Source organism: Anomaloglossus baeobatrachus, chromosome 5 (assembly GCF_048569485.1).
Source record: "Anomaloglossus baeobatrachus isolate aAnoBae1 chromosome 5, aAnoBae1.hap1, whole genome shotgun sequence".
NCBI lineage: Eukaryota > Metazoa > Chordata > Amphibia > Anura > Aromobatidae > Anomaloglossus > Anomaloglossus baeobatrachus.
Genome location: NC_134357.1, coordinates 539,611,736 through 539,675,349, shown reverse-complemented (window position 1 = coordinate 539,675,349; position 63,614 = coordinate 539,611,736). Strand labels below are relative to the sequence as shown.

Sequence of the window (63,614 nt, the reverse complement as noted above, 5' to 3'; positions counted from 1 at the left end):
GCGACTGACTTTGAAGGAGAGCCTGCACCCCTGTCTGTAGTGACCGCTGCTTGCTCAGCGGAAGCTTCACTATCGCTGATAGAGTATGAAACTCCATGCCAAGATACGTTAATGATTGGGTCGGTGACAGATTTGACTTTGGGAAGTTGATGATCCACCCGAACGCCTGGAGAGTCTCCAGTGCAAAACTCAGGCTGAGTTGGCATGCCTCCTGAGAGGGTGCCTTGACCAGTAGATCGTCCAAGTAAGGGATCACAGAGTGTCCGTGAGAGTGCAAGACTGCTACCACTGCTGCCATGATCTTGGTGAACACCCGGGGGGCTGTCGCCAGACCAAATGGCAGAGCCACGAACTGAAGGTGTTCGTCTCCTATCACGAAGCGCAGAAAGCGTTGGTGCTCCGTAGCAATCGGCACGTGGAGATAAGCATCTTTGATGTCTATTGATGCTAGGAAATCTCCTTGGGACATTGAGGCAATGACTGAGCGGAGGGATTCCATCCGGAACCGCCTGGCGTTCACATGCTTGTTGAGCAGTTTTAGGTCCAGAACAGGACGGAAGGAGCCGTCCTTTTTTGGAACCACAAAGAGATTGGAGTAAAATCCTCGCCCCCGTTCCAGAGGGGGGACAGGGATCACGACTCCTTCTGCTCTTAAAGAGTCCACCGCCTGCAGCAGTGCATCTGCTCGGTCGGGGTGTGGGGAGGTTCTGAAGAACCGAAGTGGAGGCCGAGAACTGAACTCGATTCTGTACCCGCGAGACAAAATGTCTGTTACCCACCGGTCTTTGACCTGTGACAGCCAAATGTCGCAAAAGCGGGAGAGCCTGCCACCGACCGAGGATGCGGAGGGAGGAGGCCGAAAGTCATGAGGTAGCCGCCTTGGAAGCGGTTCCTCCATTTGCTTTCCTGGGGCGTGAGTGAGCCCGCCAGGAATCTGAGCTCCCTTGTCCTTTTTGAGTCCCTTTGGACGAGGAGAATTGGGGCTTGCCCGAGCCTCGAAAGGACCGAAACCTCGACTGCCACTTTTTCTGTTGAGGTTTACTTGCTCTGGGCTGTGGCAAGGAAGAGTCCTTACCCTTGGACTGTTTTATGATTTCAGCCAATGGCTCACCAAACAGTCTGTCTCTAGATAATGGCAAGCTGGTTAAGCATTTTTTGGAACCAGCATCTGCTTTCCAGTCCTTTAACCATAAGGCTCTGCGCAAAACCACAGAATTGGCGGCCGCCATAGAGGTACGGCTCGTAGATTCTAGGACAGCATTGATAGCATAGGTCGCAAACGCAGACATTTGCGAAGTTAGGGACGCCACCTGTGGCACTGCTGGATGTATGATAGCATCCACCTGTGCTAAACCAGCTGAAATAGCTTGGAGTGCCCACACGGCCGCGAATGCTGGAGCAAACGACGCGCCGATAGCTTCATAGACAGATTTCAACCAAAGGTCCATCTGTCTGTCGTTGGCATCTTTAAGTGAAGCGCCATCCTCTACTGCGACTATAGATCTAGCCGCAAGCTTGGAAATTGGGGGATCCACCTTTGGGCACTGGGTCCAGCGTTTGGCTACTTCAGAGGGAAAAGGATAACGGGTATCCTTAGAACGTTTAGAGAAACGCTTGTCTGGATGAGCGTCGTGCTTCTGGATTGATTCTCTGAAGTCAGAGTGGTCCAAAAAAGCACTTAATTTACGCTTGGGATACAGGAAATGGAACTTCTCCTGCTGTGCAGCTGCCTCCTCTGCAGAAGGGGCTGGGGGAGAAATATCCAACAGTCTATTAATTGCCGATATAAGGTCATTAACCATGGCGTCACCATCAGGGGCATCCAGATTGAGAGGGGCCTCAGGATTAGAATCCTGATCACCGTCCTCAGTCTCATCACAGAGAGACTCTTCTCGCTGAGACCCTGAGCAGTGTGATGACGTGGAGGGTCTTTCCCAGCGAGCTCGCTTAGGCTGCCTGGGACTGTCATCTGAGTCAGAGACTTCAGCTTGTGATGCTTGAGACCCCCTTGAAGTACGGATTAGTTCCAACTGAGGGGGACCAGAGAGCATAGCCACAGCAGTGTCCATGGTCTGAGGAACTGGCCTGGCCTGCAAGGTCTCCAGGATTTTTGTCATAGCCTCAGACATTTTATCAGCAAACACTGCAAAGTCTGTCCCCGTCACCGGGGCAGGGTTCACAGGCGTCGCTGCCTGGGCTACCACCACAATAGGCTCTGGCTGACGAAGTGCCACTGGGACTGAACATTGCACACAATGTGAATCATTGGAGCCTGCCGGTAGATCAGCCCCACATGCAGTACAAACAGTGCACACAGCCCGTGCCTTGGCACCCTTGCGTTTTGCGGATGACATGTTGCTGCCTCCTCAGAGCAGTACAGGGTGTCCAGCCAAGAAGCGACCTACAGTGCAACTATATATATATATATATACCAAGACAAAAGTACACTATATATCACTGAGGCACTAGAGGGGCCAGCACTACTGTGCAGCTTACCGCCCGCTTAGGAGCGGTGTGTGGTCGCCAGAAATCCCTCTAGTCTGGGTCTCCCAGAGCCTGCTGCCTTTCCCCAGCCAGAATGCATGTATAATGGCTGCCGGCGTCCTTGTGGAGAGGGGGGGCGGGCCCTGGGCGTACACCGACGAAGAGCGGGAAGTCTGCTTCCCCTTGTGCCTAGTGAGAGGGCTGGAGCATGTAAATAAAGCTCCAGCCCTCGGCGCTGCCTATTGAGCAGCGTCTCTCCCCTACCCTGATTGACAGGGTGGGGGCGGGAACGAAGCGGCGCTAGGCCGCAGAAGCCGGGGGCTAAAGTTAGAAGCGCCGCCGCCGTAAAAGCGCGGTCGGCGCAAAGCCCCCGGCGCACCATAAGTCGCAGCTGCGCCGCCGCTCCAGGAGCGGTCGGCGCAGTAGTTCCCAATACACAACGTCACTCAGCAAAGCTGCAGTGACCTAACCCCCAGCGTACAGCGCCACTGTCCCCGGCGCACTACAACGCTCAGCAGGCCCTGAGAGTGTCCGTGCCTGCCGGGGACACAGAGTACCTGAAAGTTGCAGGGCCTTGTCCCTGAACGGCACTCCCGCTCCAAATCCAACAGGTTCTATGGGTCTGTGGATGGAGCCCGGCCCCAGGGCTTGGGGGCCGGCAAGATCCCACTTCCACAGAGCCCTAAGGGGATGTGGAAGGAAAACAGCATGTGGGCTCCAGCCTCCGTACCAGCAATAGGTACCTCAACCTTACAAGCACCAACCGCGGGTGAGAAGGGAGCATGCTGGGGGCCCTATATGGGCCCTCTTTTCTTCCATCCGATAGAGCCAGCAGCTACTGCTGACTACAAACAGTGGAGCTATGCGTGGATGTCTGACCTCCTTCGCACAAAGCAGAAAACAGGTGAGCCAGTGATCCCACTGGGGGTGTATAGCCAGAAGGGGAGGGGCCTTACACTTTTAAGTGTAATTGCTTTGTGTGGCCTCCGGAGGCAGTGCTATACACCCAATCGTCTGGGTCTCCCAATAGAGCGCCGAAGAAATATGAATTTTAAGTAAAAAATGTTTCACCCTGCAGGTATGATAATGGATTCCCCCCTTTGTGAATTCTCTGGTGTTTAACAAGCGATGATTTGGTTGCAAAACATTTCCAACATTCTGAGCAAGAAAATGGCTTCTCTCCTGTGTGAATTCTTTGATGTTCAACAAGATTTGATTTATCTGCACAACATTTTCCACATTCTGAACATGAATATGGCTTCTCTCCAGTGTGAGTTCTCTGGTGTCTAACCAGATGGGCTTTCTGGTTAAAACATTTCATACATTCTGTACAAGAATATGGCTTCTCCCCTGTGTGTCTTCTGTGGTGTGCAAGAAGACTTGATTTTTCTGCATAACATTTCCCACATTCTGTACATGAATATGGTTTTTCACCTGTGTGAGTTCTCTGATGTGAAATAAGATGTAATTTTTCTACAAAACATTTCCCACATTCTGAACATAAAAAAGGCTTATCCCCCGTGTGATATCTTTGGTGTTTAACAAGAATGGATTTCTTTGCAAAACATTTCCCACATTCTGAACATAAAAAAGGCTTATCCCCGGTGTGAGATTTTTGGTGTTTAACAAGATTTGATTTCTTTCCAAAACATTTCCCACATTCTGAACAAGAATATCTATTTTCTTCTATGTGATTTTTCTCATATTCAAACACAGACATTACAAAGGAAAAACGTTTTTCATATTCTGAACATTCTGATGGCTTTATTTCTGTGAGAGCACTTTGATATTTAACATCCCATTCATGACTTTTATTTTTCTTACTAGTCTGTGATGAATTGGAACATAGGACCTGTTTAAAAGGATCAGATGACAGATCTGTCGAGAATAAAACCAATTATTATTATTATATTACTAGCTGTACTACCCGGCTTCGCCCGGGTTAATAACTGTTGTTAACAAAAATAGAATGTATTAACAAAAATGTATTCTGCACACAAAAACCACAACACAAATAGATAGAAATGTAATTATTAAAAGGCAAAAACTAAGCTAATAGAAGCATTTCACAACATACTGTATATTTCAACACCACAGATATTCCACACAGATTTAGCTAAATTGGCCAAGTAAAGTGCTCTGTCTCTTTCCCCGTCTGTATCTTTGCCTGTCTGTCTCTTTCCCCGTCTGCCTGTCTCTTTTTTTGTCTGTCTCTATCTCTCTGTTTTTTTCCTTATCTGTCTCTTTCCCAGTTCTGTATCTTTCCTCGTCTGTCTCCCAGTCTCTTTGTCTGTGTCTTTTCCTGTCCTGTCTCTTTTTCTCTGTCTCTTTCCCCGTTTGTCTCTATCAAGGTCTGTGTCTTTCCCTATCTATCTTTGTCTGTCTCCTCCTTCCCTATCTGCCTGTCTCTGTCCCTGTCTGTATGTCTCTCTCTTTCCCCGTCTGTCTCTTTCCCCGTCTTTCCCTGTCTCTATCTATCTCTCTGTCTGTCTCTCTCTATCCGTCTCCCCACCGACATCTTATTACCTCATATATAAGCTTCTTATACTATGAATGTCTTTTGTTCCTATAGCAACCAATCACAGCTCCTACTAATAACCTGTAGTTCCAGGCTCCATTTACTTTAATGGAGGCATGTTTTTTGGAGAGTAACTGTAAAGCGCGGGGTTAAATTTTCCTGTCAAAACATAGTCTACGACGTTCCCTGGGTCACATGAGGTGTCTGTGCAAAACTTTTTGATTGTAAATGCAACGGTGCGGATACACTTTTCGTTTCACTTTTTCCCCATTATGTAGATAGGGGAAAAATTGATTGGTAAATTGGAACGCGCGGGGTTAAAATTTCGCCTCACAACATAGCCTATGACGCTCTCGGGGTCCAGACGTGTGAGTGTGGAAAATTTTGTGGCTGTAGCTGCGACGGTGCAGATGCCAATCCCGGACATACATACATACATACATACATACATACATTCAGCTTTATATATTAGATTAATATTTTTGAATAAAATATCCTTAAAAAATCTATTTTTATAACATTTCTATATAAAACGTACACAGAAATTGGAAGGTTTGTTGCAACAATTTTTACTTACACAAAACCATTTAATAATCTAAGACCTCTGAGTAGGAACCAGTAGACCATGATGTTTGGCTCTTTGTTCATTCACCCTCCCAAATAAGGCCGGTTTCACACATCCGGCTTTTCGCCGGATTCAGCGCACACGAATACAGTGTATACAGTACAATGACAGCGCGATAAGCACCGGTCACATGCTGTCATGTGACCTAGAAGTTTCGGCGCTGCAATTGTACTGTATACACTGTACTGGCATGAGCCGAATCCGGCAAAACGGCGAAAAGCAGGATGTGTCAAACCGGCCTAATAGAATAAGAAGCCAACCAAAAATGTTATGTAAGCGAAAATGATACTATTAAAAACTTCTTCTCATCCCACAAATACCAAGATCCTACTTATGTCTATCAAATTTCAATGGAAAAAGAGAAGGTTTACAAATTACATGTAGCTCAATAAGTCTTGAAAAGCATCATGGCTATCGTTCAACAATCCAGCAATATCCGCTCTCTCAAAGCCAAATGTCTCCCACTCTAAATCTTGCAGTGTGTCCAAACCACATTGAGCATCTATATTTGGCAATGCTGTGGTAAGAAGAACCCACTTAATTTACGGTGTGCAGGTCTCCAGAAGCTCAAGCTCTGCACTACACTACTTACATAAAGTTAATATATGTTTGAAGGCACATGTTTAACTGTTCAATGTTTCAGTACCTTTTGCATAACAGCAAGTTCTCTAACATGGAACTTAAGGCCGCTTTACACGCTACGACATCACTCAAGCGATCTCGTCGGGGTCACGGAATTTGTGACGCACATTCGGCCGCTTTAGCGATGTCGTTGCGTGTGACACCCATGAGCGATTTTGCATCGTCGCAAAAACGTGCAAAATCGCTAATCGGTGACATGCCCCCCTATTCCCAATTATCGTTGCTGCTGCGTGTACGATGTAGTTAGTCGTTCCTGCGGCAGCACACATCGCTATGTGTGACACAGCAGGAACGAGGAACCTCACCTTACCGGCGGCCGCCGGCAATGCGGAAGGAAGGAGGTGGGCAGGATGTTACGTCCCGCTCATCTCCGCCCCTCCGCTTCTATTGGACGCCCGCTTAGTGACGTCGCTGTGACGCCGAATGAACCGCCCCCTTAGAAAGGAGGCGGTTCGCCGGTCACAGCGACGTCGTTAGGCAGGTAAGTAGTGTGACGGGTCTGAGCGATGTTGTGCATCACGGGCAGCGATTTTCCCGTGTCGCACAACCGATGGGGGCGGGTATGCACGCTAGCGATATCGGTAACGATATCGCAGCATGTAAAGCGGCCTTTAATGGCAAAATTCACAACAGGTGTTTGATCTATGAATCGCCCAATAAATTTTAGGGTTCAATTAGTATTTTAAACAGTTCTCTTCATCATGCTGTTCACATTTTGACATCATGAGACCAAAACGACACCTAACCATTGATTAACAGTACCTCGCCATTGCGAATCTTCCAACAGGCTGTTCTCAGACTGAAGTAGCCACTGAGCTAAGAGTGTCATCAGCAGGTTGTACAGAGATCCAAAGAGACTAGAAAACTCACAGAAAGGCACAGGAGTGGACGTTCTTTGGCCACATCCCACACTGATGACCACTGACTTTGAACAATGCCCTTTGGAACCGGATGATCTTTGCTACACAGCTCCAGACACCATTCTAAGTCATTTACATTAGTGTGGTCTGCAAGGGTACTTGACCACCCCTCTAGGCACAGGCAAAATTGTCTTGCTGTACAAGGGACTAGAGATGAGCGATGTTCAAGGTTCGCCAATTTCATGTTCGAGTGATTTTGGGGGTGTTCGAGTCGTTCGACGAACTCGAACGATTTGCTAAAAGTTCGGCAGTTCGAGTTACGTTCGAGAACGGTTCGATCACCAAAAGCGTGGCTTTTTACAGCTACGTGTGCAGGGAGCCATCGCTGGCAGCTTGCGGTAAGCTGGTAACCAGGGTAAGAAGGGAATTTTGTTTACTTACCGTAAATTCCTTTTCTTCTAGCTCCAATTGGGAGACCCAGACAGTGGGTGTATAGCTACTGCCTCTGGAGGCCGCACAAAGAACTACACTTAAAAGTGTAAGGCCCCTCCCCTTCTGGCTATACACCCTCCCGTAGGAGTACGGATTCCTCAGTTTTAGTACCAAAGCAAGAAGGAGGAAAGCCAATAACAGTTTCAAAAACAAATTCAATCCGATAACAAGATCGGAGAACTTAAGAAACAACATGAACAACATGTGCACCCGAAAAACAAAACCCTAAGAACAAATAGGGCGGGTGCTGGGTCTCCCAATTGGAGCTAGAAGAAAAGGAATTTACGGTAAGTAAACAAAATTCCCTTCTTCTTTTTCGCTCCTAATTGGGAGACCCAGACAGTGGGACGTCCAAAAGCAGTCCCTGGGTGGGTAAAAAGATACCACATGAACGGGCTGTCAGACAGCCTCTTCCTACAGGTGGGCCACCGCCGCCTGAAGGACCTGTCTACCTAGGCTGGCATCTGCCGAAGCGTAGGTATGCACTTGATAGTGTTTGGTAAACGTGTGCAGACTCGACCAGGTAGCCGCCTGGCACACTTGCTGAGCCGTAGCCTGATGCCGCAATGCCCAGGACGCACCCACGGCTCTGGTAGAATGGGCCTTCAGTCCAGATGGAATCGGAAGCCCAGCAGAACGGTATGTGTGAAGAATTGGTTCCTTGATCCACCGCGCCAGGGTGGATTTGGAAGCTTGCGATCCCTTATGCTGACCAGCGACTAGGACAAAGAGCGCATCAGAACGGCGTAGAGACGCCGTGCGAGAAATGTAAATCCTGAGTGCTCTCACCAGGTCCAACAGATGTAAACCCTTTTCAAATTGGTGAACTGGATGCGGACACAAAGATGGCAAAGTGATATCCTGATTGAGATGAAAGGAAGAAACCACCTTGGGAGAAAACTCTGGAATTGGACGCAGTACTACCTTGTCTTGGTGAAACACCAGGAAGGGAGATTTGCAAGATAACGCCGCTAGCTCGGACACTCTTCGAAGAGACGTGACCGCCACAAGAAAAACTACCTTTTGTGAAAGCCGAGAAAGGGGAACCTCTTTCAAAGGCTCGAAAGGCGGCTTCTGGAGAGCAATGAGAACCTTGTTCAGATCCCAGGGTTCCAATGGCCGTCTGTAAGGAGGAACGATATGACAAACTCCTTGGAGAAACGTGCGTACTTTAGAAAGCCGTGCCAAGCGCTTCTGAAAGAATACGGATAGCGCGGAGACTTGACCCTTAAGCGAGCTAAGCGACAAACCTTTTTCCAACCCAGACTGCAGGAAGGAAAGAAAAATTGGCAATGCAAATGGCCAGGGAGAAAACCCTTGAGCCAAGCACCACGCTAAGAATATCTTCCACGTCCTGTGATAGATCTTAGCTGAGGATGGTTTTCTAGCCTGTCTCATTGTGGCAACAACTTCATGAGATAAACCTGAGGCCGCTAGGATCCAGGACTCAATGGCCACACAGTCAGGTTCAGGGCCGCAGAATTCAGATGGAAAAACGGCCCTTGAGACAGCAAATCTGGACGGTTTGGTAGTGTCCACGGTTGGCCTACCGTGAGATGCCACAGATCCGGGTACCACGACCTTCTTGGCCAATCTGGAGCGACGAGTATGGCTCGATGGCAGTCGGACTTGATTTTCCGGAGAACTCTGGGTAACAATGCTAGAGGTGGGAACACATAGGGGAGTCGGAATTGCGACCAATCCTGAACCAAGGCGTCTGCCGCCAGCGCTCTGTGATCGTGAGACCGTGCCATGAAAACTGGGACCTTGTTGTTGTGCCGTGACGCCATCAGATCGACGTCCGGCGTCCCCCAGCGGCAACAGATCTGCTGAAACACGTCCGGGTGAAGGGACCATTCTCCTGCGTCCATGCCCTGGCGACTGAGAAAGTCTGCTTCCCAGTTTTCCACGCCTGGGATGTGAACAGCGGATATGGTGGACGCTCTGCTTTCCACCCACGTCAAAATCCGCTGGACTTCTTGAAAAGCTTGGCGACTGCGTGTTCCCCCTTGGTGGTTGATGTACGCCACCGCCGTGGAATTGTCCGACTGAATCCGGATCTGCTTGCCTTCCAGCCATTGTTGGAAGGCTCGCAGGGCAAGATAGATTGCTCTGATTTCCAGAACATTGATCTGCAGGGTGGACTCTTCCTGAGTCCACGTCCCCTGAGCCCTGTGGTGGAGAAACACCGCTCCCCACCCTGATAGGCTCGCATCCGTCGTGACCACTGCCCAGGACGGGGGAAGGAACGACTTTCCCTGTGACAATGAGGTGGGGAGAAGCCACCAACGCAGAGAGTCCTTGGCAGTCTGAGAGAGGGAGACAGTCCTGTCGAGGGACGTCGATTTCCCATCCCATTGGCGTAGAATGTCCCATTGTAGAGGGCGCAGATGAAACTGCGCGAACGGGACTGCCTCCATTGCTGCTACCATCTTTCCTAGGAAATGCATGAGGCGCCTCAGTGAGTGCGACTGGCTCTGAAGGAGAGATTGCACTCCAGTCCGTAGCGAGCACTGCTTGTCCAGTGGAAGCCTCACTATCGCTGAGAGAGTATGAAACTCCATGCCAAGATAAGTCAGAGATTGGGTCGGGGTTAGATGAGACTTTGGAAAGTTGATAATCCACCCGAAACTCTGGAGAGTGTCTAGTGCCACCTTCAGACTGTGTTGGCATGCCTCTTGAGAGGGTGCCTTTATAAGCAGGTCGTCTAGATACGGGATGACCGAGTGACCCTGCGAGTGCAGAACAGCTACTACTGCTGCCATTACTTTGGTGAAGACCCGGGGGGCTGTTGCCAGACCGAAAGGTAACGCTACGAACTGCAGGTGTTCGTCGTGTATGACGAAGCGTAGGAAACGCTGATGCTCTGGTGCAATCGGCACGTGGAGATACGCATCTTTGATATCTATTGATGCTAGAAAATCTCCTTGAGACATTGAGGCTATGACGGAGCGTAGGGATTCCATCCGGAACCTCCTGACTTTTACGTGTCTGTTGAGCAACTTTAGATCCAGGACGGGTCGATACGATCCGTCCTTTTTTGGGACCACAAACAGATTGGAGTAAAAACCGTGACCTTGTTCCTGAAGAGGGACGGAGGTCACCACTCCTTCCGCCTTTAGAGCGGCCACCGCCTGCAACAGAGCATCGGCTCGGTCTGGTGGTGGAGAAGTTCTGAAGAAACGAGTTGGCGGACGAGAACTGAACTCTATCCTGTACCCGTGAGACAGAATATCCCTCACCCAACGGTCTTTGACGCGTGACAGCCAAATGTCGCCAAAGTGGGAAAGCCTCCCACCGACCGCGGTTGTGGGAATCGGAGACCGCAAGTCAGGAGGACGCCGTCTTGGCAACGGTTCCTCCGGCTGTCCTTTTTGGGCGTGACTGAGACCTCCAAGAATCTGAGCGTCTCTGGTCTTTTTGAGTCTTTTTTGACGAGGCGAATTGGGACCTGCCCGGTCCTCGAAAGGACCGATAACCAGACTGACCCTTCCTCTGTTGGGGTTTGTTTTGTCTGTGTTGCGGTAAGGATGAGTCCTTACCCTTGGAGTGTTTGATGATTTCATCCAAACGCTCTCCAAACAACCGGTCACGAGAAAAAGGCAAATTGGTTAAGCACTTCTTGGAATGAGAATCTGCTTTCCAATGTCTCAACCACAGGGCCCTACGCAAAACAACGGAGTTGGCTGACGCCACTGCCGTGCGGCTTGTAGCGTCAAGAACAGCATTAATCGCGTACGACGCGAATGCCGCCATTTGCGAGGTCAATGGTGCTACCTGCGGGGCAAATGCACGTGTGACTGAGTCGACTCGCGCAAGCCCGGCTGAGATAGCTTGGAGTGCCCATACGGCCGCAAAAGAAGGCGCTAATGACGCTCCAATCGCTTCATAGATGGATTTCAGCCAGAGCTCCATCTGCCTGTCAGTGGCATCTTTAAGTGCCGCTCCATCTTCAACTGCAACCAAGGATCTAGCTGCAAGCCTGGAAATTGGAGGATCCACTTTTGGACACTGGGTCCAACCCTTGACCACCTCAGGGGGAAAAGGATAGCGTGTATCTTTAAGCCGTTTAGAAAAACGCCTTTCAGGATAAGCGTGGGGTTTCTGGATTGCGTCTCTAAAGTCAGCGTGGTCCAGAAAAGTGCTTAATGTACGCTTAGGGTATCTGAAATGGATTCTCTCGTGCTGCGAAGCTGACTCCTCTACAAGAGGAGCTGGTGGGGAAATATTTAACATCTTATTGATGTTAAATATAAGATCATTAACTATGGCGTCACCATCTGGTGTATCTAGATTGAGAGCGGTCCCAGGATCAGAATCCTGATCAGTTACGTCCGCCTCATCACCCATAGATTCATCTCGCTGGGATCCTGACCATTGAGATGAATGTGAAGGCCCGTCATAGCGAGCCCGCTTAGGCTGCCCGGGGCCATCGTCCGAGTCAGAGTCTTCACCCTGAGGTGTATATGCCCGTCCCGGAGCTTGGAGGTAATTCAGCTGAGGGGGACCAGGGGGCAATGATTGCACAGTGTCCGTGGCCTGAAGTACAGGCCTAGCTCGCAATGTGTCAAGAATTTGTGACATAGTGAGAGACATTCTGTCAGCAAAAGCTGCAAACTCAGTTCCTGTCACTTGGACAGCATTTGTGCCTTGGCACCCTTGCGTTTTACGGACGACATGCTGCTGGCTCTCTGCAATGTGAGAGAGTCTATAGCCAAAGGGCGACCAGCGCTATGTAATACCAAGTATTTGTAGAAACAAAATACTAAGAATACCACTGGCACAAGAGGGGGTGAGCCCTGAGGGCTGCTTACCGCCCGCTGAATAGCGGGTAAGAGGCGCAGAATTCCTTGTCTGGGTCTCCCCGGCTCCCCTCTGCAGCTCAGCGTGTCAGCAGGAATGGCTGCCGGCGTCTGTGGAGAGGGGCGGTCCGTGGGAGTTCCCAAACAAAAGTGCGGGAAACAGTGTCCTCTCTGTGCCGACTGTGAGGGCTGGAGTATGTAAAAACGACTCCAGCCCTCGGCGCTGATGCACTGGCCAGCGTCCCGCCCCTCTCCTGACTGGCAGGTCTGGGGGCGGGAACGAACGGAAGCAGGCCGCAAAAGCCGGGGACTCGAGTTATCAGCGCGGCCGCCGTAAAAGCGCGGGCCGCGCTGAAGTCCCCGGCGCACCACAAGTGCCAGCCGCGCCGCAGTCCCAGCGGCCGGCGCGACCGATTCCCAGAAGTGTGCCTGCTTCAGCGAAGCTGAATGAGGCCATGGCACAAGCGCCATAGCGCTGATGTCCCCCGGCGCACTACAACACCCAGCATGCTGCGGTGTGAGCGCCAAATGCACGGGGACACAGAGTACCTTGAGGAAGCAGGGCCATGTCCCTGATGTACTCCGCTCCATCCAGCATCTTCTCCAGGGGCTGTAGATGGAGCACGGTCTCAGTGCCTGGAGACCAGTAAATCCCACTTCACCCAGAGCCCTGTAAAAAGGGATGGGGAAGGAATCAGCATGTGGGCTCCTGCCGCCGTACCCGCAATGGGTACCTCAACCTTACAAACACCTCCGACATACAGTGGGGTGAGAAGGGAGCATGCTGGGAGCCCTGTATGGGCCCTCTTTTCTTCCATCCGACATAGTCAGCAGCTGCTGCTGACTAAAAACAATGGAGCTATGCGTGCGTGTCTGACCTCCTGCGCACAAAGCTAAAACTGAGGAATCCGTACTCCTACGGGAGGGTGTATAGCCAGAAGGGGAGGGGCCTTACACTTTTAAGTGTAGTTCTTTGTGCGGCCTCCAGAGGCAGTAGCTATACACCCACTGTCTGGGTCTCCCAATTAGGAGCGAAAAAGAAATATCAGGTATCCAAGCAAAGCGCTTTGCTTAGTAACCCGATGTTTACCATGGGTACGTGTGCAAAAATCCCCGAAAGGCACACAGAAGCACTTCCGTGTGACTGCTGTCGGATGCCGCTGCAGTCTGTGTCCCGCTCCAGCTCCGCGGCTGCCCACACTGCAGTGTCAGCATATGCCCACACTGTACGGTGTCCGCAGCTGCCCACACTGCAGTGACAGCAGCCACGGGGATGACAAGCGCTGCCGTCAGGAGGTTAGTGAAGTTACCTGTGGTGATGAAGTCCTGCCCTCCCGACGTCAGCACTGTCACTGTCCTCCATGGCCGCCGCTTGTCACATCTCCTCTCGCTGCCGACCCGAGACTGTCACTAGCGGTGACGTCACAGGCACCCGCGATACTTGGATGTGAAGGCGGCGGTCATTGAACTCAGTGACAGCTCTATCAGGAGTGCAGCGATCACCGCAGGTAATGTACCTCGCTAACCGCCTGACAGCAGCACTTGTCATGCCCTGCAGTGACCTGGGCTGACCTATTGATGTTAGCTCAGGTCACTGCATTGCTCTCCCAGCCAGTATGGAACATTCTGTTCTTCATTGACTGGGACATTGACTATGGTATGGATCGTCATGGGAACCCCTTGGATTACACCAGACCTGGATTTGTTTTTCTTTCTAATAAATTGGTGAAAGAGGGAATGTTTTGGGGAGTGTTTTTTTCAAATAAAAATGTTTGTCTTTTTTATTTTTTATGACTGACTGGGTTGGTGAGGTCGTGTATCTGATAGACGCCTGACATCACGAACCCCAGGGCTTGATGCCAGGTGACATTACACATCTGGTATTAACCCCATATATTACCCCGTTTACCAGGGCAACGGGATGAGCTGGAGGGAAGCACCAGGATTGGCGCATCTAATGGATGCGCCACTTCTGGGCGGCTGCGGCCTGCTATTTTTAGGCTGGCGAGAGTCCAATAACCATGGACCTCCCTAGTCTCAGAATATCAGACCCCAGCTGTCCGCTTTACCTTGGCTGGTGATCCAATTTTGGGGGGACCCCCGCGTGTTGTTTTTTTTAAATTATTTATTTAATTTAAAATAACAGCGTGGGGTGCCCTCAGTTTTGGATTACCAGCCAAGGTGAAGCTGCCAGCTGTGGCCTGCAGGCTGCAGCCGTCTGCTTTACCCTAGCTGGCTATCAAAAATAGGGGGAACCCCACGTCATTTTTTTTTTTAAATGTATTTATTTTTTAAATACAAGGCTAAGCACCCCTTAGTGCCACATGAAAGGCACCAAAGGGTGCAAAATTACAAAATGCAGGAGAGTGGGACATTATGTGTCTTTCTGCCATTATAATGATAGAAAAGACTGATATGAAGTGTACAAGCACAAGAAAATCACCAGAGCACTCTACGCTGTGAAAAGCAGTAGAAAATGGCACTGGAGTGAACATATGACCGCCTCATGTACGTTGAAGCTATGGATCCTGGGTAAATTTATGTATTTTCCCTCATTCAGTTTTTTTGCAGTACGTAAAAAAACGGAAGGCACACGGATGATAAACGTATGACATACGGACCGTATACGGAACGGAAACGAATGCCACACGGATGCATCCGTGAAAAAAAACGGACCGTTTTTTGCGGACCACAAAAAAGGATCGGTCGTGTGACTGTAGCCTTATTCTGATCTGCCGTTTATAAACAGCAGAGAGAATTGTAGAAACGGGTTTCTGTACCGCGCCAAAGATCACAAGTCAGGATGTCAGATTAATGTGGCTTTATTGCATCATAGGTCTACGCGTTTCAGGAGCTCTGCCCCCTTCCTCAGGACCATAGAAAAGACAACATCAAATCTACCGTAGCAGACACATGTATACATTAAATAGACCAAGTGACGTCATAGTCCCGCCCAGTATAGAAAAAACGGGCGGGAAAGGGTGCATCGTGATCAATATATGACGCAATACAATGAAAACACAGTGAAAGGAGAAACATGACACTCTGTTCAATAACGATGAGAAAATCAATGATTGAATGTAATAAATCAAATGATATTTAAAAATTATTCCCCGTATGTTTATCTGTAAAAAACAAAAAAATCATCATCAAATGTGCAAACGTATGTATACTACACGTCCTACACATCGGGATCCCCCAGTAGTATTTACAAGATCTAAGAAGGTGTCTAGAACTCAGGAAGGAAAATACGTTATAACCGTGAGTGAGTGTGGAAACAGATTGCGGAGGCTCTAGCCCGCTTATCCACAGAAGATGTGATGGTCAGAGCCGTGTAAAGGAACCGACATCAGAACTACCAATGACAGATGTGCATCTATCATATTGTACCGAAAAGACAGTGTATTACACATCCATAAATATCCAAGATGATGAAAGTGTAGCATAGAATAGTAATATATAACACAATCCACCTAGACCGGCGTGATCAGAAAAGTGTAAACGTCAGTCTGTGAACATATATGCATAATATGTAGGTGCTAGTATCCAGGAAAAAACTCAACCCAGTGTGGGTATCATGAACAGTACAAAGACAGTTCCCGACTCTCATTAGGAGTGAGAGTTCAAAGGAGTTCAATACTGTGGGAAAAAACCCCACCACGGCTGCGCAAGCAGCGAGTGTCAGAGGAGAGAGGTGAACAAAGTTCAAACCCGTGGGAAAAAAAAAAGTTGTGCGCCTGCACCCCCCCGCCGCATAGTCAAAAAGTCTGACAGAAAATAAAAAGGAGGGGTAGAAAGAATAAAAGAGACGGGTAAACATTTTTTTTTCACTGGGTTTCTTTCGTTCCCTTTTCTTCTTTTTATTTGCCTCACAGGTTATTTATTCCTTTCACTTTGCCCGTTGTATATTTCTTCAGTGATCCGTAATAATTCCGGTTTCCAACACTACCCGTCTCTTTTATTGTTTCACCTCTCTCCTCTGACACTCGCTGCATGCGCAGCCGTGGTGGGTTTTTTTCCCACGGTATTCAACTCCTTTGAACTCTCACTCCTAATGAGAGTCGGGAACTGTCTTTGTACTGTTCATGATACCCACACTGGGTTGAGTTTTTTCCTGGATACTAGCACCTACATATTATGCATATATGTTCACAGACTGACGTTTACACTTTTCTGATCACGCCGGTCTAGGTGGATTGTGTTATATATTACTATTCTATGCTACACTTTCATCATCTTGGATATTTATGGATTTGTAATACACTGTCTTTTCGGTACAATATGATAGATGCACATCTGTCATTGGTAGTTCTGATGTCGGTTCCTTTACACGGCTCTGACCATCACATCTTCTGTGGATAAGCGGGCTAGAGCCTCCGCAATCTGTTTCCACACTCACTCACGGTTATAACGTATTTTCCTTCCTGAGTTCTAGACACCTTCTTAGATCTTGTAAATACTACTGGGGGATCCCGATGTGTAGGACGTGTAGTATACATACGTTTGCACATTTGATGATGATTTTTTTTGTTTTTTACAGATAAACATACGGGGAATAATTTTTAAATATCATTTGATTTATTACATTCAATCATTGATTTTCTCATCGTTATTGAACAGAGTGTCATGTTTCTCCTTTTCACTGTATTTTCATTGTATTGCGTCATATATTGATCACGATGCACCCTTTCCCGCCCGTTTTCCCTATACTGGGCGGGACTATGACGTCACTTGGTCTATTTAATGTATACATGTGTCTACTACGGTAGATTTGATGTTGTCTTTTCTATGGTCCTGAGGAAGGGGGGCAGAGCTCCTGAAACGCGTAGACCTATGATGCAATAAAGCCACATTAATCTGACATCCTGACTTGTGATCTTTGGCACGGTACAGAAACCCGTTTCTACAATTCTCTCTGTTATCAGCCTCTGGGTTGCCGCTGCCTTGATCCAATTCTACGAGCGAATATAGTAGTTGTGGCTTGCACAACTACAGTTGGTGAGTATCATTGCTCCCCACTCCCATGCCCTGTGCCTATAAGGGTAAGACCCTATTGCGCTTTCTTTTTCCACAGCCTTCCATTTTGTTTATAAACAGCAGGCAGAAATAAGTGAATAGTGCCCCCCAGCGTCAGAAAATCTCCGGGATTTCAGGGGGTAGCTGAGACCCTGGAGATCATGATTCAGGCCATTTTTTCCAGTCCCCATTCACGTGATCACCGGTATACACCGTATACCGATGATCACGTTACAGTAAATGACAGCGCCGGTAAAAAGTTATTTATCTCCCATCTGGCATGAACAAACATGTCAGATGGGAGATAAATCTCCTCCCCGGTCCCCCGGTGTCGCCAAAGTGCCCCCCCACCCCCTCTCGGAAATCCAAGATGGTCGCGCGCACAGCAGCGCACCGGCTGCATTCACCCTACTCCTCCGATTTCTGCCGCATGTGCCATGACACATGTGACAGAAAACTCCTCCCCAGGCCCTGCCAGCTCACCCCCTATAACCTCACCGGTGTCCCACGGTACCTGTCCAGCGTTGATCCCCCGCGGCCCCCTCCTTCACAATAGATGCTGCCGCATGCACAGAGCAGCTGTCAGCTCAGCTTCCTGTGTTCAGACACAGTGAGTGGTGGTAACCATGCATCTGTAAGCTACTGCAATGCCCTGCTCATGAGGTAAGGAACATAGTTAAAGGGAACCAAACATCAGGATTTTCGTGTATAAGGTGCAGCCAGTGCAGCACTGGCACTATCATACACGTTGTGTACATACCATTAGGGTGCAGCTCGGGTGTTTAGTCAGTGAAATCCAACTTTATAAAGTTTGAAATTTCATGCACTTTTTGATTGACGTGTGCACCTCTCTGTTAATGTCCGGGTGTGTTATGCACGTGTTCCCCGCCCCCCCACCAGCCTGTTCCTCCCTCTCTCCTGATGTCCGGGTGGGTTATGCACGTGTTCCCCGAACCCCCCGCGCCGCCTGTTCCTCCCTCCCTCTGGCTGTATGTAAATTTCTAATCTTCAGAAACATGGCGCCGGAGTGGGCCTCTGCGTATAGCGCTTATCTCCGGCGCCATGTTTCTGAAACCCGCATCACACAGCTTGGTGTCTGAGAGGGCGGCGCATGCGCCCTCGCTCCTTCAGATCCCGTTGTGACCGCGGTAGCGCGCGCGATCATAACAGGACTGCAGAACAGCTGATCGGAGGACGCGATCAGCTGTAGCTACGATGACGTGCCGCCTCAGGACACCGGGCCAGGACAGCAGCCTGCCAGCGACATCGGGGGTCAGGTGAGGTAAGTTCACAATGGACTCACATGACCCCGTGACGGCAGTGCTGCGAGACCCGGTCACGGTAGTGATATCGGGCGGCACTGTCTTCACGGGGTCAGGTGAATGAAATTACTAGCACCTGTGATGTCATTGCCCCAGCAGTCGCACACACATTATACACACACTGCTGTGTGCGCCCCTGCGTTGACCTGGGCTCACCTTCTGAGTTCCAGGTCACTGCAGGAAAGCACTCACAGGTGTGTGTGTGTGTGTGTGTGTGCGTATAATGTGCGTGCGTATAATGTGTGTGCGCGCGCACGTGCGTATAATGTGTGTGTAGTGTGTATAATGTGTGTGTGCGCGCGCGCGCGTGTGCATAATGTGTGTGCGCGCGCGTGTATAATGTGTGTGTGCGAACGCGCGTGTATGTGTGTGTATAGTGTGTATATAGTGTGTGTGTGTATAGTGTGTATGTGTGTGCACGCGTGTATAGTGTGTATGTGTGTGTGTATGTGTGTATAATGTGCATGCGTATAATGTGCATGTGTATAGTGTGTGTGTGTGCGCGCGCGTGTGTATAATGTGTGTGTGCGCGCGCGCGTGTGTGTATGTGTGTGCGCGCGCGTGTGTATGTGTGTACGCGCGTGTGTATAATGTGTGTGCGCGCGCACGTGTGTATAATGTGTATGCGTGTATAGTATGTGTGTATATAGTGTGTGTGTGTATAGTGCATGTATAGTGTGTGTGCGCACACGTGTATAGTGTGTGTGTGTATATAGTGTGTGTATATAGTGTGTGTGTGTATATAGTGTGTGTATAGTGTGTATAGTGCATGTATAGTGTGTGTGCGCACGTGTATAGTGTGTGTGTGTATATAGTGTGTATACATAGTGTGCGTGTGTGTGTATATAGTTAGTGTGTATATAGTGTGTGTGTATATTATGTGTGTGTGTGTATATAGTGTGTGTGTTTAGTGTGTGTATATTATGAGTGTGTGTGTATATAGTGTGTATATAGTGTGTGTGTATAGTGTCTGTATATAGTGTGTGTGTGTGTATAGTGTGTGTGTGTATATAGTGTGTGTGTGTAGTGTGTGTGGGTAGGTATAGTGTGTGTGTATATATAGTGTGTGGTGTGTGTATAGTGTGTATGTATATAGTGTGTGTGTATATATAGTGTGTGTGTGTGTAGGTATAGTGTGTGTGTATATACTGTGTATATAGTGTGTGGTGTGTGTATAGTGTGTATAGTGTGTGTATATAGTGTGTATATAGTGTGTGTGTGTGTGTGTGTGTGTGTGTTTAGTGTGCGTATATTATGTGTGTGTGTATATAGTGTGTGTGTGTGGTGTGTGTGTGGGTAGGTATAGTGTGTGGGTATATAGTGTGTATATAGTGTGTGGTGTATGTATAGTGTGTATGTATAGTGTGTGTATGTGTATATAGTGTGTTTGTGTATATAGTGTGTGTTTGTGTATATAGTGTGTATATAGTGTGTATATAGTGTGTGTGTAGTGTGTGTGGGTAGGTATAGTGTGTGGGTATATAGTGTGTATATAGTGTGTGGTGTGTGTATAGTGTGTGTGTATATATAGTGTGTTTGTGTATATAGTGTGTGTTTGTGTATATAGTGTGTATATAGTGTGTATATAGTGTGTGTGTGGTGTGTGTGTGTAGTGTGTGTGGGTAGGTATAGTGTGTGTGTATATAGTGTGTGGTGTGTGTATAGTGTGTGTGTATATAGTGTGTATATAGTGTGTGTGTGTGTGTGGGTAGGTATAGTGTGTGTGTATATAGTGTGTATGTGGTGTGTGTATAGTGTGTGTGTGTGTGTGTGTGTGTGTGTGCGCGCACCTCTCTGCTGGGGCAATGATGTCACAGGTGGAAGTGAGGGGCTGCACTCACAATCAATGGGGGACTTTTAGTTCCGCATTGAACGTGCCAGGGAGTATGGGATCAACCCCAGATTTGGATTTCGGCGGACCTGGATTATGGATGTCACAGGGAATTAAATTTGAAAAGATGGCGTCTATTGTGTTCTAATTTCTATTTTTATGTCTTTTCAGGGTCAACTTTGGAGAACGTCGGGGGACATCTAAATGGATTACGGCGGACCTTTAGCATTTAATAATTTTGTTAATAAATTGGTCAACGAGGGATGACGTCGGGTTTTTTTTTTGTTCTAATAAAAAGTATTACTTTCAAATAAAGGAATTCGTAATGGGGGTGTTTACTAGATACCCACCCATTACTAATACCAGGACTTGATGTCAGCTGGCAATTCACAGCTGTTATCAACCCCATATATTACCCCGTTTACCACCGCACCAGGGCAACAGGATGAGTTGGGGTGAAGCGCCAGTATTGGCACGTCTAATGGATGCGCCACTTCTGGGGCGGCTGCGGCCTGCTATTTTTAGGCTGGGGAGTGTCCAATAACAGTGGACCTCCCTAGTCTGAGAGAGTATCAGACCCCAGCTGTCCGCTTTACCTTGGCTGGTGATCCAATTTGGGGGGACCCCACGTTTTTTGTTTTAAATTATTTATTTAATGTAAAATAACTGCGTGGGGTGCCCTCTGTTTTGGATTACCAGCCAAGGTGAAGCTGCCAGCTGTGGTTTGCAGGCTGCAGCCGTCTGCTTTACCCTAGCTGGCTACAAAAAAAAAAAAATATATTATATATATATATATATATATATATATATATATATATATATATATATATATATATATATATATATACACACATACATACATACACACACACACACACACAATACACACACACACACACACTATACACACACACACTATATACACACACACACTATATACACACATACACTATATACACACATACACTATATACACACACACACACAATATACACACACACAATATACACAAACACACACACACACACAATATACACACACTATACACACACACTATACACACACACACACACATTATACACGCGCACGCACACACATTATACACGCGCGCACGCACACACTATACACACACGCGCGCGCACATTATACGCACGCACATTATACACGCGCACGCACATTATACGCGCGCGGGCACACACATACATTATACGCATGCGTGCCCACACATTATACACATGCGCGCGCGCACACACACATTATACACACGCGCACACACACATTATACGCGCACGCACACACATTATACACGAACACACACATTATACACACACACACACCTGTGAGTGCTTTCCTGCAGTGACCTGGAACTCAGAAGGTGAGCCCAGGTCAACGCAGGGGCGCACACAGCAGTGTGTGTATAATGTGTGTGCGACTGCTGGGGCAATGACATCACAGGTGCTAGTAATTTCATTCACCTGACCCCGTGAAGACAGTGCCGCCCGATATCACTACCGTGACCGGGTCTCGCAGCACTGCCGTCACGGGGTCATGTGAGTCCATTGTGAACTTACCTCACCTGACCCCCGATGTCGCTGGCAGGCTGCTGTCCTGGCCCGGTGTCCTGAGGCGGCACGTCATCGTAGCTACAGCTGATCGCGTCCTCCGATCAGCTGTTCTGCAGTCCTGTTGTGATCGCGCGCGCTCCCGCGGTCACAACGGGATCTGAAGGAGCGAGGGCGCATGCGCCGCCCTCTCAGACACCAAGCTGTGTGATGCGGGCTTCAGAAACATGGCGCCGGAGATAAGCGCTATACGCAGAGGCCCACTCCGGCGCCATGTTTCTGAAGATTAGAAATTTACATACAGCCAGAGGGAGGGAGGGAGGGAGGAACAGGCGGTGCGGGGGGGCGGGGAACACGTGCATAACCCGCCCGGACATCAGGAGAGAGGGAGGAACAGGCTGGTGGGGGAGTGGGGAACACGTGCATAACACACCCGGACATTAACAGAGAGGTGCACACGTCAATCAAAAAGTGCACAAAATTTCAAACTTTATAAAGTTGGATTTCACTGACTAAACACCCGAGCTGCACCCTAATGGTATGTACACAACGTGTATGATAGTGCCAGTGCTGCACTGGCTGCACCTTATACACGAAAATCCTAGCCCACATGACTGAGGGAATGCAGGACGTCATAGAACCCAGAGCTGACATAGCCGCTCGAAGGGTCGGGCGAGCCTGTCGGCGAAGCGTTGAGATTTTGGTTAGCAGGGTCAACCTGTGGTCTCCCGGGAGAAAGGATGCCTGTCTGTCGGAGTCCAGCAGCACCCCGAGAAACCGCAGAGTGGAGGAGGGTTGCAGCTGGGACTTCTTGAGATTGGGGATCCAGCCCAAGGAACGAAGAATGCTTAATGACTTCTCCACATGGCTCCGGAGGGTCTGAGCGGAGGGAGCCATGAGACGAAAGTCGTCCAAATACAGAACCAGACAGACACCTTGCAATCGTATGAAGGCGACCACCTCTGCCATGATCTTTGAAAAGATCCTTGGAGCCGAGGAGATCCCGAAGGGAAGTACGTTGAATTGGAAATGAAGCACCTCCTCCCCGTGCAGAACCGCAAACTTGAGGTATTGCCTGTGACACGGATGGATGGGCACATGGAAGTAGGCGTCCTTCAGGTCTATTGAGGTCATCTGGTGGTGCAGACCTATTAGTGGGATAGCCGATTTCACAGACTCCATCTTGAAACGCCGGTATCTGACCTGCCGGTTGAGACACTTCAGATTGATGATAATCCGGATGTCGCCAGACGGCTTTTTGACAAGGAAGAGACGGGAGTAGTGGCCTACCCCTCCTTCCCGACTCGGGACTGGGGAAACGACCCCCGAGTGCATTAACTCCTGAATCTTCGAGTACAGGAGGGCCTGCGAACCCTGTGACGCCAGATCCGTGACTCGGAGGCCCGGTAGAGGGGGGGGGGAGATGAATTCTATTAATAGACCCTCTGAGACGATCTTCAGGACCCATTGGCAGGTGGTGATGGACCACCACTGGGGAAGAAAGGCCGAGAGTCGTCCCCCCCACCCGAGCCGAGTCACGGTTTGTCCTGCTGAGGACGTTGTTGATGGGAAGGGATGAGAATGTTTCTCCCTCTTCCCTTAGGGTAGCTCCACCGGCCCGACTTCCCTTTCCCCTTGGGCTGCGAGGCCTGAGGCATCGAGGGACGAAAGGACCACTTCCTGGAGGGTTTAGGATCCGGCAAAGCCTTACGATCATTCGCCTTGTCCAGAATGTCATCCAGGGCAGGCCCAAACACCAAATCCCCTTTAAACGGAAGGGAGCAAAGTCTCATTTTGGAGGTGGAGTCTCCACTCCAGGCCTTAAGCCAGAGGGCACGTCTGGCAGAGTTAGACAAGACTGAGGTCCTGGCAGCCAGGCGGACCGACTCCACCGAGGTATCCGCCAAAAAACTGGTAGCTTTCCTAAGTAAGGGAAGGGATTCCAGCAACTCATCCCGAGGGGTACCCTGGGAAATATGAGCCTCCAACTGGTCGAGCCACCTAAGTAGGGACCGGGAGACACAAGTGGAGGCAATATTGGCCTGAATGGTAGAAGACGATGCCTCCCAGGATCGCTTCATGAGGCCCTCGACTTTCCTATCCATCTGATCTCTAAGCTGGGAAGTATCTTCAAAGGAGAGCGCCGTTTGTTTAGCGACCCTGGCCACCTGCACATCCACTTTGGGGACCTCCCAATGCAAACCAGAAGCCTCCAGGGGAAATCGGCGCCTGGGTTCACCCCGGAAACGCTTCTCAGGAAATTCCCATTCCTGAGAGACAATATCCAGAATATTTGCATGAACAGGAAACCCTAATTGTTTGACGGTTTTCAGGCCAGCGAACATTTCATCCTGGACCGAGGGAAGAACCTGCACGTCCTCTAACCCCATAGTGCTCCTAACCGCCCCAATAAGATACCCCAAATCTTCTGAGGGGAAAAGGAAGGACTGGTCAGACCTCCCGGAGGAAGAACCTTCGTCGAGACCCTCCGAGGCGGAATCAGCATCCTCATGATCAGACGGGGCTGACTGGAGTTTCCTTTTCTTTGGGGGAGAAGGGCCAGGAGCAGGGAGGGAGGCTAGTGAGGCCTGAATCTCCTGTTTCATCATGGATTGCAGCTCGTCTACCAGGGACGGTTGTTCAGCCTTAACAATCTGGTCCGTACACTGTTGGCAAAGTTTCTTATCCCAGACTGCAGAGAGCTTTTTTATACAGACTGGACACTTTTTAATCTTTTCAGTCCTTTCATAGCGGTCAGGCTTATCAGACTTCTCAGACCTCTCTGACTTGTCACATTTGTCAGATTTCTTAGCAGGCTTGTCCTCCTGGAAAACACAGACCAGAAGGAGCCATAAATACCAGCCTGAGACCATGCATAAGGGACCACCCCCCTCCTTACTTACTGTGGCAGGGGGAACACTGGGCTCTGCAGATGCAGATGCAGGGGAAGACATGTCAGGGAGCACAGTAGAAGTCCTTACCATGATTCTGAAGTCTTCAGGGTGGCCTTTATGCAGAAGGGCCTGCCCCCCCCAGTGACAGAGAACGTTCCCCGCCTCCCGCATCAGGTCGCTGACAGGCCGTGGAAGCGACGGAGTGTCCGTCACGCTGCCTCCGCGACCGGAAGTGCCCACACCGGAAGGTCGCGAGACCGGAAGTCCCGCCCGCGGCAGCACTTCCGGGTCGCACTGCAGCGTGCATACAGGAGGCGGCCGGCGGCTCAGGGAGGACGCCGGCCGGGGAGCTACACAGCCCGCATCACCCCAGAGGAGCTCCGGAAGGCTGGAGCAGCGGTCCCTCACAGGGTGAGGGAACAGTATGGGAGGAGCGGCGAAGGCCCGACCGATACTGCCCGGCTAAGGTAGGGGAAAAGAAAAAAAAAAAAATACATATACTGCAGTTCGCCGGCCACCACAGCATAGGAGAAAAAATAAAACCTCTCCATGCCCCATGGGGACAGGAAAGACACTGGCTATGGGAGGTGGGAGGGTCCTTTTAACCTCTCTTGTGCTTCCTGTCCCAATTAAGGCGTGGAGAAACAACCTCCTATGCTGTCGTGGAAGGGACTAGAGAAAAATTAATGGGCTTCCCGGTATTTTGATTGCCAGCCAAGGTAACGCCAGGCAGATAGGGGTGGCAGCCCGTAGCTGTCTGCTTTATCTGCGCTGAGAATCAAAAATACCGCGGAGCGCTACGTCATTTTTTTGAAAGATTTATTTTTACAGCACTGTCATGTCAGGCAATCAAAATACAGGGAAGCCCATTTTTTTTTAGTTATTTAAATAAATTATTTTAAAAAAAAAAAAATTATATGGGCTCCCGCTGCATTTTTTGTATTGCTAGCTAAGGGTAATCCAAGCAGCTACTGGCTGCTAACCCCCACTGCATACCATCACTGGCAATGGAAAATCCAGGGGAGCAATTTTTATTTTTTTTACCAAAAAAATTTAAAAAAAAAATGACATGAGCTTCGCCATATTTTTGTATGCTAGCCAGGTACAGCAGGCAGGTACGGCTGCCCCCAACCCCCAGCTGCCTATTTGTACCCGGCTGGAAGCTAAAAATATAGGGAAGCCCTTTTTTAAATTATTTCATGAATTTCATGAAATCATTAAAAAAAAAAAAAAAAAAAAACCACGTGGGCTTCGCCCCATTTTTGTGTCCAGCCAGGTACAACTAGGCAGCTGGGGATTGGAATCCGCAGCACAGGTTAGCCCGAGGTTTCAGGGCCCCTCTGCTGCGAATTGCAGAACGCAGCCGCCCCAGAAAATGGCGCTTTCATAGAAGCGCCATCATCTGGCGCTGTATCCAACTCTTCCAGCAGCCCTGAAGCCGGGTGGCTTGCTGGGTAATAATGAGTTAATACTAGCTTTGTTTTACTAGCTAGTATTAAGCCAGAGATTCATAATGTCAGGCAAGTTTGACCCAGCCATTAAGAATCTCCAAGAAAGGGTTAAAAAAAAAAAAAAAAAAATACCACACAGAGAAAAAATACTTTAATAGAAATAAATACACAGACACACTTAGAGACTCCATCGATCCTGGTCTTCTTTCTCCTTCAACCCATGCAGCTCTGCTACATCAGACAGCACAGCATGGGAGGAAGACACTGCTGCTCCATGCAGTATAATCACTCATTGAGTGAGCAGAGGCTGCAGGCTGTAAGCGGTGACGTCACCGCTGACAGGTGGGTTACCATAGTAACGGTGCTCCGATCACGTGATTCCCGGTGCCGCTATTTACCGGCTGTGACAGATAGTCCCTGCATGTGGGCGGACTCTGTAAAGGCCCCTACTACTTGAATAATATCATTCATCCAGTCATTGTGCCTCTGCATGAACAACACAGGCCTAATATTTTTGCTATGGTTAAGGGCAACCGAGTTGCCAGAAACACGTAAGTTTTAAACCATAGATCCTTGCAAATTTTAATCCTTTTTCAATAAAATATTGTTTTCTATTCGGAACGTTGTGCTGAAGAAAGTTTTCTGCCTTTTCCTGTCAAGAGGACTAATTTAATCTTCATTGACAACAATGCTCCAGCTTGAGGCCGCATCATTAGGGAGTGGGTGCTGGAGACTGGGGTACCTCAAATGGAGTGCTTTGCACTTTCTCCAGACCTGCATCCCATAGAAAACCTATAAGATCAGCTGAGTCGCCATGTAGAGGCTTGTAATTCTGTACCCCAGAACCTCAATTACCTTAAGGCCGCCCTTTAAGAAGAGTGGGATTCCATGCCTAAGCAGACAATAACTCTACTTGCGACCACAATGAGATGTCATTGTCACCTGTAATTAATGCTCAAGGCCACATGATAAGTTATTGACACAGTGACTTTTTTTGGGGTGTATGCCCACCTATGTTACATAGTTACTTAGGTTGAAAAAAAGACCTAGGTCCATCTAGTTCAACCTTCCACCACCAGTTCTACATTTTGTCATTAAGTCATTTATAACCAACAATGTTGTGTGTACTGAGGAAATCATCCAGCCCTTTTTTGAAAGCTGTTATAGTATCTGCCATTACTACCTCTTGTGGTAGGGCATTCCACAGTCTGACTGCTGTAACTGTAAAGAACCCTTTCCTATTTAGCTGTCGGAATCGCTTTTCTACCACTAGCAGTGTATGCCCCCTGGTCCTTAGTATGGTCTTTGGAAGAAATAAGTCATCTGCCAGAGCTTTATACTGACCACACATGTATTTATACATATAAATGACATCTCCTCTGAGACGTCTTTTTTCTAAGCTAAACATATCTAACTTTTTCAACCTATCATATGGGAGCTCTTCCATTCCTTGTAGTAGTCTAGTTGCCCGCCTTTGAACTGACTCTAACTTCTGAATGTCCTTTTTAAAATGCGGAGCCCAAAACTGGATCCCATATTCCAGATGTGGCCTTACAAGTGATTTATAGAGGGGTAACAATACGTTGGGATCACGGGATCTTATCTCTCTTTTTATACACCCTAAAATCTTGTTTGCTTTAGCAGCTGCTGCTTGACATTGAGTGCTGCTGCTCAGCTTATTTGTAATGAGAATACCCAAGTCCTTCTCCTGTTCTGTAGCCCAGAGTTTACTTCCATTTAATGTATATGCAGCTATAGGATTACTCCATCCTAGGTGCATTACTTTACATTTATCAACATTAAATTTCATTTGCCAAGTATCTGCCCATTCCGACATCTTATCCAGATCTTTTTGTAATATTGCACTATCAAGGTCAGTTTTTAATATCCTACATAGTTTGGCGTCATCAGGAAAGACTGACACTGTACTATCAATCCCATCCACAAGGTCATTAATAAAGAGAGTAAAAAGAATCGGTGCAAGCACAGATCCCTGCGGCACCCCACTGCTGACTATGGCCCATTTAGAGAATGTTCCATTTATGACTACTCTTTGTTTCCTTTCTTTTAGCCAATTCCTTAAACATTTGCATATTGATTCCCCTAGTCCTTGCTTCTGGAGCTTTAGTATAAGGCTATTATGTGGTACAGTATCAAATGCCTTTGCAAAGTCCAAATAAATCACATCAGCTGCATTACTAATATCCAGGTTTGCACTTACCTTTCATGAATCCATGCTGTCTGTCAGTTATATTATTTTCCGCAATATATTTTTGCAGGTTATCCCTTAAAATACCCTCAAAAACTTTGCATACTACTGATGTCAGGCTTACTGGACGGTAGTTGAATGGATCTTCCTTCTTACCTTTCTTAAATATAGGTACCACATCAGCAATCCTCCAATCCTGAGGCACCAACCCTGTTACAAGCGAGTCTAAAAAGATGAGATACAGCGGTCTGTTGTTGGCTTTTGTTTCAATAAATTATTTGAGATAAGGAAATCACAGTTGCATGCTTCTAATTAAATACCCTGCTTTCATGATAACGTATCACTGTAACATGAACTTTTTACGTTTTACATAAGTTAAACACGAAAGCCAAAGATCCCTAACTTTTTGCGAGTAGTATAGGTGTTTGGTACTAAATTGGCATATTGGCAATTTTCACTTTGGAACATCCACTGTGTGCAAAGTTCCAGAAAATGCCTGTGGGGTCAAAAAACAGTCATAAAGGTGTTGTCTGACCTTATGGTACAAGTCTGCAGCCACTGTATGTAAATCCTCACTGCGCGCACTATGCATTACTCAATGTGAGCATCGCTCACTATGCACCGAGTGGTGATTAAGCTGCGTCAGTCGCACTTCTTTTATGACTAAAAGCCGGAGAATACCAGGAGGGAAATTCTAATTTCCTCCCAGTAGTTAAGCTTGCAATGCAGCGTCCGGGCTTCTTTAGAATGCTACTAACCTGCAAATGAACACCATATCTGCAGATTAATAGTGTTTGGGGACATTACAGGTTCCTATTAAGTCTCAGACATTCGGTAAAGGCAACATTCTGGGGGAGAGCTCTCATACTAACCGGAAAAGTGCCCAAACTAATAGGGACAATTTTGATTAGAACAGCATGCAGTGGTTTAACGGTAGAATGGTGATCACAATATGGCTGGACAACACAACCGATAAACCAGCCACTGTCAATGGCTATGAAGAATCTGTGACGTATCTAGATTTAGTGGTAATTACTCACTTGGGTAACCATATGTAGGAATCTCCTTTTTACACCACTCATCACCCTTCACATATGTCTCTGTGGTATTATTATGGGTCAGATCTTCACTCTGAAACAAATATTGTAAAAGTTACAGACGGATGGAGAAGTCACATCTATGATCAGCTCTAATCCTGCATCTCCACTGTTCTCATTACACAAGTATAATACACATAATACTGGTGGATAAAACAAGACTGAGCACAAGACCTTCACAGCCGTCTACACATCATAGGGAGATTTCATGACACCTTCTCTCCATCTACCTGATGATCCTGAGGAACATCGAGATCTTCTTGTTCACAGTCCTGTGGAAGAAGAGGACGGGGACATCTCTCTGGTGTTGTCCTCTCACTGGATAGAACTGGAGGAGACACATCCTGAGGAACATTGGGATCTTCTGGTTTACAGTCCTGTGGGAGAAGAGGACGGGGACATCTCTCTGGTGTTGTCCTCTCACTGGATAGAACTGGAGGAGACACATCCTGAGGAACATCGGGATCTTCTGGTTTACAGTCCTGTGGGAGAAGAGGACGGGGACATCTCTCTGGTGTTGTCCTCTTACTGGATAGAACTGGAGGAAACACATACAGGGACTGAATTCATTCCTTACATACGATACGATACCATAATTTCCCACGGGATCAATAAAGTGTATCACAGCAGCACAACTTAAATCTTAACATGAATTACATAATTGACGAGACAGTAGAGTTGACAGAAGAACATTATACATTATATTAGGACATACACAGCGGGTAAACTGAAAGTAGAAGAAATAAAGTAGACATTCACCTTGATGATTTAACACTAATGTTATTGTTGTACATTCCCATAGCAGTTGGCAGAAATTATTTCCTTTATTTTTCCTTCTTACACCTCAGAAGGATTAGCCGGTTACTGAAGGTGCTCTTCTGTCTCATGAATAGCTCATATAATGGATGTGCATTATTATTCATTATCGCTATACACTTTTTCAGAGTTCTTCTCTCCACTACCTCCTCAAAAGAGTCCAGATTCAGCTTATTAGCATCAGAGACTCGCACACTACTACCCCAGCATATGAGTGCAAAAAAGATGGCACTTGCCACTACAGACTAGTAAAACATTTCACTGGTAGAACATATAGATAATTATAGTTCATTTCTATATTTAGATGTCCCTACTCACCTGGGTAGTCATATGTAGGAATCTCCTCTTTACACCACTCATCACCCCTCACATATGTCTCTGTAGTATTAATATGGGTCAGATCTTCAGCCTGAAACAAATATTGTAAAAGTCACAGACAGATGGAGAAGTCTCATCTATGTTCAGCTCTAATCCTGCCATCTCCACCGTTCTCATTATACAAGTATAAAACATATAATACTGGAGGATAAAACAACACTGAGCACAAGACCCTCACAGCCGTCTACACATCATAGGGAGATTTCATGGCCCCTTCTCTCCATCTACCTGATTATCCTGAGGAACATCGGGATCTTCTTGTTTACAGTCCTGTGGGAGAAGAGGACGGGGACATCTCTCTGGTGTTGTCCTCTTACTGGATAGAACTGGAGGAGACACATACAGGGACTGAATTCATTCTCTACATGCAGATAATTATAGGCCGTGTGTATTTAGTCCTGTCTATTACCTGGTGATGTGAGGGGCTGGGGAACCTCCATCATGACGTCCTTGTACAGATCTTTGTGTCCTTCTAAATACTCCCACTCCTCCATGGAGAAATAGATAGTGATATCCTGACACCTTATAGGAACCTGACACATACAATGATACCGTCACCCCCCGATCCCTTCATAGCGTTACTGTATAATGTCCCAGCATTCCCAGCAGTGTCACCTCTCCAGTCAGCAGCTCAATCATCTTGTAGGTGAGTTCTAGGATCTTCTGGTCATTGATGTCCTCATGTATCGGGGGGTGAAGTGGAGGCCCCGTGATTGGGCTCAGGGGTCTTCCCCATCCCTCAGATACAGGGTCCTGACAGCGCTCACTAGAGGTCTTCTTCACTACTGTGTAATCCTGGTTATGGAGAGACACAGTAATAAATCTCACTACAGACATTTCCAGAGTCCTCACCTCTCCAGTTCTGTCCATCTGTTATTCCCATAGATAAGAATGATGTAATGTGACGTCATCAGAATCTCTCACCTCTCCAGTAAGCCGGAAGAGGATCTCTAGGGTGAGGTGTAATATCCTCTCCACCATCTTGTCCCTGTCCATATCCATCCTTCACGGGGCAATCAGATATTTTTTTATATAGAAGGTCTGGTATTGTAGGGACCTGAATGAGGAGAAGACCTGAAGATAATAAGGAGATACATATAAGGAGATATACTATTTGTATTTCTTTCCTGGCTTTGCTCGGACTGTGGTCGCTTGAGTCTGAGGAGTGGATCCAGTGATTATTTATCAGGTATTGATAATGACAAAATACAATAATAACAAAACCTAGTAATGCGAAATGGAAGGAAAAGAAACAGGTAAGAAACATGTAACATGTAGTGCCGAGATACAAACTAAAAGATAAATTACACACTGAAGGGGTTAATGCCCCCAGTAATGGGGAATCTCCACATACCTCCTCCTGCAGAGCCGCACACTAGATATATGGCTGCTCTGTGCTTCCAGGACCTGTGATGATGTCACATGGAGGGGAGGAGTCAGGGGTCACATGATCAGCTCCTCAGTGTATGCAGGACTCTGCTGTGCTGGGTGTCATGGTGCTGGATGAGGGGAAGGTTATGTGTGGGGTCAGGAGGGGTTTGCAGTGTGGATGTAGCAGAGCCGTGTGTGTACGAGGTGTACGGAGCGGAGCCGTGTGTGTACGAGGTGTACGGAGCGGAGCCGTGTGTGTACGAGGTGTACGGAGCAGAACCGTGTGTGTACGAGGCGTACGGAGCGGAGCCGCGTGTGTACGAGGCGTACGGAGCGGAGCCGTGTGTGTACGAGGCGTACGGAGCGGAGCCGCGTGTGTACGAGGCGTACGGAGCGGAGCCGCGTGTGTACGAGGCGTACGGAGCGGAGCCGCGTGTGTACGAGGCGTACGGAGCGGAGCCGTGTGTGTACGAGGCGTACGGAGCGGAGCTGCGTGTGTACGAGGCGTACGGAGCGGAGCCGTGTGTGTACGAGGTGTATGGAGCGGAGCCGTGTGTACGAGGTGTACGGAGCAGAGCTGTGTGTGTACGAGGTGTACCGAGGGGAGCCGTGTGTGTACGGAGCAGAGCCGCGTGTGTACGAGGTGTACAGAGCAGAGCCGCGTGTGTACGAGGTGTACAGAGCAGAGCCGTGGGTGTACGATTTGTACGGAGCAGAGCCGTGTGTTGTGTGTACGAGGTGTACAGAGCGGAACAGTGTGTGTACGAGGTGTACGGAGCGGAGCCATGTGTGTATGAGGTGTGCAGAGCCGTGTTTGTACGAGGTGTACGGAGTGGAGCCGTGTGTGTATAACGTCTATAGAGTGGGTTCAACTTGGTTAAAAAAAAAGAACCCAGGTTCGGGTCCAGAATTGATCCCGGTGGCCGCCACTGGATCCAGCGGTGGCCGCGATTAACCTCAGTGACACCTCAGCTGATCGCGCTACTCACCTCAGTTGCTGCTTGGAGGTGACCGGAGCGGCGGTGTCTGCTGCAGCTCCTGTCACCTTCATGCTGGAAGCGACGCTGGAGGTCCGTGGATTACGCCGGACATGGAGGGCTTTTTGGGGCTTATTAAATTGGTAATGAGGGAATTTGTTAGTGTTTTTTATTTCTAATAAATGATTTTTTCAGGTGTGTGTGTTTATTTACTGTAACTTACAGATTAATCATGGAAGGTATCTCTTGGAGACGCCTGACATGATTAATCTAGGATTTAGTGTCAGCTATGGGCTGCCAATAACTCCTTATTACCCCGATTTGCCAATGCACCAAGGCAAATCGGGAAGAGCCGGGTACTGTCCCAGAACTGTCGCATATAATGTATCCGGCAATTCTGGGCGGCTGCTGACTGATATTGTTAGGCTGGGGGCTCCCCATAACGTGGGGCTCCCCATCCTGAGAATACCAGCCTTCAGCCGTATGGCTTTATCTGGCTGGTATTAAAATTGGGGGGGGGGGACTGCATGCCGTGTTTTTTTAATTATTTATTTCACTGCACAGTATAGACCCGCCCACCGGCTGCTGTGATTGGGTGCAGTGAGACACCTGTCACTCAGCGTGGGGGCGTGTCTCACTGCAACCAATCATAGGCGCCTGTGGGCGGGGAAAGCAGGGAATACGAGATTGTTTAATGAGCGGCCGGCTTTTTCAAAATAGTAAAAGCCACCGGAGCAGTGTGAACGCCGTGCAGCGCCGATGATCGGGGATCGGGGAACAGTGAGTATGAGAGAGGAGAGGAAAATGACCGACAGACTGAGAGAGGGACAGAGATAGTGACGGACCGACAGAGAGAGAATAGAGACCGAGAGGGAGAGACCGACTGACAGAGAATAGTGATTGACAGACATTGTGAGACACCACTCGTTTCCAGTGTTTTAGGAAACATGCAAGAAATGTATTTAGAAAATCAGATGTCACTAGGATGGTGTGAGTGCCGTCCCGAGACATCCGATTATTTACACGCTCCCATAGACTTGCATTGGAAAAACTCGCAAAAAAGCAGCATGCTGCAATTTTTTTCTCAGTCCGATTTGGACTGAGAAAAAAAATCGCAAATGCGAGCTGAATCATTGACTAACATGTGTCCGATTCCAATGCGAGTTTTTCTCGCATTGCTCTACTGCGAGAAACTCGCAAGTGAGAAGCAGCCCTTATACTTACCAAGTCTCCGCGCTGCTCTAACGCTACTTCCGGGCCGCTCATTAGCCTCATACATATTCGTTACTTCCCCCGCCAACTGGCAGTCCTCATGTCTCTGATTGGTTGCAGTCATATGTGCCTCCAGCCTGTGTGACTGCAACCAATCAGAGGCGCTGTGTGTAAGTCTCTATTGCTGTAAAAATAAATAAAAAAAATTGTCATAGGGTCCCCCATATTATGATACCCAGCACAGATAACTTATACGGCTACAGGTTGTATCAAAATAAGAGGAACCGCATGCAGCTTTTTTTTTTAATTATTTAAAGAAAAATTTAAAAAAAAAACGGCATGCAGTCCCTTCCAATTTTGATACCCAGCCATGATAAAACCGACAGCTGGGAGCTGGTATTCTCAGGCTGGGGAGGACCCATGCTCATTGCCCCCCAGCCTAAAATTAACAGCCTGGTGCTGCCCACGATTGTCACATTCACTAGATGCGACAGTCCCAGAACTTTTGCCGACCCATCTCGATTGCCCTGGAGTGGTAACAATTGGGGTAATAAGGGGTTAATGACAGCCCACAGTTGCCACTAAGTCATAGATTAGTAATTGGGAGGCATATATGAGACCCCCGCATTACTAATCTGTAAGTGAAAAGAAATAAACACAGACACAGAAAAAATCCTTTATTTGAAATAGAATACAAAACCCACCCTCTTTCACCTATTTATTAACCGCCAAAACAGCCAGGTCCGACATAATCCATACAAGGTCCCACAACAATTCTGGCTCCACTACATGTGATGTCACAGCGCGGCCATAGAACATGACCACCCAGCGTGAGCTTCATGCAGAGAATGAACGAGCCGTGCGATGATCGGTGACGCTACGCAGGTTATTTACGGTCACAGCTGGAGGTTCCCACGGTCCTCCACCTGTAATCACAGGTAACCTGACCTCAGGTGACCTCATTGACCTGAGTGACCTCAGCTGAGATTTTGATGATGTGTTCTCTGAGAAGGGTTGTCAGGAGTTGCCGCTGCATAGACCTTATGACTGCACCGTAAGGTTGAGGCCGGGGCAAAACTGCCCAAGTGCAGACTGTATAACTTGGACGCCCTGAGACATTAGTTTTCAAGGAGTAAAGTTGAAACCAGAAGTTTACATATACTATCTAAAAAGACACATCTGCATGTATTTCTCACAATCTGACATGAAATCAGAATAAACCTTTCCCGTTTTAGGTCAATTACGATTACCAAAATTATTTATATATATATACTCTGCCAAGAAGAAGCCATTTTCTCTCTCTCATTATTCTGCCACTTGGTAAAGATAAGTAATTTTGGTTCCTAATTGACCTAGAATGTCAGATACTGAATAAAACATGTATATGTGTTTTTTTAGATTATGAATGTAAATTGCTAGTTTCAACCGTACACATGTGGCCAAAATTGTTAGTATCCATCGTTTAATGAAAGAAAAACCCACAATGGTCACAGAAATAACTTCAATCCGACAAAAGTAATAATAAATAAAAAATCTATGAAAATGAATAAATGAAAGTCAGACATTGCTCTTCAACAATGATTCCACTGATTTTTTTTTAACTAAAACTCATGAAATAGGCCTGGACAGAAAAGATGGTACCCCTGAAAATAATGTGATGAAAGGGACATGTTAAACTAAGGTGTGTCCACTGATTAGTCCACAGATGTCCACAATCTTGTAATCAGTCAGTGGGCCTGTATATAGGGCCACAGATACTCACTGTGCTGTTTGGTGACATGGTGTGTACTACACTCAACATGGACCAGAGGAAGCGAAGCAAAGAGTTGTCTCAGGAGATTAGAAAGAATATTATAGACAAGCATGTTAAAGGTAAAGGTTATAAGACCATCTCCAAGCAGCTTGATGTTCCTGTGACTACAGTTGCATATATTATAATTTAAGATCCATGGGACTGTAGCCAACCTCCCTGGATGTGGCCGCAGGAGGAAAATTGATGAGAAATCAAAGAGGCAGATGGTAACAAAAGAGCCCAGAAAAACGTTTATAGAGATTAAAGGTGAACTTAAAGCTCAAGGAACATCAGTGTAAGACTGCACCATCCATCCTTGTTTGAACCAAAGTGGATTTCATGGGATACGACCAAGGAAGACACCATTGTTGAAGAAAAATCATGAAAGAGCCAGACTGGAATTTGCCAAACTACATGTTGATAAGCTTCTGGGAGAATGTCCCATGGACAGATGAGTCAAAAATGGAACTTTTTGGCAAGGCACATCAGCTCTATGTTCACAGGTGGAAAAATGAAGCATATCAGGAAAAGTAGCCTGTCCCTACTGTGAAACATTGATGAGGCTCTGTTATGTTCTTGGGCTGCTTTGCTGCATCTGGACAGGGTGTCTTGAATCTGTGCAGGGTACAATTAAATCTCAAGACTATCAAGGGATTCTAGAGAGAAATGTGCTGCCCAGTGTCAGAAAGCTTGGTCTCAGTCGCAGGTCATGGGTCTTGTAACAGGATAATGACCCAAAACACACAGCTAAAAACACCCAAGAATGGCGAAGAAGAAAACATTGGACTATTCTGAAGTGTCTTTCTATGAGCCCTGACCTAAATCCTATTGAGCATCTTTGGAAAAAGCTGAAACATGCCATCTGGAAAAGGCAACATTCAAACACGAGACAACTGTAACAGTTTGCTCTTGAGGAGTTGGCCAAAATACCTGTCGAGAGCTGCAGAAGTCTCATTGACAGTTACAGGAATCGTTTGATTGCAGTGATTGCCTCAAAAGGTTGTGCAACAAAATATTAAGTTAAGGGTATCATCATTTCTATCCAGGCCTATTTCATGAGGTTTTTTTTTTAAATTCTGTGGAAGCAGAAAAGCAGCAATGTCTGTCCTTCATTTGTTAATTTTCATAGATTTTTTTATTATTATTACTTTTGTCAGATTCAAGTTATTTCTCTGACTATTGTTGATTTTTCTTTCATTAAACAAGAGGTACCAACAATTTTGACCATGTGTGTATATTACAGAGAGTCTGGCTAAAGGGCACATTAGGCCATCCTCGTCTGCAGTGGCTGCCAGTTTCTTCTTTGTTGAAAAGAAGGATGGTGGACTTCGGCTATGCCTGGACGTTTGTGAGCTCAACCACATAACTGTTTTTGATTCGTATCCCTTGCCACTCATTCCTGACCTATTTAATCAGATTGCCATTGCCTTTTGGTTCTCTAAACTTGACCTTAGGGGGGGCCTATAATCTGATCCAGTACTCAATGGGCACCCATTACACCAGCGGTCGATGCTGCGGTCTGCACACAGAGCTCAATCATCTTGATGCGAGTGATAATTAAACATGTCTGCACACTAATGAAGGTCATCTGACCAAAACGTTTGTGCCTGTTTAACTTGTGGATATTTAAAATAAATAGAACAAAATCACTTATTGAGTGGCAAGTATTGCTTGATACGACACATGCGTTTGGAACTTACTTGTACACCAACCAGCCAGAAGTGCCGTGCTATCCCTATCTATAATCTGATAGGGGTCAGGCAGGGGGTTAAGTGGAAAACGGCATTTAATAAGCCAGAGGGGCACTTCGAAAATCTGGTGATGCCATACTAACGCAAATGCAGTTTTTGTAATCGTGTAACTTGATGACATTCTAATATATTCAATGGATTTTGGGTCTCATTTGCAACATGTCAGACAAGTATTTAAAATTCTCAGAGAAGGGGGCGGAGCCTGGCAATGGAGGAGTGAGGACGCTGCTCTTCCCTGATCTCAGGCCCGGACAGGCCCTAGGCCCATTTTAAGAGACACACACCCGGCTATACAACAGCCAATGCCGGCTAAGAGAAAGAGTAACAGCGGCAGGGCAAAAACTGAACTTCGGATGCCGGCTCCTGCGCGCATTACAAGATATCTTAGGAGCTCCACCGGACCAGGCCGAGCCTCAACCCCACCTAAAATGGCGGCCGCAGCACTCCGGGGGACATCCACGCTACCCGGCAGCATGGAGGAGAGCGGCACTATCACACAGCCTCAGCTGCCCAGGGCCCTACAGACGGCGACGGTGATGGGAGAGCGGAGCAGCGGCGGTGACAGGCTCGGACGCGGTGAGGAAGTGCAGCCCAGGGGGACCCCTTCCACTCACATCATGGCGGCAGCGGCAGCACCTGGGACTCACCACCCGAGAGACCGGGATGAAACGGAGCTGAACGCAGAGCAGGGCGCTGACGGCCAGGATGGGGGTAAGGCACTGGGGAAACCCCTGAAGTTAAAGCCAGCTCAACAGACCTACACGGGTAATCAGCAGCAAGAAAATAATAATGACATCCCCCACATAGTGCCTTCTGCGCAGGAGACAATGGAGACTTACAGGGAGGCATTGCTCAGTGCAGAGCAGTTAGGGGTCAAGTGCCTTAGGGATGATCCATTTAATACTGATGTACATAGCTCATTGGAAGCCCCTATAAGCTCAGCTCCTTCTATTACCCAGCCTAAACAGATGGAAAGGAGACCCCCTGTAAATGCCTTGGACACGCTGGGGGATTCCTATATAAACGAAACCCTCTCATCCCCTGAAAGGGGAAAGATGCCAGCTGCCTTCAGGTCTCCTCCACACAGTCCAGGAGATGGAGACACTGGGGAGGGGGGACCAGAAATATGTGTCTGGGATGATCTTAAAGCCCGTATCAGAGCTATTCCAACTAGAGAAGAAATGGAGGAGTACATCACCAGAATGGAGGCTTCATACAAAGCAGAGTCTAAGTCCATGAAAGTAGAAATGCAGCAGTTAAACGTACGCATGACAACTTCCGAAACATGCTCAGCTGCTATGTCTGCACAGCTTTCCCAACAGGCACAGACCCTAGCTGCACAAGCTATCCAAATAGAGAACCTGACGAACCTATTGGACGATTTGGAGAACAGGGGCAGACGTAATAACATCAGGATACGGGGTATCCCCGAGTCCATAGCCCCCCAGGACCTGGATGCTTCCTTGGGACGTCTGTTCAACTCCATTCTGGACCTACCAAGGGATACCCACCTGGAATTGGACAGAGCACATAGATCACTGGGCCCCAAACCATTGGAAAATGCTAATCCTCGGGATGTAATCTATAGAGTACATAAGTATAAAAAGAAGGAAGAAATCCTGGCCAAAGCTAGGCAAAGGGACGCTGTTATGTTTAAGAATACACCAGTCCAATTACTTCCGGATTTGTCTAGGCACACTCTACAGAAGCGCAGGGCCCTAAGACCTATACTGGACATTCTACGACAGAGAAATATTCTGTATTCTTGGGGATTCCCCTTTAAATTACAGGTCCGACATGCTGGAGGTTTTCATGTGCTCCATTCTCTACTGGATCTCCCATCCTTTTGTGCAGCCCTTGGATTACCTGTCGTCCATATCCCGGACAAGGAGTGGCCACGAGTACACAGTTTCCCCGGAGAGTCAAGCACCAACCCTCTCCCGCGATGAGAGAATACTCGCAGGAGAAATCGGGGCCCACAGCGAAAGAAAGTAGTGGAGATGACACCGGCGGAACGTGAGGGGGAGTGAGATCTTTCAGTCCTTTCTAGTCTGGACATATTGTTGAATTGAGATCTCGCAGGCCAGTTTAGAGTTAACTTAGAGTTTATACCGGCCAAGCTATGACCTGAGTCATCAATGTCAGGAACGTAATAGCTATTGTGATGTCTTTCTAGTTAAATAATAACAGTTATTTGAATTTCAATGATAAGTGGGATGGAGGTGTGTCGTCATCAAATATTGTTCTAGATTTAAATACTTCATTTTAGGGGGGTCTGGGGCCAGTCCGGGGGAGATGGGCCTCTGTTGAAAGTCTACTCCCCACCGGGGTTCTACACGCTGCGGACAGGTGTAGGTTACACTGACCCCACGATCGCTGCCTGATACTATTGTTGAGGGCCTCTCTTTTTCTTTTTCTTTCTCTTTTTCCTCTTCTTTTTCTCTCTTTCCTATTCCTTTTCTCTTCCTCCTTTTTTCCCCCTTTTTCTTTTTCCTTCTTTCCTCCCTTCTTTCTTCCAACCTATAACTAGTTCCCTTTTTATCGCTAACCCTACTTGGTAGCGGTACTACCCTTCCTTCTCTCTCTCCCTACACACAACGCCACCACCACTCCACCCCCCCTTTTTTTTTTTCCTTGGGGGACCTGTAGACGGGGAAATGGAGGCTCTTAGATTATGTGCACTCAATGTAAGGGGATTCAATATCCCTCAGAAGCGCTCGCAGGTTCTTTACTCCATGCACAAGCAGAGGATACAAATCCTCCTATTGCAGGAGACACATTTTAAAACCAGCAATATACCAGCATTTAAAGATAGATTTTACCCCGTATGGTACCACAGTACTAACCCAGAGGCTAAGTCTAAGGGAGTTTCAGTAGCAATACATAAACAGCTTGCGCATACGGTCATTGACACATGCATAGATAGCCAAGGTAGATACGTGTTCCTCAAATTGAGGGTCTTCAATACGGTGTTTAGCATTGCAAATTGGTATCTTCCAAACAATAACCAGGTTTCTACGTGCAGATCTCTCCTGAAGACACTGGCGGACTTCGCAGAGGGGACGCTGCTTATTGGAGGGGACTTTAATTTTACCCTAAATCCAGCAGTAGACTCATCCTCTGGGAGGGGCCCAGGTCGGCATCGCGAGATGGGTTCTTTGAGGCGGGACCTCCACGCCCTCCAACTGATTGACATCTGGCGCATTCTGAATCCACAGGGTAAGGACTATACTTACTTCTCTCCTCCACATAACACATACACTAGAATTGACTTCTTTCTGGTGGGACAGCGAGCCCTTTCTTGGCAACCGATAGCTAAAATTGGAGACATATTTTGGTCTGACCATGCCCCAATCTACTTGTCCCTACAGATTCCCCCCATCACCCAGCGCCCATGGACATGGAGGCTAAATAGCAATCTTCTCAAAGATAACATATGCCAGAAAGAGTTGCAGGACACAATAGAGTCCTTCGTTCAGGTACATAAAGGAGATCCAACATCTCCTCCGGTCCAGTGGGAAACATTGAAATGCGTCCTGAGGGGAGTGCTGATTAAGCATGGCTCCAGACTTAAAAAAGAAAGGACAGAGGATGTGAACGGATTATTGCAGCAGATTCACCGATTGGAGCTTAGGCATAAGCAGACGCTCGCCCCAATGGACATGGCGGACCTTATTCAAAAGCGAGCCGCACTTAAGAACCTTCTGGACCGGAGGTATTTGTATCAGAGAGAACGTATGAAGCGATTCTATTATGAAGCAGCAGATAAATGCGGACGCCCCCTGGCACGCCTGTTGCATCCTAGGGCTGCCGTTTCATACATTCCATATATTAAGACGCAGAGAGACAGGAACACACACGATCCAGGGGAGATCCTTGAAGTCTTCAAATCATATTATGACAAGTTATATAACATCAAGGGACAGTTTGTGGACCTCGCCCCTACGGAGTTAGGGGGAAAAATGAGAAAATATGTAAGAGATACTGCCCTTCCCCCTCTGGATGTCTTGCTTGCTGGGGCTTTGGAGGAGGACATTTCGGAAACAGAGATCAGTGCCGCTATTCGACACACCCCCTCTGGTAAATGTCCGGGACCGGATGGATTCACTCCGGCTTTTTATAAGCTGTTCGGAGCGCAGTTGGCCCCAATTATGGCCAGAACATTCAATTCTTTGGATGGAGAGGTCGGATTTGTTCCTCAGACCCTTGAGGCACACATTAGTGTAATCCCCAAACCCGGGAAGGACCCAGCACATGCTGCAAATTATCGACCCATATCTCTGCTGAACATTGACATTAAACTCTTCTCTAAGATATTGGCAGATAGACTGGCGCCCCTGCTGCCTCCGAGTATACATACGGATCAGGTGGGCTTTGTCAAAGGCCGTGAAGCCAGGGATAATACCATCAAGACTGGTCTTCTAGTGGCGAAAGCCAAGCTTGAAGCAATCCCCATGGGCTTATTGTCCATCGATGCAGAAAAAGCCTTTGACAGGGTCCACTGGGGATTTATGAAAGCAGCTCTGGACCAATTAGGATTGGGTCCAAAGTTCCTACAAAAAAATGTTGCGCTATACTCTGGTCCGACTGCCCGGGTCCGGATAAATGGTATGTTGTCCTCCTCCATTGCCATACAGAATGGGACCAGACAGGGATGCCCTTTGTCCCCTCTGCTATACGTAATTGTTATGGAACATTTGGCGAATGCCATTAGGAAAAACGATGATATCCAGGGGATAAGATGTGGTTCAGTCCATCATAAAGCGGCATTGTACGCAGATGATTTACTATTATACGTCAGCCAACCACACACTTCCCTACCATCATTGATGAAGGAACTTGAACGATTTGGCCACTTAAGTAATTTTAAGGTCAATTTTTCTAAGTCGGAGGCCTTGAATATTTCATTGCCCCAGTTAGAGGTTGGTCGGATTGCTTCCAATTTCCCGTTCAAGTGGAAACCTGAGGCGGTGAAATATCTGGGGGTATATATTCCAGCAGATTTATCAAAATTATATACGCTCAACTATCAAACCCTGCTAAACCGAACAATTAAAAATCTTTCGTCCTACAATGGACTGAGACTATCGTGGTTCGGTAGGATGAACGTAGTTAAGATGGATATTTTACCTCGCTTTTTATATATTTATCAAACTGTCCCTATAATACCTCCAGGGGGGTTTTTCCAGAGCCTACGCTCAGCTTTGGTGCGCTTTGTGTGGGGGGGGAGAAGGCCCCGGATTGGGTTGCGCTCCTTGACTCGCCCGAAGGGGGAGGGGGGAGCGGGACTCCCTAATTTTAAAACGTACTTCCAAGCCTCAGCTCTGGTCCGTGTGCTGGATTGGACTTTCCAAAACAAAAATAAACAATGGGTACAGATAGAACAGACAGATATTCCAGTCCCTCTGGGACATCTTCCCTGGATACCATTACCTGACATTTCCATGATAGGTCCGGCACCGAAATACACAAAAGACACCCTCAAAGTTTGGCATACAGTATCAAGCAAATTTGCTCCACTAAACACTCTAGGCCCCCTGTCTCCTCTCTTTTCTTGCCCTTCTTTCCGTCCTGGCTATCGGAAGAGCGCTTTTCTCGGATGGAGGGCGGTGGAGGACACCCGAGTCGGAGACATTCTCGTAGATGGTAAGCTGCCTGACTTTCAGGATATCGGGTTGCGGCCCATGGGTGGAGGAGCGCAGTGGTTTGAGTACATACAGCTGCAGTCGTTTATCGCTACACGGGAGGCAGAGGGCCTGATCCGCAGAACTCTTACTCCAATGGAGGAACTGTTCAGAAGGGGGGACTCCCCGGATCACGCTATCTCCCTCATATATAAGGTCCTCATCAGACATGGTGAAGCCGAAAAGATAAACTACCAGCTGGCTTGGGAACGGGATCTGGGGGAGACCCACGTGAGGAGTGGGCGAAAGGTTTCCTATTCAGCCACAAAATATCAATAGCATGCTCTGCACAAGAGAAAAATTATAAAATATTAACACGGTGGTATCAATATCCGTCAAAGCTTCATGCGATCTTCCCACAGGTCTCCCAAGTATGTTGGAGATGTAACAAGGAGACGGGCACCATGATTCATATCTGGTGGGAGTGCCAGTTGATACAACCCTTTTGGAGGAAGATATTTGACAATTACCGACTCATAACTGGGAGACAGGTGGTGAGTTCTCCTAAAATTGCCCTACTTTCCATTTTGCCACAGTCAATCTCTTACCACAAGAAAGACATCCTGAGATTCTGCATAACAGCCGCCCACTCGGTAATTCCAAGACATTGGAAAACGACCACAATTCCTCCAATCACAGAATGGTATTCGGAAATGACCGATATCTACAGAATGGAGGAAATGTCGGCGGACCTCTCTGGATATAGAGACAAGTTCTATACAACATGGAGTGAGTGGATGAGTTTCCATGACTCCACGGATTTCCATAAGCTACTGTGAGAGACCTTGAAATGGTGAGGCTGGGACACCCGCCTTTGCGGGGATATATGGAAGTAGGAAAAGGGTCTTCGGTTTGACCCGGGTGACTTCTATCCCTTCCCCTTCCCCCCCTCCCCCCCACCCCCCTCTGCTTTCTCTATTCTCTTATCTGTATTTTTCACACTGTTCTTCTTTACTCAGTCTTATCTAATGTTGTGATGAAGTCTTAATCTCTCTGGAAGTGACGAACGGTATAATATTTCATAAGATATTCTGTCCCGGTGACCCAGGGAATTCATATGTAGTTGTTTTTAGCTACATTCCTAGCACTGATTGAACTAATCTAAAGAAGGTCACAGGGACACGTTGGGGAGGTTCGGAATGGACAGAAGGATTTGTGTCTTAGGATTCAAAAGGACATAACTAAACAGTTCGTTACATTTATGTGTTGAAAATTTGTAAATGTTTTCAATATAAGCTCATGATGATTTTTGTAATTCTGAAAAGATACCTAATAAAAATAGATTGAACATAAAATTCTCAGAGAAAATAAATTGTACGCTCAGGTAGAAAAATGTGTGTTCGTCGTTCAAGAACTTCCCATTTTGGGTTACATTATTTTAGCTGCAAGTTTTCATATGGATCCCACTAAATTACAGGATTTACCTCAAAGGTATGCAAAGTTTTTTAGGATTTGCGAATTATTACCGGAATTTTATTAAGAATTTCTCTGCTTTAGCAAGACCACTTACTGACCTGACTAAAGCGGGCTTTACACGCTACGATATCTCAAACGATATGTCGTTGGGGTCACGTCGTAAGTGACGCACATCCGTCATCGTGTGATATATTGTAGCGTATGACAGCTACGATCGAGCAAAAATACTCACCTTATCGTTGCTCGTTGACACGTCGCTCATTTTCTAAAAATCGAACGTCCGGTTGTTCATTGTTCCCGAGGCAGCACAGGTCGCTCCGTGTGACACTCCGGGAATGATGAACACAGCTTACCTGCGTCCCGCCAGCAATGCGGAAGGAAGGAGGTGGGCGGGATGTTTACTTCCCGCTCATCTCCGCCCCTCCGCATCTATTGGCCGGCCATTGTGTGACGTCTCTGTGACGCCGAACGTCCCTCCCTCATCAGGAAGAGGATGTTCGCCACCCACAGCGAAGTCGTTTGGAAGGTAAGTACGTGTGACGGGGGGATACGACTATGTGAGACACGGGCAAGAAATTGCCCGTGCCGCACAAACGATGGGGGCGGGAGTGATCGCAAATGCGATCGCACGAGAAATCTACACGTGTAAAGCAGCCTTAAGATGGGTATGTATTTCTCTAAATGGATCGAGTGCTTTGTATGCTTTCGACTATCTTAAGAAATGCTTCTCACCGCCACCCTTATGGAGACATCCTGATGTATCTCAGCCTTTAACGGTGGAGGTTGATGCATCAGAGGTGGGGGCGATAGCTGTATTATCTCAAGGTCCATCTCTTGGTAAACTGGACCAGTACCCTTTATTTTCTAAGAAATTATCTTCGGTCAAACGTAATCATGATATTGGTAACAGGGAATTACTGCCGCTCAAGTTAGCGTTTGAGAAATAGCAACACTTTCTGGACTGATCTATTCACCCCGTGACTAATTGAATAATTATTGACTATGAAAACCTTCTTTACCTTGAGTTGGCTAAGCATCTTACGCCAAGACAAGCTCGGTGGTCAATATTTTTCAATAGGTTTAATTTTTTCGTTACTTATTGCCCTGGTTCTAAAAACATTAAAGTCAATACTTTGTCCAGGAGTTTTCTCAGGTGGGCAACCCAGTGATGAACCTGTCCCCATTCTTCAAAATGGAGTGGTTGTGTCGGCACACATTACTGATGTGGAGTCTGAGATTGCTGAGGATCAAGGTGATGCGCTGCCTGGGTTCCAGTGAATAAATTAATTGATCCACTTAATTTTCATCTTAAGGTTCTTAACAGGGAGAAGTAGAGAGGGGTGTTCAAATGCCGCGCCAAAAGATCACTTAGACAGATGGTCATGAGATTTGATATTTGTCTTTACTGACGGTCCTGAGGAAGGGGGCAGAAGCTCCTGAAACGCGTAGACCTGGATGAAAATAAAGATACATTAATCTGACCATCTGTCTAAGTGATCTTTTGGCGCGGCATTTGAACACCCCTCTCTACTTCTCCCTGTTATCTGCCGTTTTCTGGGTGGCTGCAGGCTTTGATCAATTCTACATGCGATTACAGTTGTTGTGACTCTCACAACTACAATTGGTGAGTAGTTTCACTCCCCCCCTCCACCCTGTACATATTGGGGTAAGACCCTATTTTGCGCTTTCTCTCCACAGTTTTTTCTTCTCCATCTTAAGGTTCTGGGAGAGCATCATGATTGTATCCTTGCTGCTCACCCTGTGGTTAAAAGGTACTCTGGATCTCGTATTGCACTGCTTTTGGTGGTCCAGAGGGATATGGTATCCTATGTGTCTCCATGTGCCACCAGTGCGCACTCAAAGGCATCTAACTTTCATCCTGTGGGATGTTTGCAGCCTTTGAGTGTTTCTAGTCAACCTTGGACAGACATTTCCATGGACTTTATTCTGAATTTACCTTCCTCTGCTGGTAATATGGTTATTCTGGTGGTAGATAGATTTTCTAAGATGACACAGTTTATCGCCTTACTGTCATTACCTAATGCAAAGACCTTAGCCCATATATTTATAAGTCAGATTGTCAAACTCCATGGAGTCTCTCTAATATTGTTTCTGATGGAGACACTCCATTTATTGCCAACTTTTGGAGAGCTTTCTGCTCTCAGTTAAAGATTAAACTATCTAATTCGTCGGCTTTCCACCCACAGTCTAATGGGCAAAGTGAACTCGTAAATCAGAATTTAGAGCAGTATTTGTGTTGCTTTGTTTTCGATAATCAGGAAGAGTGCTCTTTGTTCCTTCCTGTCGCTGAATTTGCCATAAATAATCGCTGTGGAGACACAAGGGTCAGTGGGTGCTCTTGTCTGCTGTCCTTGCTGTCATCAGAAAGACTACACAGACAAGGGCTCATCCCAGTGAATGCTGACACTCCTTCCCCATGGGCAAAACACTACTCAGACAACACAGGGTGAGTGAACCACACAAAGGTAAGACTTTATTGGTTTACCAACAGGCAAAAACATATAGTACATTATCAGCAACAACACAAAGTGGTACAAGCAACAGATCAGTTTTTATTACATTTTTTGGAAGCAAGATCGACTAGTACTCACCCTAATCTTTCTCTACCTACTGTGGCGGTTCGTACCCTAATTTTTGAATGTGGCGCCCCTGCTCCATGATGGCTATCCCTAGCAGGTCCTCAGCATCTCTACCTTGGAGTAAAGTTAGGATAAATCACAATCGACACAATTATGAAAACGAAGGATGATATACAAAAGGCATCATTTCAAATCCGTACACCAATATTTTTTATGGTCTCCCAATGTTCTCTTGGCAATAAATCTCAGATAAAGTGAGGAATATGGAACATCAAAAATAGAGTTTAATTATGAATATGCAATAATGGACATGTCATATCAAGATGGATAACAACATCTAGTCCACTAATCAAACATATAGGCATAAGATCACATGCAGATATACACTTACTGATGATGCCCATATGACCTAAGCTACACCCATATACAGATAGATAGACAGACAGACATCTAATGTGCCACAGCAATAAGGGCTAAAAGTTGTGGTTGAATCATAAACCCTTTTAGTGCTCCTATGACGTGTACTTCCTCATACATATTATACTCATAAGTAATTTATTTCACTTGACGCGTTTCCCCTAAAACAGGTTAATCAGGATTGTTATATTAACGTATCTGAGCAATGATGCCCTGTGACGCGATGACAGGGCGCCAGTGAGTTGCCATGACAGTGCGGGGTCAGATTATGACTCATGTCGCTGTCACGATTCACTTTATGTGAATGCCGGCACAGCGCTGACATTCACAGGAACACAGCATTTCTTCTGATCAGAGTGATGCTGAAGCACTGCTCTGATCAGGAGAAGCGATCAGACAGTGTAGTCAAAGTCCCATAAGGGGACTAGTAAAATCAATAAAAAAAATAAATAATATAATATATTAAATAAATGAATTAAACCCCCCCCCAAAAAACTAAACGTTGAAATCACCCCACTTTTGCCCCATTGAGAATAAAATAATAAAACCCCACCCATATTTGGTAACACCGCCTTCAGAAATGGCCGATCTATTAAAATATATATTCAATTAATCTGCAGTAATTTTTTGGTCACCACAACATTGTATGAAAATGCAATAACAGGTGATCAAAACATCACATCTGGTATAATTAAAAACACCAGCTCAAAAAATAAGTTGTCAGTTAGCCCCAAATCCCAAATAATGAGAATGCTTCGGGTCTCAGAAAAAGGCAACATAAGCGCAATTTTTTTTTACAAATAAAAGTAAAACTATACGTGTTTTGTATTTATGAACTCATACCGACTTGGGGAATCCTAATGCCAGGTTAGTTTTACCACTAGTAAATATGATAAATAAAAAAGAAAAATTGGGGAATTTGACTTTTTTTTGCAATTTCACCACACTTAGAATTTTCCCTTGTTTTTCAGTACAATATCGGGCACAATGAATGGTGTTGTTCAAAAGTATAACTCAACCTGCAAAAATCAAGTTCTCAAAAATCAAATATGGCTATATTGGCGAAAAAATAATAAAAAATTATGGCTCTTGTAAGAAGGGAGGAAAAAAAAAAAAAAAGGAAAAATGGAAAATCACCAGGGGGTGAAGGGGTTAAACTCTAAATTGCTTTCCCTTTCTTTTTTGCTTATTTGACTCCACAGAGTCAAACTTATTTCTCCACGAAAATTAAAGTTTCAGAGAATGAGACTCTATTAGAAAATATTTGGTTAACGATTCATGGAGTAAACAAGGGGAAGCATATGATAATAGGTGTTTATTACAGCCACCGGGTCAATCAGAGGATATGGATGACATTTTTTCACATCAAATGGCCACTTTCTCAAAAAAACATGAAATAGGGATCATGGGAGATTTCAACTACCCAGACAGTCATTGCGAAATGCTCACAGGTAATAGTAAAGGCTCTATCCAATTTTTTTCCTACCTTGCAGACAACTTCATCTCCCAGCTGGTAGAAGAAAATACAAGGTGAACAGCCATCTTGGACCTAGTCCTAACAAACAACGAGGATATGGTTAAGGGACTAAGGGTAGCAGAGACACTGGGACTCGGTGATCATGCTTTCCTTGAATTTGGGGTTGCAAGAGGGGAAACACCTGAGAAGACACAGACTTTAGCAGAGCAGACTTCAAGGGCCTAAAGGCAAAGATTGGTAGAATTCCATGACACCTAATTCTTAGGCACAAAACTGCACACAAAGGATGGGAAATCTTCCGTAAGGAAATCCTTAATGCACAAGAACTAAAAACACCTAAGAGGAAGAAAAATGGGAAAGTCCTAAAGAAACCAGGATGGATGAACAAAAATTACATCACCTGCTTAAAAAGAAAAAGGAAACATACATCAAGTGGAAGATGGGGGTTATACCTATGGAAGAATACATGGCAGTTTACAGACTGAAAGACAAGCGTCAAAGGAGCTAAGGCTGAACACAAATTGAGGCTTGCAAAAGAGGCCAAGAGTAAGGTAAAAGGATTTTTGGGGGTATGTTAAAAGCAAAGGAAAAGTGAAGGAGACCATAGGAGTCCTGCAGAATCAAAAGGTGAAACAGTCAACAAGGTGGAACAGCAGGTGGAGCTACTAAATTCGTATTTTGTATCTGCCTTCTCCCAAAAAACTAATGCAAACATCAACAATAATCATGATCGAAGTGGTGGTCAGGAGTCCAAGTTGACAGTAAGCAAAGAATTGATATTAGAACACTTAGCCAAGTTAAAGGAAACCAAGTCCCCAGGTCTAAACGATTTACACCCTAGAGTCCTGACAGAGATAGCTGAGGAAATAATAGTACCGCTTGCCATAATCTTCAATAAATCATGGGAAACTGGAGAAGTCACTCTAGATTGGAAAAAGGCAAATGTGGTTCCTATCTACAAAAGGGGGAAAAGGAGGATCCAAGGAATTACAGGCCAGTAAGCCTGGCCTTTATTGCAGGAAAAATCTTCCAGCAAATTGTCAAATAACATTTACTTAGGTACCTGGATAGGAAGGCATTAATCAACAAAAGCCAACACAGCTTTAAAACCAATAATCTTATAAATCTTGTCAGCCAACCTGTTTTCCTTCTATAACAAAGTCACTGAATGGTTGGACCAGGGGAATGGTTTGGATATAGTATACATTGACTTCAGTAAGGCATTTGATAAAGTATCACATGACATCCTCATTGAAAATAATGATCTAGTATGGAATTGACAAAAAATCAGATGGATTCACAACTGGCTTAAAGATCGGGCGCAATGAGTAATACTAAATGGATACACATCAACCTGGAGGAAAGTCAAAAGCGGGGTGCCGCAAGGCTCTGTCCTGGGGCCAATGCTGTTTAATACCTTTATAAATGATCTGGATAACGGAACTATTGGGAAACTCATAAAATTTGCAGATGATACTAAGACAGGAAGAGTAGCCAACACTAGAGAGGAAAGAGATCGTATTTAAAAAGGATCTAGACACACTCGATCAATGGGCTGAGGAGAACAGAATGGTTTTTAACAGGGACAAATGCAAAGTTCTACATCTGGGTAAAAGAAATGTAAAAAGCATATATAGTATGGGAGGAAAAGAACTAGGTGATAGTGTGACGCCCTGGACCCCAGGGGTCACAGGTCACAACACTCACCACATACACCCCCACACTAGAAAGGTACCATCAGTCAACCATAAAGACCTGATTGCCTCCCTCAGTGTTAGACAGGCACACCAGGTGGGCGGAGTCAGGCGGAAAGACACGCCCCCCGAGGAGTCTGCTGGCCTGAGGCAGGAAAACAGAACAGTACAGTAAACAGTTCAGAGCAGAGTGCAGTGCAGGACAGTGGAGTGGAGAGTTGGTCCAAAACAGTTAGGCAGGCAGATGGCAGTGGCCGCCTGCAGGAGACCGAGAATACGACCAGCGGAACCGTAAGGGACCGGGACAGGGTAGTGGCCCGCCGGAACCGAACCGGGGAGCTAACAGGATACCGGAGCACCAGGCAGGGTACTCAGACCCCGAACTAGGCTATATGCCACCACCATAGTCGAATTAACTGATTGTGGTCTGGACCTCAGGGGTTCATTCCCACCAAAGTCCCGTTTGAAGGCAACAGCCCAACCCGTCCTGATAGTAGCCACCGCCAAAGGCCAGAGATCCAAGGGCCAGCGCCTGCGGGGAAAGGAGCTCCTCCGACATCTACACGCCGGGGAGCGGACTACCAGTGCTCAGGCACAGTGGTCCAACTACAACATAGGTGCAGGAGAAAGGTGGACATTGCCAACCCGACTAGGAAGCTGCAGCTGGCTGCGGGCCCCGTTCATACCTTTGTTTGGTTTACCAGTGACTCTGTGTGGTTTAATCGTGAGTACAACAGTGCCATCAGGCACCGCACCGCTCTGCAACACTGCGCCCTGCACCCCTGGCCACAGCCTGACCGGGCCCCAGGACCAACATCTCCTACCCACGGAGGGGTTAACACCTAGCTGCGCCACTACACTGCTCCCGGGAGTCCCTGTACCTTCACTGCAGCGGTGGCGTCCACCATCACCACAACCCGTGGGTGGCGTCACGAACAATCATCCCAAAATCAACTACCCGCATCCCCCGTGCGCAACGCCAACCCCTCCCCCTTGCAGAGCGACGTGACCCCCGGGTCCGTGAGAGGCTCGAGCCACCACCCGTGGAACGCAAGCACGGATCAGAGCGGCTCGGCGGCCGCAGCCGAGGCCGCGGGGCGGTACAATAGCACCGGGGAAAAGGACTTAATATGGATCATATTAAGGGGATATATATAAGGGCAGAATAGTGGATCCTAGATTCAACATGAGCCAACAATCCGGAGCTGCAAAAAGGCCAACAAAATTCTGGGATGTATCAAGACAAGCATTGAATCTAGATCAAGAGAGGTAATTATTCCCCTATACTCTGCACTAGTCAGAACCCACCTGGAATACTGTGTACAGTTCTGGGCGCCCCAATTCAAGAAAGACATCAATATATTGGAGCAAGTCCAGAGAAGAGCAACCAAGATGGTAGAAGGTCTGCAAACTATGTCAGATGAAGAACGTCTAAAAGAACTAGGGATGTTTAGTTTTAAAAAGAGAAGGCTGAGAGGAGACTTAATAGTGGTCTACAAATATCTGAAAGGTAGTCACAATGCAGAGGGAACTACCCAAATCTCATTAGCACAAGGAAGTACAAGAAGCAATGGGATGAAACTTAAAGGAAGGAGATTCAGATTAGACATTAGGAAAAAACTTTCTGACAGTGAGGGCAGTCAGGGAGTGAAACAGGCTACCACGGGAGGTGGTGAGCTCTCCATCAATGGAAATCTTCAAGCGAAAACGGGATAAACATATAGCTGGGTTGATTTAGGAAAGCCTGCACTCACAGGGGGTTGGACCCAATGGCCCTTGAGGTCCCTTCCAACTCTACCATTCTATAATTCTATGACTTTAGGTTGACAGTCTTGGTTACATGTTTTCTTGCACAATCTGCACCGTTCCATGTGTTTTTTTCAAGTACAACATTTCTGATCTTCTAGGTATGATAAAGGCTTGTTCCCTTTGTGAGTTCTATTATGTGTAACAAGATCTGATATATCTGTAAAACATTTCCCACATTCTAAACATGAATAGGATTTCCCCCCTGTATGAGTTATTTGATGTCTAACAAGATCCGATTTGTTTGTAAAACATTTCCCACATTCTGAACATGCATGTGGCTCCTCCCTTGTGTGAGTTATTTGATGTCTTACAAGGTCTGATTTCTTTGTAAAACATTTCTCACATTCTGAACATGCATGTGGCTTCACCCCTGTGTGAGTTATTTTATGTTTAACAAGGTCCGATTTGTTTGTAAAACATTTATCACATTCTGAACATGCATGTGGCTTCTCTCCAGTGTGAATTATTTTATGTGCAACAAGATTTGATTTCTTTGTAAAACATTTCCCACATTCTGAACATGCATGTAGCTCCTTCCCCGTGTGAATTATTTTATGTCTAACAAGGTCCAATTTATTTGCAAAACATTTCTCACATTCTAAACATGCATGTGGCATCTCCCTTGTGTGAATTATTTTATGTCTAACAAGTCCTGATTTGTTTGTAAAACATTTCCCACATTCTGTACACGCATGTGGCTTCTCCCCTGTGTGAGTTATCTTATGAATAAAAAGACTCGATTTCTGTTTAAAACATTTCCCACATTCGGAACATAAATACGGCATCTCCCCTGTGTGTGTTCTATGATGATTCACAAGACTCTCTCTTATGGCAAAACATTTCCCACATTCTGAACATGAATACGGCTTCTCCCCTGTGTGACTTCTCTCATGTCTATCAAGATGTGCTTTCATTCTATAACATTTTCCACATTCAGAACATGAATATGGCTTTTCCCCTGTGTGAATTTTCTTATGGGTCAAACAAGCTGATCTGCGTTTAAAACGTTTCCCACATTCTGGGCATGAGTATGGCTTTTCCCCTGTGTGCATTATTTCATGTTGTACAAGCCTTGATTTCTGCTTAAACTTTTTCCCACACTTTGAACATGAAAATTTTTTTTCCTTTGTGTCAATTTTTTCATACTTTGAAGAAAAGTTTTTTCCATAATCTGAACATGAAGGTGACTTATTTTCTGCTAGATCATTTTGATTTTGAACACTCCTTTTGTGATGCTTCGTTTTCTTACTAGTCTGAGATGAATTAGAAGATTGGAGCTGTTGAACAGGATCACATGATAGATCTTTGCTCTGAAGGGAGGATGGTGTATCTGGAATAATGGAATACACTTCAATTGTATCTTGAGTGATATGGAGGTCATTTGATTTAAATATTGAAGATATCAGATGTCCCTGTGATCTTCTATCACCATCATCTGCCAAGAGTAAAACCAATTATTATTTTCAAATAAAATAACCTTAAAATACATACTTTCACAACATATCACTCTATATTGAATATTTGTAGAAATTAGAAGCTATTTCCAAAATTTAAGTTTTTCAATCTGACATTAAACCTCAGATTAAGAACCACTAGATCCTGATGTTAGACCACTAGCAATTTTCCAATTTTGTATTGAAGCCATCATCTTAAGTTCATGTTTAAGTGTATTTGTCATCAGTAATTTGTAGTAAAATGCTCATTAGAGACTAATAATAGGACTAGAGTTGATCGAACTCCCCAAAAAACGGCTGCCAGATTTTTAAAAGAGTCTGATCCGCTCCGGAATCCGGTGCCCATATAAATCAATGGGGACCGGAATCCAGAGATTAAAAACGTTTGTGGAAGGGATAAGGGGGGTAGGAGCAAGTGCGGCATACTCAGAGGCACTGTCATGGCGGCACATTCCTTCCAGGTCACGCTTTTCCCTACCGGAACCGACAATTCAATATTCACTACTTTGCCCACCCACCTGCGCATGTAATTGGTTGCAGTTAGATGTGCCCCCACCTTGAGTGGCAGCGTGTAAGCTGACAGCAACCAATCACAGGCGGCAGGACGGACGGTGGGCGGAGAAAGCAGTGTATCCCTCGCAAGTGTGACTCCGGCTTTTTTTTTATTTATTTAAATAAATAATTTAAAAAAAACAAAAAAAAAAAAAAACCTACGCGTGGTCCCCTCTAATTTTCATCCCCAGCCATGATAATGCCGGCTGGGGGCTGGTATTCTCAGCCCGCAGCCGCCTGGTAATGCCACATTTATTAGATGTGACAATCTCGGTGCATTATCGGCTCTTCACGGTGGCCTGGTGCAGTGCCAATCAGGGTAATAAGAAGTTAATAGCAGAGCACATCTGCTACTAAGCCCTAGGTTCGTGATGGCACAGGCGTCTATCAGATACCCGCATCACACTAACCGGTCAGTGAATGTAAATAAACAGACACAGAGAAAAATCCTTTATTTGGAATAAAGTACAAAACGCACCCTCCTTCACCTCTTTATTAACCCCCCAACACCCTGCAGCTCCAGCGTAATCCACACGAGGTCCCACGACGACACATCCAGCCCTGCTACATGTCACAGCTAGCAGCCATAGAGAAGACTGCCAGCTTTGAGTGTAGTAGCCTATTACTGAGCCGCGATGACTGCAGCAGACACCGTCACAGGCTGGGGGCGCAACAGGCTGCACCAATCACAGACGAGGGGACGGGCGGTGGGCGGAGAAAGCAGTGGAAGTGTCTGCGGGTCAGTATGGTGAATGTGCATGTACCTACAAACACATGCACGCTCCTGTCAGAAGTGTGCGGCTATGCCTGTGATGCGCTGTCAGACTCATGTGAGCTTGCCATGACATCACCCGGCACAGCCTGCCGCTGTCTGATCATGAACGTACATGTACCTTGAAACACATGCACGCTCCTGTCAGAAGTGTGCACGGCTGTGCTGCAAAGTCAGACTCGCGGGAGTCCCTCGCAGGTGTGACTGCGGCCTAAGAAAAACTGCATGAGGCTTTTTATTTTTTTTAAACTTAAATAAATAATTAAAAAAAAACGACGTGTGGTCCCCCCAATTTTCATCCCCAGCCATGATAAAGCTGGCTGGGGGCTGATATTGTCAGCCCGCAGCCGCCTGGTATTGTCGCATCTATTAGATGTGACAATCCCGGTGCAATACCGGCTTTTCCTGTTGGCCTCGAGCGGTAGCAATTGGGGTAATAAGGGGTTAATAGCAGCACACAGCTGCTACTAAGCCCTAGGTGTGATGGCACAGGCGTCTATCAGATACCTGCATCACAAACCTGTAAATGAATGTAAATAAACACAGACATAGAGAAAAATCCTTTATTTGGAATAAAGTACAAAACACACACCCTCCTTCACCACTTTATTAACCCCCAACACCCTGCAGGTCCGGCGTTATCCACATGAGGTCCCTCGATGACACATCCAGCTCTGCTACATCTCACAGTTAACAGCCATAGAGAAGACTGCCAGCTATGACTGTAGCCTATTACTGAGCCGTGATGAGCGATGACTGCAGGCAAATACGGTTGGCGGGGAAAACACGGAAAGCTGTGTGTATGCGATGCACAGTACCGGAAGTGAATGCGCGACCCGGAAGCAGTGTGCTGCCATGACACAGAGTCTCGGTAAGTATGAAACTGTCGCTTATTTGTTGTTTTGTTTATTTTTACTTTAATTGATGAATCCGGATCATGCACTCGGAATGCTGGGTCCAGCACCCAAATATCGTTGAAACCGCACGGATCCGGATTTTTACAGTCCGGATCCACTCAGGCCTAAATAGGACCCGTCACTGCCATTATGTGGTGTTTGTCTCACACAAATCAATGACCGTTACAAGTCCATTTGTGAAAAAGAGAGGAGCATGCCCGAAGAAGCCATGGACTTTTGAGAAAGTGTAAAGGGTACTTTACATGCTGTGATATCGGTACCGATATCGCTACCGAGCGTACCCACCCCCGTCGGTTGTGCGACATGGGCAAATCGCTGCTTGTGGCGCACAACATCGCTTACACCCATCACACAGACTTACCTTCCCTGCGACGTTGCTCTGGCCGGCAAACCGCCTCCTTTCTAAGGGGGCGGATCGCGCGGCGTCACACAGCAGCCGTCCAATAGCAGAGGAGGGGCGGAGATGAGTGGGACGTAACATCCCGCCCTCCTGCTTCCATCCTTATTGCCGGTGGACGCAGGTAAGGAGATGATCGTCGCTCCTGCGGTGTCACACATAGCGATGTCTGATGCCGCAGGAATGAGGAACAACCTCGCTACGTACGAGACAACGATTTTTGGTAAATAAACGACCTCTCATATACCAACGATTTTTGTCTCTTTTGCGATCGTTTAAGGTCGCTCCAGCCTGTCACACACTGCGACGTCGCTAACGGCGCCGGATGTGCGTGACAAACACATACCCCGACGATATATTGTTACCAATGTCGCAGTGTGTAAATGGCCCTTAAGACTGGGTTAACAATTTTTCCTTAATGCCTTTACATAGAAGAAAATGTTCACCTTTCTGATCAGACAAAATTTTCAAAATTCGACTTATGTGGTAATAATTTTGGAATGTTTCTACATATCCCAATGATTCTGAGAATCTTTTATTTGCTACTCATCTTATTGTATTTTAGTGGAATATTCAAATCTATAACATTTATAATTACATATAAAAAAAATTGAGACTTTTTTAAAAAAATTAAGATTTACCGTATTTTTCGGACTATAAGACGCACCTGACCATAAGACGCACCCTGGTTTTAGAGGCGGAAAATAGGAAAATAAAATTTTAACCAAAAAATGTGGTCATGAAACACTGTTATGGGGCGAGGATCTGCTCTTATTCAGCAATATGGGTATAAGGAATTGACTAGGAATAAATAATTGACTCCTAAAAATTAACTTTTACTAGAATTTTTTTTTTTTTTTTTTAAAAGACCAGTGGTCTCATAAAATCACACATAAAAAAACATACATAAATAAAACACACGAGAATTGACTCCCAAAGCTCAAACAGGATCAAAGCTCATGTGAGGCACAGTTATTTAAGGTACTAGTCCCCAGAGGTCCCGCCAGTGTAGAGCACTGGTATTGGCCCTCAAGTTTTTCCTAAACTTAATCCGAGGGGAACCACCCCTCCGGATCAGCTACGGATCCCAATATGGGGACAAGATAAAGTGAGAAACGATAGTGATATCACTTAAAGTGAGGTGATATACATCAAGCAGATATTCTACCGCATCATCTGCTCCAATTCAACATAAGAAAATCACACTCAAATACAGAGTACAGATATCACCTAGTAGCTCAGGGTGAGGCAATATGGGTTGAACAGATATCAACCCCATCCAACACCATCTGTCCACATACATGTATGTTTTTTTATGTGTGATTTTATGAGACCACTGGTCTTTTAAAAAAAAATTTCTAGTAAAAGTAAATTTTTAGGAGTCAATTATTTATTAATTCCTTATACTCATATTGCTGAATAAGATTGATAACTGTTTATGGGCTATACCCTTTGGAAAATATCCGGCTTATAAAATGCGAGGATCTGCTGCTGACACTGTTATGGGGGTAATGTCCCCAAATTTTCTACTAAGGTACCCCATTCTGGTAACGATCGTCCTGCCTTGTATATGACCCTGCTCATATACCCCCATCCTGCTCATATACCTCCATCCATCCTGCTCATATACCAGCATCCTGCTCATATACCCCCATCCATCCTGCTCATATACCCCATCCATCCTGCTCATATACCCCCCATCCTGCTATATACCGTACCCCCCATCCTGCTCATATACCCCATCCTGCTCATATACCCCCATCCATCCTGCTCATATACCCCCATCTTGCTATATACCCCCATCCATCCTGCTCATATACCCCCCATCCTGCTCATATACCCCCATCCATCCTGCTCATATACCCCCATCCTTCCTGCTCATATACCCCCATCCTTCCTGCTCATATACCCCCATCCTTCCTGCTCATATACCCCATCCTTCCTGCCCAAATACCACCATCCTGCTATATACCCCCCATCCTGTTCATATACCCCATCCTGCTCATATACCCCCATCCTGCTATATACCCCCCATCCTGCTCATATACCCCCATCCTGCTCATAATATACCCCCATCCTGCTCATAAAATACCCCCATCCTGCTCATAAAATACCCCCATCCTGGTATATGGCCTGTATCCTATGGCACAGGAAAAAAAATAAATAAACGTTTATACTCACCTTTCCTCACTCCCTGCAGCACCGATCATCTTCTTCTCGGTCTCAGCTGCAGCACCGCTGAGTGGAGCTGTCACCGTTGTCTGCAGCATCGCAAGGTCTTCCTGTCTGTACTGGTCAGCTGATCTGTGTGGACACTAGCGGCGCGCACAGCGATGACGTCATCGCTGTGCTCACCGCTCTCTACACAGATCAACTGACCGGCACAGATAGGAAGACATTGCGATGCTGCAGGGGGACGGCTCCACACACGGTGACGAGTGAGTGTACTGGTTCACTGCACCCCGTGCTGATAATGATGCACGGGTGCAGTTAATACAGCCGCACATGATCACTCCAGGCTCTAGTTGCCAGGGGTGATCATGCGGGCCGGCTGTTAATTATGCGCGCACCCCCAGCTCATCCCCTCGCCCACCTGTCAGCGCTGAGAGATGATGGGCGTGCATATGTAATGAGCGGGCCCACGTGGTCACGGCAGGCTGCTACAGCCTGCTCGTGCCCCCGATGACCCGCTCCACCCTCATTCCCCGCAGCCACATTCAGTCCATAAGACACACCCCCACTTTCCCCCAACATTTGGGGGGAAAAAGTGCGTCTTATGGTCCGAAAAATACGGTAAGTCTGGAATTCTTCTACATATCCTAGTAATCCTGAGCAGGTGTCAGTCAGTTATGTCAGTTATTATGTGATATGTCTGTCATGGATTAAAACTGTCACTGTGTGAAAACACACAGTGACAGCTTAGTGCTGACAGTGGTCACTGACAGTTAACTGGCTTGGCCAGAGATGTGGGGATCCTTTCCAGTGGTCCCCACACTCTGACCGCTATAGTCAGTCAGTCAGGCATCAGCACTTCCTTGCACGATCACTACCGGAGCTCAGCTCAGCTGATAGCGCTATTTAACCCCTAAAAGTAAACACTGGAAAAAAAAAAAGTAGCAAAAATTTATACTTTTTCATCATACCTCTAAAATAAAAATGCAATTAAACGTGATCAAAAAGATGTATCCAAATAAATATGGTATCGCTCAACACATCATCTTGTCCCACAAAAAAACAAGCTATGACACAGCTCCGCCAGTGGAAAAATAAAAAAGCTGTAGCTCTCGGAATACAGTGATGCAAAATAATCCTTTTTCTATAAAATTGTTGTTATTGTGTTACAAACGAGAAACTACATACATACATACTGTATATATATATTTATATATACACACATATTATATATATATATATATATATATATATATATATATATATATATATATATATATATATATATATATATATATATATACACACATACATATATATATATATATATACACACATACATATAATATATATATACACATACATATAATATATATATATATATATATCTATATATATAATTACCTTATTCTGTCTGTCTGTCTGTCTTGCTCCAAAATTGTGTCCTTACGGTGACACAAAGCTGATTGGCCGCTGGGCTCGCCATGGCCCCGCCCCCCCGCACGGATTGGCCGCTCGCCTCGGCTCGCCCCCCCCCCCACGGATTGGTCGCTCGCCTCGGCCTGGCCCCGCCCTCCGCATGGATTGCCCGCTCGCCTCGGCCCTCCGCACGCATCGCCAGACATAACCTTGCGCTGCTGGGATCGTGACGGAGCCGGTGAACGCTGGTAACCATTATACACATCGGGTAACTAAGGTCCCTTGGTTACCCGATGTGTATCATAGTTACCAGTGTACACCGGATCCCGGTACACATGTGCAGGGAGCCGGCATTATACTCCTCTCCCCCCAGGACTACTCCTTCTATTATAGTCCTCCTAATATACTCCTCTCTGAGTATAATAGGAGAACTATTATAGCATGGGGGATGGAGCACGATGGGGTGCGCAGCATGGGGGATGTAGCACGATGGGGGTGCGCAGCATGGGGGATGTAGCACGATGGGGAGTGCGCAGCATGGGGGATGGAGCACGATGGGGTGCACAGCATGGGGGATGTAGCACGATGGGGGGTGCGCAGCATGGGGGATGTAGCACGATGGGGAGTGCGCAGCATGGGGGATGGAGCACGATGGGGAGTGCGCAGCATGGGGGATGGAGCACGATGGGGGGTGCGCAGCATGGGGGATGGAGCACGATGGGGAGTGCGCAGCATGGGGGATGGAGCACGATGGGGAGTGTGCAGCATGGGGGATGGAGCACGATGGGGGGTGCGCAGCATGGGGGATGGAGCACGATGGGAGGTGCGCAGCATGGGGTTGATGAAGCACGATGGGGGGTGCGCAGCATGGGGGATGGGGCACGATGGGGGATGCGCAGCATGGGGGATGGAGCACGATGGGGGATGCGCAGCATGGGGGATGGAGCACGATGGGAGGTGCACACCTCCCCCCAACACACACACACACACACACTGGGAACCTCAAACACCGCCCTACACAGACACCCACACACACAGACAACGCCGCACACACACAACACCCAACACACGAACACCGCGGCATACATAAATATACGCACATACCGCACAACACACACATTGCACAAAACATACCTCCCCCCAAAACACACCACACCCACACAAACCGCGCAACACACACACACAACGCGACAGACACACAGCGCTCCACAAACAACGCAACACACGCAACACAAATACAACACCGCTCTCACCCCCCGCCACACCCAGACAACACCCAGAACATGTACAGCGCCCTACACAAACACTTGGTAACTACACACAACAACATCTATATCTATATATATATATATATATAACAAAAATCATACATGAACTACACAATACGTAAATTCTAGAATACCCGATGCGTAGAATCGGGCCACCTTCTAGTATATATATATATACACACACACATATAATTACATATATATATATATATATATATATATATATGTGTATGTATATAAATATAATATATATATATGTATATGTATGTATGTATATAAAGTTAGAATGGAATGCGATACTCCCTAACTTCTCTCTTTTAATTGGGCTCTCTGGAATTTATGATCTATATGTAACAAGCTTCCTTATATCCACAACTTCTTTCTCACAAACTCTCTTAATCGGCTTGTCCTTACTGAAACCTGGATTCAGGATACTGACACTGCTTGCCCTGCTGCCATTTCTCATGAGGCCTTACACTTTTCCCATTCACCGAGACCTGAGAACAGACATGGTGATGGGGTTGGCTTACTCCTGCGTTCCAGGTCATCCCTCCAGCTCCATCAATCTCATTCTCTTCTTTCAAGGTCCACAGAATCAGGCTCTTCCATCTCCTCTCCCTCTGAGTAGTGGTCATATACCATCCCTCAGGCTCACCCATCCAGTTCCTTGACCATTTTTTAGCCTGGCTGCCGCACTTCATGACCTCCCCATCTGCATCCCAGCTCCTATCTTTAACCACCTCTCTTGGCCTCTCACAACTCACATCCTCTGAGACACATGAAGACGGTAACACCCTTGACCTGGTCTTTGTCCGCCTCTGCTCAACCTCTCACTTTTAACAACTCGCCTCTACCCCTCTCTAACCACAACATCCTCTCCTTCAAGCTCACAAATCCTTGCCCACCCAAGCACACTCCCACCTATCACACATTCAGAAATCTATTGACTCTCACACACTTACAGAGTCTCTACACTCATCACTATCCCGTATTCCCTCACTTTCCTGTCCTGATCTTGTAGTAAACCACTACAATGACACACTCAGAAGTACCCTAGACCAAGTAGAGCCCCTCACCCTCAGAAGCTCCAAAACACAGAGTAAACAACACTGGCTTACATCGCAAACTCTATTTCTTCAGCAATGTGTGTCGCCCAGGGAAGGGGGTACTCGGTCCTGGGCAGTATTTATAATTGGGAATGTCACTTTGGTGGCTGTAGCCCGGGTTCCGTGCCCTGGGCCCCTTTTGTAAGGGAAATATTTACAGGGGTGATAAGAGTTATTGTCATGTGATGCGACCTGCGGGTTGCGATTAAGGATGGAGAACCGCCGCTGCTAAAATGTGGGTACTCCCAGAGCTGGTGGTGATTGCAGCAATGGTGTTAGGCCCTCCGCAGGTAGGGCCGTGCCTGGGACATGTAACGGGGTAATAATGGAGACCACACAAGGTTGTCTTTAACAGTCT

General features: G+C 46.7%; 2 protein-coding genes across 2 annotated transcripts in view; both read right to left on the bottom strand.

Moving 5' to 3' along the window:
* Positions 1 to 3,535: 3,535 nt before the first annotated feature.
* Positions 3,536 to 31,194, bottom strand: LOC142312936 (uncharacterized). Its single transcript, XM_075351924.1, has 6 exons — positions 31,188 to 31,194; positions 30,940 to 31,023; positions 30,036 to 30,343; positions 29,749 to 29,839; positions 28,865 to 28,933; positions 3,536 to 4,362 (listed from the first exon to the last, which is right to left on the bottom strand). Exons 1-6 carry the CDS (start codon positions 31,192 to 31,194, stop codon positions 3,536 to 3,538), a joined length of 1,386 nt encoding a protein of 461 aa, XP_075208039.1.
* A 16,517-nt stretch (positions 31,195 to 47,711) lies between these two features.
* The window catches only part of LOC142312197 (uncharacterized), a 190,584-nt gene continuing 174,681 nt past the window's right edge, over positions 47,712 to 63,614 (bottom strand). The window contains exon 12 of the mRNA XM_075351098.1: positions 47,712 to 54,634. Coding sequence (XP_075207213.1) covers positions 53,271 to 54,634 — 1,364 coding nt within the window. The 3' untranslated portion in view covers positions 47,712 to 53,270. The remainder of the gene's footprint in view (positions 54,635 to 63,614) is intronic.

Excerpts from the sequence above, each read along its gene's own strand:
- LOC142312936 (XM_075351924.1), bottom strand. Across the intron at positions 29,840-30,035 it reads ATGTTCCTCAGGATCATCAG|AGTGAAGATCTGACCCATAA; the intron begins GTAGATGGAGAG and ends TATTTGTTTCAG. Across the intron at positions 4,363-28,864 it reads GGTACCTATATTTAAGAAAG|ATCTGTCATCTGATCCTTTT; the intron begins GTAAGAAGGAAG and ends TATTCTCGACAG.